The following is a 72,089-nucleotide window of genomic DNA, read 5'->3' as shown; positions in this document are numbered from 1 at the left end:
AGGTTTGAGGGATGTAGAGAAAAGTAATCTTTTTAAATGCAAATACATGATCACCAGCCTAATGGTTTCTCAGTTTTCTTGGGATAAAGTCTAAATTCCTTAATTTGGATTAGAAGGCCATTCACGATCTGGTCCCCGCTCCTTGTCTCTGATCCTTTTCACCTCCAACCTCACATACATGGAGGTCAGATTGGATTTTTTTCAGCTTCCACAGCACGCCTTCTAGCTTATGAACCTTCACAACAAGCTGGCTCATTTTGCTTTATTTTGTTTATCGTAATACTCTCTCTTACCTTCCCCCTCGAACCTCATCTTAACTCAGGCTTAACCTACCTTTACATGTTTAATATCTATTTACATATTACCCACATATTTGGTTTTAGCTTTCTTTTAGTTTCCTGCAAGAATCCTTTGACCACTGAAGTGTGGATGTATTTCCTCTCCTGAGTGCTCTGCATTTCTTCATTCAGACAGCTTACCTGCTTTGTTATAACTGCCTCTTGTAGGTAAAGATGGTCCTGTGAACACCATGGAGGATGGAGGCGTTCCTTTGCTCATTCTTATATTCTCAACATCCGGTGCAGTGCTTGGTTAATAACAAGCCCTCTATAAATATTTGTGGAATATTTGAGGGGTCAATACCTAACGACACCTCTTATGCCATCTTGTACCCAGGTTTGACCACCATAATTTATGCATGCCTGCAAATAATAGATTGCCTAGAACCACCCCAATTTTTCCCTTTCCCAGAAAAGCCAAAGACCAGCCCATCTAGTACTTGATTTTTTTTTTTTTTTTAAGCCAAACTATGAAGAACCCCAAAGTCTTGCAGATTCACTTCAGATTCAAAGGGACAGATATGAGATATGAAAAATATAAAATTTCTGTCCTTTCAGCTCTAAAATCAAAGTGAATGTAACTTTATGTGACCATGCAAAATTCAGGTATACTGAGAACTTCACCATATTGAGAACGTATCGTGGTGTCCAATCTTTTGGCCTCCCTGGGCCACATTGGAAGAAGAATTGTCTTGGGCCACACATAACATACACTAACACTAACACAAATGATAGCTGATGAACTTTAAAAAAGCAAAAAAGTCTTAATGTTTTAAGAAAGTTTACAAATTTGTGTTGGTCCACATTCAAAGCTATCCTGGGCCACATGCAGCCTATGGGCAGAAGGATAGCCAAACTTGCTTTAGGTGATTTGGGCCCGCTAAAAACAGACAGGTCTTCACAAAGAGCAATTGCCATAGTGGTGATGAACTCAGTCCCTTCCATTCCCGCTCTCTCTGCCTCCTCCATCATGATTCAAACCCTGAGGGAGAATAAACTTTAAAGATATGATTAACTAGATTACATTCTTCCAATGCCACATTATAGTTTGTAGATAAACAGTGCTGCCAAGGCCCTACAGCTTGTATACCTTGCTATCATATTTACTAAGGGGTTCTTAAGTTTATGCTTGGTAGAAAGATAATGAGATTAATTAAAGTCCTTTTTAGTTCCTACCTTGGGTCAAGACAAATTGGTAAAATAAAATAAAATAAAATAAAATAAAATAAAATAAAAAACTTCATGTAAAACATACCTTTTGTCTTGGCCCCACTTTCACCAAATCTCAACACAATCACTTTTAAATAGCTCTGTAAAAGTCTCTCTTGAAAGTTATTGTTTATTGTAAGCAACAGCCCATGACCTCTGAAATCATCTCTATGTTTGTTCATTGTGTCTTACAAGGTTCTCTTTGTCACTTCCTAGAAGAAAATCCTATATGATTTTAATATCAAAAATAACTATTGTTGTCTTGAGTGATTCATTTGTTATTACCTGAAAGATCAGTGGGAACTTGAGGAAATTATAAGTTCCAGCATCGCATCCTAGATCTACAGAATTTGAAATTCTGTAAGTGGGGCCTAGTGATTCTAGTTTTATAAACTCTTCAGGTGATTCCGATGCACACAAAATTTGGGAATCCCTCTTATAGAGAGGAATTATATAATTGACTAGGATTCTCTTCAAACTTGGCCACTGGAAAGCTTAGAGGCAAATTTGTGGTTCACTGGTAGCAGATGTGTGGAACATTATGATTTTTAGTTGTTTCTCTGTCTACTGTGGGTTTACCTTTGGTTTATTTTTATTTCTATTTTCATTTCAATTCTAATTTAAGTTCTTGTCATATGACATATCCACATAAGCCATCTTAAGTCTTTTTTGAGACATGGCCAGAAACACGCAGGTAGATAGCCAAATAGAAAAATAGTTATTATACTCAGCTTCTGTAGAGAACAGGTATTCTTGGCAACTGGTGCAGAGTAAGCACCCTTGGCAAACCTGGAGAAGGTCGTGCGTGTGTGTGTGTGTGCGTATGTGTGTGTGTGTGCATGTATTGTGTGTATGTATGTGGTGTTTGAGGAAGCAGGTGAGAGGAAGTCATACATGTGAATTAGAAAACTACTGTGTTTGTTGACTAGTGAATGACTTTTTACTTCTCCATCAAAAGGCAACTGTTGGTTGGGTTCAGTGGTTCCTGCCTGTAATGCCAGCACTTTAGGAGGCTGAGGCAGAAAGGTCACTTGAGGCCAGGATTTTGAGACCAGCCTGGGCAACATAGCAAGACCCCATCTATATGAAATTTTAAAAATTAGATGAGTATGGTAGCATGCACCTGTAGTCCTAGCTAAGGAGTCTGAGGAAAGAACATGCTTGAGCCCAGCAGCTGGAGGTTACAGTGACTTATATGGCACCACTGCACTCAAGCCTGAGTGACAGAGTGAGACACTGTCCCAAAAACCTTATTTCTACTAAAAAGACAAAAAAAAAAAAATTAGCCAGGCGTGGTGGCGGGCGCCTATAGTCCCAGCTACTTGGTGGCTGAGGCAGAAGAATGGCATGAACCAGGGAGGCAGAGCTTGCAGTGAGCCGAGATTGTGCCACTGCACTCCAGCCTGGGCAACAGAGCAAGACTCCGTTTCAAATAAAATAAAATAAAATATAAATAAAAGAAACAACGGTATTTCCTTGTTGCTCTTCATTCAATTCATGGTACATGTACTTGCTAGAAAGCTCATGTGAAACGGTAATGTGGATGATAAAACAAATCCTTACCTTCTTTGTGCCCTTTCTTGCTTGGCCACAAACCTTTCCACCTTAGTTGTCTTTGTTACCTACTAGCTAATCCCTACGAAGGCATTAATTTACAACAGCTTTAGAGAGTAATTCTGAGAATTCCTGGGAGTGAAGGCCTCCCCTAGATTGTTTTGAAATATTTCCATAAAAGGAAATTCACTTTCCATTTTTCTATCTGTACTACAACCACCCTGCCTGTGAGAATCACCATAATGGGGTTGAGCCGGAGAATTACACTGTTAACGGTAGAGGGTGTCCAGGTTCTTGGCATCTTGAACAAAGAATTGGACAAAATGCACAAACAAAGCAAGGAAAGAATGGAGGGTCTTAGTTAAAAATGAAAGTATACTCCACAGTGTGGAAGCGGGCCTGAGCACAGGGGCTCAAAGGCCCTGTTACAGAATTTTGGGGAGTTTAAATACCGCCGAGATAATTCCCTTTGTTATTTGCCATAAGCCCTATGTAAATGGAGAGGATAAAATAAACTTACAAAGTCATTTAGGCATATGCCCTATGGAGAGGATATTTCCTGTTATAGCTGAAGTGTGAACTGGCCTTACATTCCCTCCCTCCAGCGCCTATTTTCCTGCCTCAGTACCACATAGAAAGACTATTTGATATATTTATCTGACAAGTGGTCATGTGTTACGGCCAGGCCAGGTAAACCAGATCTTATCTTGTATTACTCTCCCTAGTCATTACCATGAAGAAGCTCCAGTGAGATCAAAATATGAGACCTCTCAGCTGACCTCAGGGAGACATTAGGGGATGTAGCCCAATGCCACTTTCTGCCTTACGAATTTAGGATTGAAAAGGTTGGGTGTCATTGCATTTGCTGGGTTTTCACTTTTTTGGATACTTGCTTGTAACATGGTTCCATGCGTTCTGAAACACTGTTGGCTGGGCTTCACCATACCAAGAACAGCTTTATAATAATTGGGTAAGAATTGCGCTATTTTGGTCCAGCTGAAAGCCTAGAGCCTGATTAATCTAATGGGGGATATCCTTTAGTGCTCCGTCAGTCAGCACAGTGCTTGTCAAACTGCTTCTAAATTCTAAGATAAGTATTAAGCAAAGGGACTCACCTAAAGATGAGGTCCTTCAGTTCAACCAAACTTCGGAGCACCTGTTTTCTGGAGGTATGGGCAAGGGCACTGAAGGGGTCTGGAGATGGGAAGGCTGAGTGCTCTCTTTTGGATAATGATAGTTAATAAGAGCAGCATTTAGTGAGCACCTGGCAGTTAATATACGTGATTTAATATAATTAGCTACAATACTAAGAAGAAGAATATAAGGAAAGTTTGATGGAATAAGACCAATTATGTGCTATAAACATTTGGAGGTGCCAGTGTGGTGGTTCATACCTGTAATCCCAGCACTTTCAGAGGCAGAGGTAGGAGGATTGATTGAGCCCAGGAGTTTGAGACTAGCCTGGGCAACACAGGGAGACACCTGTTTCTACAAATAGTTTTAAAAATTAACCAGGTGTGGTGGTACGTGCCTGTGGTCCCAGCTACTCAGGATGCTAAGCAGGAGAATTGCCTGAGACTGCGAAGTGGAGGCTGCAGTGAGCTGTGATCTCACCACTGTAGTCCAGCCTGGGCAACAGAGTGAGACCCTGTCTCAAAACAAGACAAAACCAAAAAGATTTGTAAGGAAAACTTTCAGGAGGAATTGGAAATACTTCATGGAAAAGTTGGTTTTTGAATTTAAGGCCATAAAGAATGGACGAAATCTGGAAAGCTGGAGGGGGGATTGGCATACCATGAAGGGGAAACACCAGGAGAAAACCCTGGGAGACAGAGAAGGACTGCTTAGTTTAGGGAAGGGTGAGAACTCCGATTTAAGGGACATGCACGGTAAATCTAAGCAACTCTTGGGAGGGACCTGTTGTGCAGGGTCTTGGATGCTAAGCTGGGCTGAGGAGTTTCTAATTTGCCAAGGGACTGTTCAAGGCTGTGGAGCAGTGGAAAGATTGATGGCAGCTGGCACACAGGATTTAGAGGTTGTTGAATAGCAGCATGCAGACAGGAGTATATTTGGAAATGACTGAAGCCAGTTAAAAGACTTAGGATAGTCCAAGAAAGAATGAGTGACGGAAACCTGACTGTAAGCAGCAGAAACTCACAGGATGGGGACAGATCCAAAACTCTTGGTGGAGATATCATCCATGGGATTTTGGCAAAGATTAGGGAGACAGTGACACAGAAGCAGATTTGGGGATGAGTTCTTTTGGGGGCATGTTGAGCTTCAAGCAACAGTAGGAAGTCCAATTAGAGATGCCCAGAGGGCAGCTGGAATTGCCACCTGAGTTTGCGAAGGGAGAATTAGGAAGAATGAGATTTTCTGCTGAGGTGATAGTTGACACTATGGGAAAAGAGGTGATTGCAGAAATGCAAAAGGATGAGATCAGAGGCAAAAAATCCTCCTTAGAGGATCTTAGTGTGGATCCATCTGCTTGAAGAAAGGCTTGTCAAGGAAGTTGTTATGTATAAAATAAAAATAGTGACTGAGGCTGGGCACGGTGGCTCATTCCTATAATCCCAGCACTTTGGGAGGCCGAGGTGGACAGATAACCTGAGGTCAGGAGTTGCAGACCTGGCCTACATGGTGAAACCCCATCTCTACTAAAAATACAAAAAATTAGCTGACCATGGTGGCAGGTGCCTATAATCCCAGCTACTCAGGAGGCTGAGGCAGGAAAATTGCTTGAACTGGGAGGTGGACCTTGCAGTGAGCCAAGATCCCACCTCTGCACTCTCGCCTGAGCAACAGAGACTCCATCACAAACACACACACACACACACACACACACACACACACAAAGTGAGTGAAAGCATTTAAACCTACCAGGACCCGATATCTTGACCTAAGATGCTGGTTATCAGTTAAGAGCACAATGGGACTATGGAGAAAACAATCAGGTGACATGAAGGAAGAACTGCAAGGAATCAATTGGCAAATTTATCTTTCAAAACTCCTCATACAGAAAAGACTTAACAAGGAGAGGAGAACCACCCCTGTGATTTTAATAAAGTTTGGATGACAGGCTAGGCCTCCCGATTTGTGATATTTGGGAGCACCCTGTTTGGTTTTATTTTTATAACTGTTGTCCTGAAATAACTTCTGTTCTGTTTCCTCCTTTTGGTTTGTTTTACTCTGTCCAGTGTAATAGGAGTAGGCATAGATAATTCCCCTTTAAAATATAAACCTAAATAATAGGTTAAGAGAGATCCACCATAAAACCCATTCCTGCACCGAGTAATTTTTCCTGCTTGTTCCAGCACTGGAAGTTGATCCTGTATTTTTACCTGGTGATTTCCTGGGTAGGGCTACAACCTGAACAAACATTTATTCTAGCCAGAAAACACTTCAAATGGCAAGATGACTCTTTCAATATTTACTAATCTGCTATTAGCTTAAGCCAGTACACCCCTAATGACTTTCAAACATACAAAGAAAAGTTAATAAATCTGAATGACAGCTATCATACTCTTAAGTCACTAGGTTACTGGCAAATAATGGTATAGAGCATACAATGATTGAGGAAATAACTACTATAAAATACATAACAAAATATTACCATGGAAATGAACCCATTTATACTGGCCTGAGAGTCTACTCACAGCCGGCTTCTCAGCAAGTGAAAGGGAAGCTCAATTCTGTCCCGCTCCACTCTCCAGCCCGAGAGCATGAATGGCCTTTAAGGGGAATACGTTCCTTCATGGGTGAAGGCACTTTGGCTTCTTCCTGTTTTCTCTAGTGGTAAAACTCTGGAGAATTGGCAAAGGAGATTATGCTTAAAGATTTTTCTCTTTTTTTTTTTTTTTGAGACGGAGTTTCACTCTTGTTGCCCAGGCTGGAGTGCAATGGCGCGATCTTGGCTCACTGCAACCTCTGCCTCCTGGGTTCAAACGATTCTCCTCCCTCATCTTCCCGAGTAGCTGGGATTACAGGCATGCACCCCTACGCCCAGTTAATTTTGTATTTTTAGTAGAGAAGGAGTTTCTCCATGTTGGTCAGGCTGGTCTCCAACTCCTGACCTCAGGTGATCCACCCACCTCGGCCTCCCGAAGTGCTGGGATTATAGGCATGAGCCAACGGGCCTGGCCAAAGATTTTTAAATCTTCTAAAGAACCAGATTTTGCTCATTTTAGACTCATTTTCTTTGCCTACTGACATATAGCTCTGAAATAATTCAATCGAGCCATTCAGTAAGGGGTTGCTTCCTGTTTTCTGGACACTAATGCAGGCAGTAGAGACATTGGTGAGAAGGGTTTTGGTGTCAGTTAATCCAGAGTTCAACTCTCTGCTCATTTATTTCATTATCCTTAAGTCATTTAACCAGATATTTCTGGAGAACCCAGTGGCAGGCTTCAGGTCCCAGTGTTATGGTGATGAACAAGTAGACACCGTCCCTGCCCTCATAGAGCATACATTTTAGCTGCAGGGGAAATTTTTAAAAATACTATAATAAAAATCAAAACAAGGCCACAAGGCTCAGATTTTCTGTGTGATCTTTGGCAAGTGTCTTAGCCCCTCAGTTTTCTTCCTCTTCCTCCTCCTCCTCTTCCTCCTCCTCCTTCTCCTCCTCCTCTTCTTTTTTTATTTTCTGAGACAGAGTTTTGCTCCTGTGGCCCAGGCTAGAGTGCAATGATGCAATCTCAGCTCACTGCAACCTCTGCCTCCTGAGTTCAAGTGATTCTCCCACCTCAGCCTCCCTAGTAGCCAGGATTACAGGCACCCACCACCATGTCCAGCAAATTTTTGTATTTTTAGTAGAGACAGGGTTTCACCATGTTAGCCAGGCTGGTCTCGAACTCCTGACCTCAGATGATCCGCCTGTCTCAGCCTCCCCAAATGCAGGGATTACAGGCGTGAGCCGCAGTGTCCAGCTAAGCTCCTCAGTTTTCAAACAGGGTTCTTGGGCATTCAGTTCAATAATAATTGTAAATAACTAAGTATGTGGTCTGGTATGTAGGAACCACACAATGATCATTATCTGATATTGTTTTAAATTTTACGATTACAGGATTTTGAATTGTTTTGTTCACTCACTGCTACATCCCAAGTGCGTAGAGCTATGCCTGACACATGGCAGGCATCCAATAAATATGTGTTGGCTGACTGACTTTAAAGATGAAGAGAACCATGATGGCACAAAAAGACAACAATAGAGATGAAATTAAACCACAAGGAAAATCCATACACTCCTTGATGGAGCCTTTGTAAATTTAACATAACAAAGTGTTTCTCCTTCTCCTTCTCCTTCTCCTCTTTCTCCTTCTCCTTCTCCTTCTCCTTCTCCTTCTTCCTCTTCCTCTTCCTCTTCCTCTTCCTCTCCTTCTCCTTCTCCTTCTCCTTCTCCTTCTCCTTCTCCTTCTCCTTCTCCTTCTCCTTCCTTCTCCTTCTCCTCCTTCTCCTTCTCCTTCTTCTTCTTTGAGATTGTGGTCTCACTCTGTAGCCCAGGCTGGAGTGTAGTGAGTGATAGGATCATGGCTCACTGCAGCCTCAACCTTCTGGGCTCAAGCAATCCTCTTGTCTCAGCCTCCCAAGTAGCCGGGACTACTGGCATGTGCCACTACACCTGGCTAATTTTTTAATTTTTGGTATAGATGGGGTCTTGCTATGTTGCGCAGGCTGGTCTGGAACTCCTAACCTCAAGCGATTCTCCTGCCTCAGACTTTCAAAGTATTGAGATTACAGGCATCAGCCACCATGCCTTGCCTCAAAGTGTTACATTTTTTGGGAAACCAAGCTAGAAAACAGAATTAGTGTTCAGAAATTGAACTCACTAGCCCTAAGACGCAAATACTTTCTTCTCCATCTTCATCCACTAGAGGGCGCATATTACTTAACAAGTCAGCCTTTCCCAAGCACGGCTGAAGCTGCTTTAAAATGATGATTAATGAAACAACATGCAGACCTAATGACCTATCCTGTACATTTTGATTTAGACAGATGATTAAATGGTCTCAGATAAAAAGGAAATAGTATCGAAAAGAAATGATCAAAATGTGATTCTTATAGTTCCTCAAACTTTGTAATAGAAGAATAAGCATTAAAGAAATTACATCAATTTCTTTTTCCAACATTTGTCAAAGTCATTTTGTTTATATCCTAACTCAAGATAATTCAGTTAAAATGTACTTAAGAACAAAATCATGAATAATATTAACATATTTGAGGACATTACACCAGTAACGTGCCAGCAAGAGTAGTTTTTCATTTGAAAGAAGCTTAGCAGGTGCCAAAGAATAATCAAAAATTAATTGCATCAAAATGACATTTGTTTTAAGGGGATCGTTATGTGATGATTTTACTTGGATCATATTTGTCAATCTAAACATTTGTGATGTGGCTGAATAAAAAACTCAGAAATAAAAAGTCCAAAATACCTATTTTTAGTTTGAAACATGTTTCCAGAGATTATTTTTTTCCCCTATTTTGGTAGTGGATCTTTAATCATTTAAACCATAAGATACCTCCTCTTTTTTTTTTTTTTTTTTTTTTTTGAGACGGAGTCTCACTTTGTCGCCCAGGCTGGAGCGCAGTGGCCGGATCTCAGCTCACTGCAACCTCTGCCTCCTGCGTTCAAGTGATTCTCCTGCCTCAGCCTCCCGAGTAGCTGGGACTACAGGCGCCCACCACCTCGCCCAGCTAGTTTTTTTGTATTTTTTGGTAGAGACGGGGTTTCACTGTGTTAGCCAGGATGGTCTCGATCTCCTGACCTCGTGATTCGCCCGTCTCGGCCTCCCAAAGTGCTGGGATTACAGGCTTGAGCCACGGCGCCCGGCCACGATACCTACTCTTTAGTCAGGCAGTTGTTTTATTCACTTCTGTGGGAGGAGAAAACAGTAAAATTAAAGGTGTGAATCGACTGAGATAACATTTGTTTCTTTCAGATTTCTTTGGGGAACACTTTAGACTGAAAGGATTCTTCTCCTCTACTAAATATTTTACATCCTTAAAACTGAAATTGTGACTGGTCACCAAAACAGACACTTGAATTGAGTAAGTGTGTCAGAATCTATATTGAATATTAAATAATAATTTTGTCTCAGGCAAATGCTCATTTATATTCTGTGTAAACCGCTGTGACTTGCTATATATTTCCTGTTATTTCCCAAGAACCTGCAAACTACTTGAAATGAGGACTTTAGCCTACTTTTCTATAAGCATGGAATGATTACCATAGGGCTAGAATATAATTCATGCTCAATAATTACTTGTTGAATTATGTTTTTAATACTGTAAGCCAATATTTCCCTAAATATGTTCTGTTGAGAATTAGGCTCTCTAGACAGAAGCTCGTAAAACATTACCTCCACGGTCAAATAAATTTGAGGAACTACCTGGTGTATTTTTTTTTTTTTTTCATTCAACAAACATTTATTTAGCTTTGACAGTGTTGGGTGCTAGATTGGTCTTTGCACAAACAAGAGAGTATGGCAGAGAAACAAAGAAAGGCCATCTGGAAAAGTGACATCTGCTGCTAGTGTAATATTGTGAAAATAACTCATATATTATTATAATAAATTTTTTCTGGATTTATATTTCTCATTTTGAAATGTTTAAATTTTTTAATTTTTAATTTTTATGGGTATATAGTTCATATATACATGTACAGGGTACAGGAAATGTTTTGATGCAGGCATACAATGCATAATAATCACATCAGGGTAAGTGGAACATTTATTACCTCACTTATCATTTCTTTGTGTTAAGAACATTCCAGTGATACACTTTTAGTTATTTGAAAATGTACTATAAATTATTGTTGACTGAAGTAACCCTATTGTGATATCAAATATTAGATCTTATTTACTCTATCAAACTATATTTTTGTACCATCCCCACTCCCCCTGCCTCCCCTCTACCCTTCCCAGCCATCATTCTGCTCTCTATCTCCATGAGTTCAATTATTTTAATTATTAGTGCCCTCAAATGAGTAAGAATACGTGAAGTTTGTCTTTCTGTGCCTGGCTTATTTCACTTAACATAATGTCCTCTAGTTCCATCCATGTCCTCTAGTTCTTACAAATGACAGGATCTTATTCTTTTGTATGGCTGAATCACACTCCATTGTGTATTTGTACTGCATTTTCTTTATCCATTTTTCTGTTGATGTACACATAATTTGCTTCCAAACTTCAATAAATCTAAGAGAGAAGATATTGCTTCAATATGCTGATTTCCTTTCTTTTGGGTATATGCCTAGCAGTCAGATTGCTGGATCATTTGGTAGCTCTATTTTAGTGTTTTGGGGAAGCTCCATACCATTCGCCATAGTGGCTGTATTAATAATTTACATTCCCACCAACACTGTACAGGGTTGCCTTCTCTCCACATCCTTGCCAGCATTTGTTATTGGCTGTCTTTTGGATAAAAGTATACAACTGGGTTAAGATGGTATCCTATTGTAGTTTTGATTTGCATTTGTTTGATAATCAATGATATTGAGCACCTTTTATATACCCGGTTGCCATTTGTATATCTTCTTTTGAAAAATGTCTTTTCAGATCTTTTGGCCATTTAAAAAATAGGATTATTAGATTTTTTTTTTCCTCTTGAGTTGTTTGAACTTCTTATATATTCGGGTTATTAATCCCTTGTCAGGTGAATAGTTTGCAAATATTTTCTCCCATTCTGTGTGCTGTCTCTTCACTTTGTTGATTGCTTCCTTTGCTGGGCAGAAGCTTTCTAACTTGATGTGATCCCATTTGTCAATTTTTGCTTTAGTTACCTGTGCTTATAGGGTATTACTCAAGAAATCATTGCCCAAACCAATTTCCTAGAGAGTCCTTCCAGTGTTTTCTGTTATCAGTTTCATAGCTTGAGGTCTCAGATTTACATCTTTAATCCACTTTGATTTGATTTTGTTTTTCTTTTTTTAGGCAGAGTCTTGTTCTGTTGCCCAGGCTGGAGGGCATTGGTGTGATCTCGACTCACTGCAGCCTGTGCTTCCTGGGTTCAAGTGATTCTCCTGCCTAAGCCACCCCATCACTGGGATTACAGTGGCACACAAACACACCTGGTTAATTTTTTGTATTTTTAGTTGAGATGGGGTTTCACCATGTTGGCCAGGCTAGTTTCAAACTCCTGGCCTCATGTGATCCGTCCACTTCAGCATCCTGAAGTGTCGGAATTACAGGCATAAGCCACCGTGCCTGGCCTGATTTGATTTTTGTGTGTGGAAAGAGATAGGGATCTAGTTTCATTCTTCTGAATATGGATATAGTTTTCTAGTCACCGTTTATTGACGAGACTGTTCTTTCCCTAATATATATTTTTGGCACCTTTCTCGAAAATGAGTTCTATGTAGATATATGGATTTATTTCTTGGCTCCTTTCTGTTCCATTGCTCTATGTGTGTGTTTTTATGCCAGTACCATGCTGTTTTGGTTACTATAGCTCTGTAAGTAATTTGCAGGTAAAGTGATTCCCTAGTTTTGTTATTTTTGCAAAGGATTGCTTTGGCTATTCTGGGTCTTTTGTGGTTCCGTACTAACTTTAGAGGATTTTTTTCTATTTCTGTGAAGAATGTTTTTGATATTTTGATAGGGATTGCACTGAATTTGTAGATTGTTCTGTGTAGCACGGATGTTTTAATAATATCGTTTCTTCCAATTCATGAACATGGAATATTTTTCCATTTTTTGTGTCCTCTTCAATTTCTTTCATTGATAGTTTTCATGGAGAGATTGTCCTCATCTTTGATTATATTTGTCCTCATCTTTGATAATATTTATTCCTATATATTTTATTTTATTTGTAGCTATTATACATGGAATCACTTTCTTGATTTCTTTTTCAGATTGTTTGCTATTGTCATATAGGAATGCTACTGATTATTGTATATTGATTTTGTATCCTCAAACTTTACTGAATTTGCCTATCAGTTCGAGTAGTTTTTTGGTGGAGTCTTTAGGTTTTTCCAAATATAAGTTCATATCATCTGCAAATAAAGATAATTTCACATCTTTCTTTCCAATTTGGATACCCTTTATTTATTTCTCTTATCTGATTGGTCTAGCTAGGACTTCCAGTGCTATATTGAATAATAGTGGTGAAAGTGAGCATCCTTGTTTCAGATCTCCTCATTCAGACTGATACTAGCTGTGGGTCTGTTGTATATGACTTTTCTTGTGTTGAGGTATGTTCCTTGTGTACCCAGTTTTTGAGGGTTTTTATCATGAACTAGCTTTTCTACTTTAGGATACATTGTTTGGTTGTTTATTGGAAGTTTTTTCACTTTTTTGATGTAGGTGCCTATTGTTGAGTTTTATCAAATGCCTTTCAGCATCAATTAAAATGATCATATGATTTTTGTCCTTCATTGTGTTGATATGATTTATCACATTGAATGATGTGTGTATACTGAACCATCCTTGCATCCTTATGATAAATCCTACTTGGTCGTGATGAATAATCCTTTTAATGTGTTGTTGAATTCAGTTTGCTAGTATTTTGTTGAGGATTTTTGCATCAATATTAATCAGAGATATTGACCTATTGTTTTCTTTTTCTGATGTGTCTTTGTCTGGTTTTGATATAATGGTTAATATTGGCCATTTTTGGAGTAGTTTGAGTAGGATTGGTATTAGTTCTTCTTTAAATGTTTGGTAACATTCAGCAGTGAAACCATCAGGTCCTGGGGCTTTTCTTTGATGGGAGACTTTTTATTATGACTTCAATCTCATTACTTGTCATAGGTCTTATTCAGGTTTTGGATTTCTTCATGGTTTAATCTTGGTAGGTTATATGCATCTAGGAATTTACCAATTTCTTCCAGGTTTTCCAATTTATTGGCATATATTTGCTTGTAGTAGTCTCTAACAATCCTTTGAATTTCTGCAGTATCTGTTGTAATGTCCCCTTTTACATGTGGGATTTTATTTATTTGGGTTTTCTCTCTTTTTATTCTTAGTGTGGCTGAAGATTTGTTGATTTTGTTGCCAAAAAGCAACTTTTAGATTAATTAATCTTTTGTATTGCTTTCTTCATTTTAATTTCATTTATTTCTGCTCTGATCTTTATTATTTCTTTTCTTCTACTAATTTTGGGTTTGGTTTACACTTGCTTTTCTAGTTTTTAAGATGGGTTAGGTTGTGGTTTTTTTTTTTTTTTTTTGAAGTTCTTCTACTTTCTGATGTAGGCACTTATAGTTCTAAACTTTCCTCTTTTAGTGCTTTTACTGTATCCCACAAGGTTTGGTATGTTGTGCTTCCATTATCATTTGTGTCAGGAAATTTTTAAATTTCCTTCTTAATCTCTTTGTTGACCCACTGGTCATCCGGGAGCATATTGTTTCATTTCTGTGTGTTTCTATAGTTTCCAAAATTCTTCTTGTTATTGATTTCTAGTTTTAGTCCATTGTGGTCAGAGCAGATACTTGACATAATTTCTTTTTTTTTTTTTTTTTTTTTTTTTTGAGACGGAGTCTCGCTGTGTCGCCCAGGCTGGAATGCGGTGGCGCAATTCAGCTCACTGCAAGCTCCGCCTCCCGGGTTCACGCCATTCTCCCGCCTCAGCCTCCGAGTAGCTGGGACTACAGGCGCCCGCCACCTCGCCCGGCTAGTTTTTTGTATTTTTTAGTAGAGACAGGGTTTCACCATGTTAGCCAGGATGGTCTCGATCTCCTGACCTCGTGATCCACCCGCCTCGGCCTCCCAAAGTGCTGGGATTACAGGCTTGAGCCACCGCGCCCGGCGACATAATTTCAATTAAAAAAAATTTTAAGACTTCTTTTGTTAGCTAACATATGATCTAACCTTGAGAATGATCCATGTGCTGAGGGGAAGAATGTGTATTCTGCAGCTGTTTAATGAAATGTCCTGTAAATATCTATTAGTTCTATTTGTTCTATAGTACAGATTAAGTCCAATGTTTCTTTGCTGATTTTCTCTCAGGAAGATATGTCCAGTGCTGCTAGTGGGGTGTTGAAATCTCCAGCTATTATTGTTGGAGTCTATCTCTCCCTATAAATCTAGTTTTATATATATATATATATATATATATACCCTCGGTGTGTGGTGCATATATGTTTAGAATTGTTATATCCTCTTGCTAAACTGATCCCTTTATCATTATATAATGACCTTCCTTATCTCTCTGTTTTTTTTTTTTTTTTTAGAAATATATTTCATCTGATATAAGTATGGGTACTCCTGTTCCTTTTTTGGTTTCCATTTGGATGGAATATTTTTTTCCATCTTTTCATTTTCAGTGTATTTATGTCTTTATAGGTGAAGTGTGCTTCTTACATGCAATAGACTACTGAGGCTTTTTTTTTTTTTTTTTTTTTTGAGATGGAATTTTGCTCTTCTTGCCTAGACTGGAGTGCAATGGTGTGCTCTCAGCTCACTGCAACCTCTGCCTCCCGTGTTCAAGCTATTCTCCTGCCTCAGCCTCCCGAGTAGCTGGGATTATAGGCATGTGCCACCATGCCTGGCAAATTTTGTATTTCTAGTAGAGACAGGATTTCTCCATGTTGGTTAGGCTGGTCTCAAACTCCCGACCTCAGCTGATCTGCCTGACTTGGCCTCCCAAAGTGCTGGGATTATAGGCATGAGCCACCGCACCTGGTCAAGGCCTGTTTTTAAAATCCATTTAGCCAGTCTCTGTGTTTTGGTTGGAGAATTTAGTCCATTTATATTCCATGTTATTATTGATAGGTAAGGATTTAATACTGTCAGTTTCTTATTTATTTTCTGGTTGTTTTGTGGTCTTCTCTTCATTACTTCCTTCTTTTCTGTCTTCCTTTTTATGAAAGTGATTTTCTTTGGTGGATATTTTAATTTGTTGCTTTTTATTTTTTGTGTAACTGTTGTAGTTTTTTGTTTTAATTTAAATACCATGAGACTTGCAAATAACATCTTTTTTTTTTTTTTTTTGAGATGGAGTTTCTCTCTTGTTGCCCTAGTTGGAGTGCAGTGGTGCGATCTTAGATAACTGCAACCTCTGTCTCCCAGGTTCAAGCAATTCTCCTGCCTCAGCCTCCCGAGTAGCTGGGATTACAGGCGCCCACCATCAGACCTGGCTAATTTTTTGTATTTTTAGTAGAGACAGGGTTTCACTATGTTGGCCAGGCTGGTCTTGAACTCCTGACCTCAGGTGATCCACCCCCCTCGGCCTCCCAACCGGGATTACAGACGTGAGCCACTGCACCTGGCCTCAAATGACATCTTATAACCCATTATCTTAAGCTGATGACAACATAACTCCAATTGCAAAAACAATCAAACTAACATGCAAAGAGAAAACTAATAAAAACTCTATACTTTATCTCCCCACTTTTTTTTAATTTTCCATTTCTATTATACTGTATATGTCTTGAGAAGTTTCTGTACTTACTATTTTTGATAGGTTCATGTCTTAGTCTTCCTGCTCATCAGATGAGTAGTTTGTACACAATAATTAGTGTTATAATATCCTGTAGTTGTCTGTGTATTTACTATTACCATTGAGTTAGGTACCTTCAATGATTTATTTCTCGTTAATATCCTTCTCTTTCATATTGAAGAGCTCTCTTTAGCATTTCTGTAGGACAGGTCTGGTATTGGTGAAATCCCTCAGCCTTCTCTTGTCTGATAAAGTCTTTATTTCTTTTTTATGTTTGAATGATATTTTTGTTGGATATAATTTTCTAGGACAAAAGTTTTTTTCCTTCAGCACTTTACACATGTCATGGTTCTCTCTCCTGGACTGTAAGGTTTTCACTGAAAAGTCTATTACCAGATGTATTGGAGCTGCATTGTATGTTATTTGTTTCTTTCCTCTTACCACTTTTTGGATTCTTTTGTTATCGTTCAACCTTGGGAATCTGATTATTAAATGCCTTCAGGTAGTCTTACTTAGGTTAAATCTGCTTGGTGTTCTAAAACTTTATTGTACTTGAATATTGATACTGCTCTCTAGGTTTAAAAAGTTCTCTGTTATTATCTCTTTGAGTAAACTTTCTACCCTGATCTCTCTACCTCCTCTTTAAGCCTAATAACTCTTAGTTTTGCACTTTTGAGGGCATTTTCTAGATCTTGCAGGTATGCTTCTTTCTTTTTTATTCTTTTTTCTGTCTCTTCTGCCTGCATATTTTCAAATAGCCAGTCTTCAAGCTCACTAATTCTTCCTTCTGCTTGATCCATTTTGCTGTTGAGAGACTATAATGCATTCTTCAATTTGTCATTTGATTTTTCAGCTCCGGAATTTCTACTTGATTTTTAAAAAATTATTTGAATCTCTGTTAAATTTATCTGATAGGATTTTGAATTCCTTCTCTGTGTTATCTTGAATTTCACTGAGCTTCCTCAAAACAGCTATGTTGAATTCTTTGTCTGAAAGGTCAGAGGACATATTTGTGTCACTCTGGGATTGGTCATGGTGACTTTTTTGTTTCATTTGGTAAAGTCATGCTTTCCTGGATGGTCTTGATGCTTGTGGATGTTTGTCAATGTCTGAGCATTGGAGAGTTAGGTATTTATTCGTATCTTCAGAGTCTGAGTTTGTTTATACTCATCCTTCTCAAGAAAGTTTTCCAAGTATTCAAAGAGAATTGTGCTTTGATTTAAGTCTTTCGTCACTGTCACCAATCTGCATGAGGGGTCACCCCAAATCCCGTAATACTGTGACTCTTGTAGACGCATCAAAGTACCACCTTGGTGGCCTTCAGTAAGATCAGGTAGAATTTCCTGGATTACCAGGCAGAGTCTCTTGTTCTCTTCCCTTGATTTCCTCCAAACAAATGGAGTCTCTCTTTCTATGCTCTAAAATTTGGAGAGTGGTGATTCATGCACTCCCATTGGCCACCACCACTGGGACTGTGCTGGGTCACAACTGAAGCTAGCACAGTACTGGGTCTTGCCAGAAGCCCATGGTGACTACTGCCCAGCTATGGCTGATGTTTATTCAAGGCCCAAGAAGGGCTTTTTAGTCAGCAGATGGTGAATCCTGCCAGTCCTGTGTCTTCCTCGTATGGGCAACAGGCTCCCTTCTGACCCAGGATGGCTCTAGAAATGTCATCTGAGAGCCAGGGCCTGAAAGAGGGGATTCAAGATTCTGATTGGTGCTTAATTTTACTGTGGCTGAGCTGGTATCCAAGTTGCCAAAGTTCTCTTTACTTTCCCATCTCTTCTCCTCAAGCAGAAAGAGTCTCTCCTCGCTCTGTGAGCTGTGCTGCCTGAGGTTGGGGGATAGGTGGCACAAGCACTCCTTTAGACACCCCAGCTGGTATCTCACTGGGTCACCTGCACCCCAAGTCTACTGGCTCCAAGCCCAACACAGCACCAAGACCTCCCAGGAATTGCAGTCCTTGTGGCCTAGACTGCCTTTCAGGTTTATTTAGGACCTGGAGCACTTTAGCCTGCAGTGATGGGACTTGTTGGAACTCAGGTTCTGACCATTTGGGGTGAACTATTCCCCGCTGGCTGGGGCTGGTCTAAATCCTCCCTGTTTGGATGCTGGTTGAATTCTTCCCCATGTTGCTTTTCACTATGTGCAGCATTGACTTGAAATGCAAAACCCCACGGTCATTTCACTCTCCCTTCCCCAAGCACACAGATTTTCTCTCCATGCCATGCAGGGCTACCGGGGAAGGGAGAGGGGTGACATTGGCAATTCAAGACTGCCTTTCTTATCCTCCTCAGTGCCTTTTTCTTTGATATGATGTTAAAATCAGGTACTGGGATTGCTCACCTGATTTTTGCTTCTTTTGAAGGTACTTACTAGTGTGGATATTTGCTCAATTTTATGTTCCTGTTGGGGGGACAATTTGGAGGCTTCTCTTTGGCCATCTTGCTCCATCCTCCTCCCCCGTTACAAATTTCCAGTTTTGGCACTCATATTATGAGGCTGTGAAAAGTTCTGTGGTTAAAAATCCACTTTGATTAACCTGATATTTTCAAATTAATGTGATCATAGAATCATATTTTAATATGACACAACCTCCCGTGGGCCTACTGGGAAATCTAGTAAAAATAAATAATTAGAGGATTCCATCTTCTAATCCTGGCATTTGGTGCAACATCCAGAACTATAATTCTGACTTGACTGAAATTAAATAATTGATGAGAATACTTAGACTAAGAATTAAAACACAAAATATTGCAGCCATACCTGTTTCCTATTCTAGCTCAGAGAATGTAGCTGTAGTCAATTGTATCTCTGCAAGATTTCTAAAAAATATCACCTGCCACCCCCAAAATAGAAACATTGTAATAATCTATGTTCATTGTATGTCAAGTGTGGATAAACTGAATCCCTGGGGTGCTCCATGCCACAGGTGGACTTCTTTTATTTTTTAGGGGGGCAGGGTGGTATAAATTGTAATTTTTTGTTTTTTGAGACAGAGTCTTGCTCTGTTGCCTAGACTGGAGTGCAGTGGTGCAATCTCGGCTCACTGCAACCTCCACCTCCCAGGTTCAAGCGATTCTCCTGCCTTAGCCTCCTGAGTAGCTGGGATTACAGGCATGCACCACCATGTCCACCTAAGTTTTTTTGTATTTTTAGTAGAGATGGGATTTCACCATGTTGGTCAGGCTGGTCTTGAACGCCTGACCTTGTGATCTGCCCGCCTCGGCCTCCCAAATATACAACTTGGAAAGGATTTGAGGCAAATTGTGCCATAAGCAGATTGTCTTTAAGCGGCTAAACAAAGTTTTAAAAGCAAGTAAAGAAATGGTTCTGGTACAGTACCAGCAGTACAAAAAAAGAGTGTACAAGTACCTGGATAATACACCCACTTTGCAATAGTGCAGCTTTTAAGTACATATTGTTGACTACCCATAGTTCACACAGAGTTACAACTCCACACTTCAACAACAACATGCTGACAGTTCCTAAAGAAGACTACTTTAAAAAAAGGCATAACTCAGATGTTCCCTCATTTCACCAACTCCATGTAAGTTTAGATGTGCAGAAGGGTTTAGATATATCCAGAGTAAGCCACATGTAACGTGTTACTTGATCAATTTTCTAAAAGAAGGTTTCAGGACAATGACAGTAAGATAAGGGAAGAAAACATGGAGGAATGAAGTCCTAATTACTATACATGCATTTTTTTTTTACAGTAGGGAGAAACCTTTTACAGATAAGTTACAATCAAGGAAAAGGCAAATAAACAATTCTGTACAAGAAATTTAACACATTTGTACAAGGTCTTCACTTTGCTTTCATCATTTGTACAAACTCTTTATAGTTTACTTGACCATTGCCGTCAATATCTGCTTCCCTGATCATTTCATCAACTTCTTCATCTGTTAACTTCTCTCCAAGGTTTGTCATCACATGAGAAAGTTCTGCAGCACTAATATAGCCATTGCCAACCTTATCAAACACACGGAATGCTTCTCTGATTTCTTCTTCACTGTCTGTGTCTTTCATTTTTCTTGCCATCTTTGTCAGAAATTCAGGGAGGTCAATTGTGCCATTACCATCAGCATCTACTTCATTAATCACGTCCTATAACTCTGCTTCTGTGGGATTCTGTACAAGGGACCTCAGTACAGCTCCCAATTCCTTTGTTGTTATAGTTCCATCACTGTCTTTGTCAAGTAGTGAAAAAGCTTCTTTGAATTCTGCAGTCTGCTCTTCAGTCAGTTGGTCAGCCATGCTACAAGTGCTACCGGTTTCGGAGACTCAACCACACGGACACTCGGCTCACTCATTCCACTGGGACTAATTCTCCACAGGTGGACTTCTAAAGATACATGCAAAACTCTACTTCTAGGAACATATCCTATAGATATATTCACATGTAAAAAATGATATGTGCACTTTTATTATACTGCTTATTTGTAGTAAAGAATGAAAACAAAGGATCATCAGTAGAAAACCAATTTAAAGTATGGTATATCCTCTGGTTGTTATTAGAGATGTTCAAATATTTTCAGCATTTCCTGGTTCCATTTTGGTTATAGGTGGCCATGTGACCTCTTTGTCCAATGTTGTAAACAAAAATGACATCTGCCACTTTTAGACTAAATTATTTCATTTCAGTGATTCTTTCTACAGTTCTCTTTCCTACTGCCAAAGTGACCAGATAGAGCCAGATACATTTGTCTGGGTTCCCTAGTAGTGTAGACATGAAATAGAACTTCTGGTCAACTCATGATAAACATGTAGCAGGAGCTAGAAATAAAACTTTGTGGGTTGGGCACAGTGGCTCACGTCTGTAATCCCAGCACTTTGGGAGGCTGAGGCGGGCGGATCATGAGGTCAGGAGATCGAGACCATCCTGGCTAACACAGAGAAACCCCGTCTCTACTAAAATATAAAAAATTAGCCGGGCGTGGTGGTGGGCGCCTATAGTCCCAGCTACTCGGGAGGCTGAGGCAGGAGAATGGCGTGAACCCGGGAGGTGGAGCTTGCAGTGAGCTGAGATCGTGCCACTTCTCTCCAGCCTGGGCGACAGAGCGAGACTCCGTCTCAAAAAAAACAAAACAAAAAAACAACTTCGTGGTTTTAAGCCACTGAGATTTGAGGATTGTTTGTGACTAGAACATATCCTAGGCTATGCTAACATTTAGTTGAATATGAAGCAAGTTTTTTTTAAAAAGTAAACTGTTTATTATGGAGGGATGTCCAATATATATTGTCAAATACCTATTTTTAAGTGGAAAAGTAAAGGTCCAGAACAGTAGATATAGTATAAAATATTTGTGTGTGTGTGTGTGTGTGTGTGCTGTGTCTGTTATATATAACATAGAACATCTCTGGAAATATACCCAAGACCCTGGAAATTTTGTCTGTAAGGAAAAGTACTTGATGGAAAACAAACATTGGAGAAGACCTTTTACTGTATACTTACCTGCATCTTTAATTGTGCGAAAATATGTATTAAAAATTATATTTAGGGAAATATATGTAAAGATTTTATATGAATCCTTCATTAGAAAAACCAAGTTTTACGGCCCCCTCTAAATGCCAGTTTGGCAAAGGTGACATTGAAGTGGGATTTTTTTGTGCCTCTGATTTGAAATTTTATCACTATTGTTATATTACTCAGGTCAAATCATAAGTAAAGACTAGGAATTAAAAGGAAAGAAAGGCATTAGCTATCTTTTTGGAAAGAAAGTCTGCAAGTACTAATTGATTCAAAATTGCTATTTAAATGTAAATACATGTGTTCTCTGTCCATTATAAAGATGTTATAAAGTTGTTCAAGTTATTCTCTTATATTCCCAAATCTCTATTGTATCTTTAGCCATTCCATTTCATTTTTAACAATTTTCATTTGTACTTTCCTTTATTTCCCTTTAAACAGTATAGTTAGAGGTTTATCTTTATTTTTTGTTTGTCTTTTCAAAGAAACATATATCACTTTTATTCCCCTATTGTTTCATTATTTCTGTTTCATTAATTTCTACCTTTTTTTTTTCTTTTTTCTTTTTCTTTTCTTTTCTTTTCTTTTTTTTTTTTTTGAGATGGAGTCTTACTCTGTCATCCAGGCTGGACTACAGTGGCGCAATCTCGGCTCACTCCAACCTCTACCTCCCGAGTTCAAGCGATTCTCCCACCTCGGTCTCCTGAGCAGCTGGGATTACACGCACTTGCTATCATGATCAGCTAATTTTTGTATTTTTTGTAGAGACAGGGTTTCACCGTGTGGGCCAGGCTGGTCTCGAACTCCTGACCTCAGGTGATCCACCCGCCTTGGCCTCCCGAAGTGTTGGGATTACAGGCATGAACTACTGTGCCTGGTCAATTTCTGCCCTTGTATTATCTCCTTCTCTCTGCTTTTAAAAAAGATTTTCTCTGATGTTCTTTTTCCAATTCCTCACAAAGGATGGGAACTTACTGTTTTTAATTTACTTATTTGGATGTGATTTTTTATGATCTTTATTTTGACACAATTTAAAACACAGGCAAGTTCCAAACATAGTATATATAACTTTTCCATAGACTTTACCCAAATGCACCAATTATTTACCTTTGCCCTGTTTGCTTTATCATTTGCAGTCCCCCTCTGTCCACATATATGCACATATTTATGTGTGTGTGCTTGCTTGTGTGTGTGTGTACTTAACTAATTTTTGGTCAGCTTGATCTATCAGTTTTTGAGACAGATGTGTTAAAATCTCACACTATTGTGTGGTTTTATTCATTTTTTCCTTATAATTCTAATGGTTTTGCGGAGTAGTATATGATCAGGTGCATAGAATTTCTGTATTGTTACATGCTTTTTATGAATGTTGCCTTAAATCCTATTTTGAATTATAATAATATCATTTCACTAGGTTTTTTTGGTGAATATTTCACTATTATGTCTTGTTTTTATCCCTTTATATTCAACTTTTCTATGTTGTTTTGTTTTAGGATGTCTCTTATAAGCAGCATAGAGCTAGACTTTGTTTTTTAAATCCAGTTTTGTACTCTCTCTCTTTTATAGATGTGCTAAACCCTTTATTTGACCAAGAAGATATCATATGTTATAAACTTTACCATAAATCTGGTGACAGATGAAGAAGGAGAAACAAATGTGACTATTCAACTATGGGATTCTGAAGGTAGGCAAGAAAGACTCATTGAAGAAATCAAGAACGGGAAAGTCAAAGTGCTCAAACAAAAGGACAGTCTTCTCCAGGCATCAATGCCTATTGATAGAAATATCCTAATGCTTATATTACCACCAATACTATTGAACAAATCTACATTTAGTTGTAAGATTGAATTACAGGTGTTTCAAACAGCATGGAAGAGAGCTTTGCCAGTAATTCTTGGGAAAGTTAACACAGTTTTTTTTTGTTGTTTGTTTGTTTGTTTAATGCCATTTTGTGGATTTCTTTTGTCTCAGATTGTGGCATTGCCTGAGGCACAAGCTTTTGGATTTGTAATGAACTGCACGTGCCCAGGAAGGGGGGGGCTATCTCTTTGCTCTGCTTCTACATGGAACTTTCATGCTGGCCATTTTGATGACTTACACACTAACATTATTGCCCCTGATCACGATGCCTGTCAATTTTATATATACAGTAATATATTAGGGTTGTCAGGTACATTTCAAATCCCTGTTTCTAAAATTGTGTCAACACTCCTTTTCATACTTTATCAGTATCAGTTGAAATAGTCATCAAGCGTAGAATACCTGAAAGAGCAAACTTCTTAGAATAATTAGACCTCTGAGTTTTCTTTTAATGTTCATAGGGATTTATTTGACTTTCAGAGTTCGATTAATGTTTCTAAAAACAGATAACCTAGAAGTGCTTTTGTTGAGTCTCTTAGTTCCTGCTTCACATTTCTCATTTGGGCACTTTTTTGCTAAAGTTTGTATGCTGTGTCTTCTTGACTGTTGCTATTGACAGTTGGTTGTTAAATAGTTTCTTAGCCCTTGCCATTATTCAGCTGTCTTTTCCAAGTCCAAGGCAAACTTAGCCTCTGTGGCTCCTTTTACAGGAGCTGTGTGTTCTGGATGTGAAATGTTACTGTTCCTTTCGGTCTTACAAGGCTAAGAAAAGCTGTACCCTTATCTTAGAAGATAAGAGAAAAAGAAATTGCCAAGCCTAACAATTAAAGCATTGCTGAATTCCTACTCATGCACTGTGGGAGAGTCAAAGAATAACTAAAATGATGTCCATTCATAATCCACTTATGATCTAATAAAAACGTTGACATGGGGTGAGGAAGAATACATGTGTGTATATACTCAACACCATAAATGTTAAGCATCCAATGAGTGCTTCCAACAGTAGAATGCTACACAGGAGATCAGAGGAAGGAGGTAACTTTTCAGTTCTGTTGGTTTGAGAATGTTTTATGGAGTACAATGTGAATATGATATTATTTTGGTAGCAAAATGTAAGATCTTATTAGCTATCCTGGACACTCCACCCCTGACCAGCTGCCATGGTGTATATATAATTATATTAGGTGAGAGTCCACTTAAATCATTAACTATTAACTGAGAATATCTTGGCATGTAGAAACCAAAACTTGTTTTAATGAAGAGAGAGGTCATTTAAAAGAAGTCAACTCCAAAGACTAAGCGCAGTTGGCAAGATGCCCGTGATTTCTGGGGAGGGAAATTGCCCACTCATTTCTGTGGTGGACTCTCTTTATTATGCAAATACAGGGCAAGTAAGCACTGTCATCCTTGCCTTTGGGAAAGGATAACAGACCTTCTTGTGGCTTCACAAAGGCCACCCTTCCCTAGAACTCTCTTGTGTCCACTCAGCTGTCTGGGGAGGTGTCAGGGGCATTGGATCTCACCTGCCTTTCATTCTGAGATTCAGCGTAATTACAACCTCTCTCATAGATGGGAGTCAGCTGACAAGAAAGGATACCAAAGGCTTCCAAGAGGGAACTTCCCTTAGGGAAGGTCGGAAGAGTGAGGAGCTGGACACCATGCCAGGAAGCAGAGTTTGTGCTGCTGGTCCCTGCCCCCGATGACACCTGGGCACAGCAGATGTTCTTAGGGTTAGGAACAGTGGCTGCAGATTGGACCAGAGTTTTAAACATTGCCCCTTTGGGAACTCAGGGTTAACTCATCCTGTACTGAGGTCTCTGCAGCTTTCTGAACCACTTTCACAACTTTGGACCAAAGATCCCTTGGATTTGTGAGACCAGTTTGCAGCTTTGCCACAATCGAATCTGAACACTGAGACTTCCCTGTGTACCGGCAGATTTTGCATTTCACTTTCTTTCTTTTTTTTTGTTTTTGTTTTTGAGACGGAGTCTCGCTCTGTCGCCCAGGCTGGAGTGCAGTGGCCGGATCTCAGCTCACTGCAAGCTCCGCCTCCCGGGTTCACGCCATTCTCCTGCCTCAGCCTCCCGAGTAGCTGGGACTACAGGCGCCCGCCACCTTGCCCGGCTAGTTTTTTGTATTTTTTAGTAGAGACGGGGTTTCACCGTGTTAGCCAGGATGGTCTCGATCTCTTGACCTCGTGATCCCCCCGTCTCGGCCTCCCAAAATGCTAGGATTGCAGGCTTGAGCCACCGCGCCCGGCCGCATTTCACTTTCAGCAGGCATTTGGAAGCAGAATGGCCTCTTTGGACTGAAAAAATCTAGGTTACTTGAGAACAATTATGAGGCAGATGCTAAGGTCTCTAGAAAAAAACTAGGCTTCTTGCTCACCTGACACAGGTAGCTTGAAATGTTATCATTCAAAGGAATAAGATAGGTAATATTTAATCTCTCTTGCTTCAAATTGGTTATACTGATTTTAACGGCTTTGCCAAATCAGTGGGACCACATTCATTTAAAAAGGTTAAAAGATGATGGATGACATTTCTGCAAAAGCCTGGAAAATTTTATTTAGTTATGAATTAACACTTGTCATCATGCAGTTGGCAAGATTTTTAAGATGATTGACAATGAAGAACAAAATAGCTAGTTTCTGAAGGCTTGTCTTTAAAAAATAAAAAAAAATCATTTAATAGGCAAATAGAGATATCCAAACCAGATACCTAAGGCATCATTCTTTAGACAACTAAGACAAGTTTCTTGCTCTTTGTGGGGTGTGGGAATTGGGTCCACAGTTCACATCATTCATCTCTGGGAAGTGTTTCATTGGCAACATGATTGTGACAACATCTTGTTCTTTGATTAAATGCAGAAAAACAATCACTTCCTAAGTAAGGAGCCAAATAGCTCACTTTTCTGGTCCTGCTGTGGCTGGGACATCTTATATCTGTGCAACAGTTTTTGCGTGATGATGATGTATGTACCATGATGCTGCCCCTTCAAGAAGCGGAAACATTTTAAGGACCATAAACTAGTCCTTGTACCTCATATAATGCTACCTCCTTGTGCCGTACATTTGCTGCGTGCAGACTTTTGTAGGACCAAAGGGAAAATTTCCCCTTTGTTCTCTGAATGTTTGCTGAAAATCAACTGACAAAAGAAAGATTAATTGGAGAGAAGGATACAAATTTATTTGATCATAGTTTTAAGTGACATGGGAGCCTTCAGAATGAAGACCCAAGATACAGGGGAACAGTCCATTTTTATGTTTAGGTTCAAGCAAAATATACCCAGCTGCGCAGAAACAGGATTGGACCAAAACTATATAATGTAATGCTAATAGACTGAGTGGGGAAACCCAGCAAAGCCTGTCTGTTCAGATTTTGTTTGGCCTCTCCCTGGTGCATTCCTTCCTTCTGTGCATTGGGCAAGACCCTCTCTGGAATGGGGTCTTGAGACCTACAATCAGAAGAAGTGGGTTGGATAATTTCTTTATGGTCTGTTTTTACACAAAAAGTTGTGGGGATTAGAATAATATTTTTGAGTTTCTGGGACCTGCCTTGGGGAAGAAGAATTCCAGTTTCTAAGGCAAGCCTTGAGGGAGAATGTGGGGCCAGAGACAGGAAAGCAAGAGGGGTCAAATCACTTTTTTTCTGTGAGGCTGCTTCTGAGGCCTTCATTTTGGGGTGTCGTTTTCTGAGCCCCAACACTTTGGAGTCAGTGTGTTTCACTGCTCTGCTTTTGCTGTGTGACCGGTGACCTGTGTGAGGAAAAATCATTTACCTTCTCTGAGCCTCAGTTTCTTCATCTGTGTGATGAAGGTAATTATACATACCTCAGGCAATATTTAACAAAAATAATGCATATAAAAACACAATTGCTGAAAGCATAGTAAGTCCTCGATAAGTGGTATCTAAATACATCATTGAGGAAAAGGGCAGTTAGTTCTGGCAACTGATTTTTTTTTTTTTTTTTTTTAAGTACTATAAGTTTACCACGTATTGCTTTGGCAAATAAAAGCTACTCAACCGAAGTCATATCTCCAATTTGTGTTTTGTCAAAATGTTACTATGGAAAAATGAGAGAAAGGGTAAAGAAAGAGAAATGGGAAAAGGTGCGTGAATGGAAGAGTAAAGAAGAAAAGAGAAAAAGAAAGAGGAATTGAATTTTAAAAAGATTTAGAGAAGAAAGGACAAGCAGAAGAAAAGAAGTTAGAAGAACCAGAACTGAGAAAGAAAAGGCCAGATCTGAGTCTCCTGCGCTGGTGAAGACCTGGGCCAGGCCTCAAGCAGAGCCTCGCAGGGCACAGCTGGGGGCGGGGCCCAGCAAAGCAACCACGCCCCCTCATTGACGGCTTACGAAGCCGGGTCCTTTTGGTCCCGGGCAGCCCCTCTGCCTCCCAAAGCACTGAGGCCGGATAGCACCGGGCACCCAGCTAGCAGGACGCCCTTCGACTCGAAGTGAGACCCCTGTTTTCCCCGCCTCACTCGCCACCCTCTCCGGGTTCGGCTGGTGCTTCCCCCTGCAGGGCCCGGGACGAGCGCTGCCTGCGGTGCGCGGTCAGTCCCTGGGGCGGAGGCTGCATTTGGGTGACCCCTGCCTGCCACGTTATCTGGAACTGCCCTGGGGTGACCAGAAACAGTCCTGACGTTGGGGTAGCGGTTCGCAGACATCGCACTTAACCCCTATGGCAGCTTCTGTGGAATCATTGCCTGTTTTCATTTTCCCTACTCTGAAAAGTTGAGAGAAACTTGGTGCATCCCAGGCTCAGGTAGTCACCATAAGTGGTGGGGCAGCGCCCGGATGATTGGCAGCGCCAGTCGCGCTGCTAAGGACAGGTGGCCCACAGATGGCAGAGAGATCACTTACAGGTAGTCACCCTAAGAGACGGGGCAGCGCCAGTCGCACTGCTGGGGACAGGTGGCGAGAGGAAGATGGCCTGGCTCCCATGCTGGGAAGGCTGTGACCAGGACAGAAACAGCAGGAAACAGTTCAGGTGTCTATGGATTTGGGAAAATGAAAGTGAGTAAATACGGCCCCTTTACATCAAGAAATGTACTTGTGATATGATATATACGTGTATATCAGAATAAATGTATTACATATATGTATACACATATACATATATGTTTTCACCAACCATTACTGGCTCATAACTCCCATAAGCCCTTGTTACAGTCTTGTGTTATAATGTGGGGCACTGCAGCCCCCCAGAAAAATGAATTTCTTTCTTTGACCTTCTTCTGCCCTCCTTTCATCTGCTGCTTTTTCTCCCCAAGGTAGGGATCTTCCCCTACCTTTCTGTCTTGTAGCTGGCTATAAATAAATTCTCTGGCCTATCTTGTCTGATTGTAAGTCATAAGACTCCCATTTCGGACAGGGCCCTGCTCCATACCCAGGAGGAAGGAATGCTGCAAAGGGGAACCGAGAAGAATCTGAACAGACAGGCCTCAGTGGGTTTCCCCGGTCTATTACTGTTAGATCATGCTGATTTTGTGGGATGATATTCCTACACAATTATCTATCAATCATGCTTATCCAATGAAGTCCAGACTCAGGCCCTCAGTTGCTGTCTACTCAAGTAACTTACATGTTTATATCTACAGATCAAACCTCTCTTCTGAGCTCAGGATCCATCTATTCAGCTGCATAATTGACATCTTTTGATTTCACGAAGGCCTCATATCTCTGCTACTTGAACTCTTAATTTTCCAACCTCTTTCCCACATCCCAAACTCGACTCTTTTTTTGTTACTCCCTGTTCAGTAGATGTGACTGTTATGCATTCACTTGCCAGACTGGAAAATTTGGGCATCCTTGAACTCTGCCTCGCCCTCATACTCCATAACCAGTCTGTTACTGAGTCTCCCCAGTTTTATCTTTCCAAACAGATATCTCTTGACTCCCTTAGCTTCTCCACCAGCAAAACTTCCCTCCTGAGGTTTCAGCCAATTACCAGCCAATTATCCTCCACACTACTGCATGCTGAATGTAAATAGTTTAACTGTCTACCCATACCCACTTTCTGCCTGTCTGTTCAGTAGCCACAGTGAAGTGATTCCTCAAGTGTCTCCCATCAAATTCTTATCCCTGAGGTCCTATAAGGGATGAACCCTACTACTTCCCCAGCTTTATCCCTCCTGATTCTCTTGACCTCTGAGCTGTCACACTTAGGCCCTTCAGTTAGTCTTCAGGCACCAGGCATCCTGCAGTTGAGTGAGTTCATGCGTGTTCACTTGTTCTTCTCACCTTAGTTTAATCTTGTCGTCAGGGAAACCTGATCCGATGACTAAGTCCAGGTGAAAGCTCCCGTTAGATGCTTCTCATTGCACTTGTCCTCCTTAGCCTTGATTATTACCGTTGTGATTTTGCATGTGGTCTGTGCATTTTTTATTAGTATCTGAGTCCCCTCCTAGAGAGTAAGTATGAATGGGACCTGGTTTTCCTCCCCATGGTGCAGTGTACAGCATGTAATAGGTATTCAGCAAACATCTATTGAAGGGTAAAACACATAGTGACTTCTGGGTGGAGAATCCCTAGAAGAGAGGGTAGCTTTTGAAATGGGCCCTGAAGGATTGGTCGGAGTGACATTAGTGCTGTTAGAAGGTGGAGGTGTGAGTGGCTTGAGTCATTTCTGGCAGGAAAGTGGGTGCAGCTTGAAAACGTCTAGTTCTGTCAAGACTAGTGGAGCAGAATGGGTGTCCGAATGAAAAAAAAGTTTGGTAACAATTTTTTTTTTTTTTTTTGAGATGGATTCTCGATCTGTCACCAACAATTCTTGAAGATCTCTAAGGAGTTACTCATATAACTCAGAGAGTGGCCTCCTTTTTAATTTTTTTTTAAATTCCTTTATCAGGAAGAAAAAGCAACAGGCAGAAACTCACTGTATCGGTCCTTTCCCCTCCTTTCCTCTCCTGTCTCTTTTCCTATAAATAATGTGAGTCCCAAGATAGGGATTTCTGAGTATCTTCAAGATGCAGCTCTGTGTTAGCTATTCTCAATTGCAAAGGAGACAAAACTAGGGTTGCTTTATATTGAGGCCACATTTTTGGAATCTGACAGCTTAAAAAGCTTCACTGTGCTAGATACAGTCTTCAGAGTATGGTCAAGCCATCGACAAGTTATTCTAGTCTTCGGAAGTCAGTGGAGAGTTGGACACTTCAGAACACAAATATATGTTGTTGTTTTTTCTCCTCTCTAATCTCAGAGAAATACATTTCATTTTTTTCTTTTTTATTATTCTTTTGGTCCCGGAATTTTCTTTCCTCAGAATGTCATAATAGAAAGAACAATGGAATTTAAAATCAGTTCAAATTCTTACTGTGTTATTTCTCTCTATTATCTTGCGTACAGAAGTTCTCATCTCTAACCCTTAAATTCTTGATCTTTATAACCTTATTAAAAAATACGTCTCCTATGTAGAGCACCTGCCTGCCTGGCATTTAGTTAGTACATGTGCCTTTTGCTCCTTCCTTTCAAAGCTTCTTTTATTTCAGTATTCCTAGTGTTCTTTCTTTTATCTTCACTTTATCCTTCACTCAGACATTTACTTATCTATTAAAATGTTTCTTGTGTCCTTTTTCTCTATTTCCTAAACCAGTGTTTTGTTGATTTTTTTTTTTTTTTTTTTTTTTTTTTTTTTGCCTAAACTCCCTTTATTTCACCCAGTTATGCAAATTGCGAGGCCAGGGACATGACCACAAACAGTTAAGGTTTAATTCACATGAATAAGCTTTCTTTCTCATGAAAATACTGTGTGTCACTTCTCACTTGGTCTAACACCCACCCTATCTAGCACAGATACACTCAACATGCAATATTAAGTACAATTTTTATTTTATTTTTCTCCAGAGAATAGTCCGTCTTCAGTCTTTAAGGACTAAGCTCCTTACATGGGCTTTGGTGGGGGCCGTGGGGCAGCACCCGCAGGTCTAAATCAGGGTGGGGGTGTTCAATCCTTGAGGGCTTCACGAGATCAATTCCTGACTACTTTGCTGTGAATTGCACAACTCACACAGTAACGTAGCTTCACATATGGTTCGGGAAGCACATAGGCTTCGAAGACGCTCACTTCAGAAATGTCTCTGACTGCTGCGGCCTCCACTACGTCCTGAATGATAAATTTCTTAACGGCCTTGTCCTTGGGCATGCATCGGGCACAGTTTGTGCCGGGAATAGGCTGCACGTGGCTGCAGCCCTTTTTTGGTACAACCGTTGTTCCCTCTTTTCTTTGTCATCTTGGAGGAACGCACCGGAGATTGTGTTTTGTTTTTTAACGTGTTATGGTATGAACACATTTGGAGACAATTTAATAGAAATTTTTTAAAACATTTCTGCATTAGTAGTGAAGTAATCCAGGTAGAAAGTGTTCTTTAATTGGTCTAGGAGTAAATCTTGGAAAAAAAATTGAACTCTGGAATAGGGCAGGGGGTAAATACGAAATGAAAGTCTGTTGCTAATTAAGATTTTTTTTGTGTGAAGAAAACTATTCTATAATTAAGACTTTTAGAGAATTCTAACTACTTTGTGCTGACATGTGTTAAATATTTTCGGAAGATGGCTGATCCTTGGCAGGAAGGCATAGATTAGGCAGTAACCCCAGCAAGACAAGCTGAAGAGGTATGAATTAAAACTTTGTCAGCCATAATGTGACGGGTGTGAAGCGTGTGGTTGCCTTATTAAATAAAACATGTATTTTGTTCAGTCTGCATTTGTTTTCCTTTTACTAAACACTTCACAGTGAGTACTTCAATTTTATATCATTAAACGTCTTGTGATGACAGTTGCGCAGCTAAAATAGGATGTTAAATTATATAATTCCATACCTAAAAGGTCATAATTATTGAAGCCTTATGTTATAAACATTTTTATGAGAAATTCTTAAGAATATCTTTTTTTTTTTTTTTTTTTGAGATGGAGTTTCACTCTTGTTGCCTAGGCTGGAGTGCAGTGGCATGACCTCGGCTCACTGCAACCTCCGTCTCCCAGGTTCAAGCGATTCTCCTGCCTCAGCCTCCCGAGTAGCTGGGATTACAGGCACATGCCACAACACCTGGCTAATTTTGTATTTTTAGTAGAGATGGGGTTTCTCCATGCTGGTCAGGCTGGCCTTAAACTCCGGACCTCAGGTGATCTGCCTGCCTTGGCCTCCCAAAGTGCTGGGATTACAGGCGTGAGCCACCGCACCCAGCCAAGAATATCTTTAAGGAATGTTATTTAAAGTCAGATTGAATGTTTTAAATCATTTTTGTGTTTTATCTTTTTGTTTGATTTAAAATTACTTATGCTTTTTTATTTGCCTGCCAAAAACCCTTTTTGGGTGGTTCGTGATACTCTTAAAAATGAAGTGAATATTATCCTGAAAAGTTCTCCAGTTGATTTGGTAACTGCTACTGACCAAAAAGTTGAAAAAATGCTTATCTCTTCCATAAAGGAAAAGTATCCATCACACAGGTATTTCTTATTTCCATTTCAAATGACAAAATGAAATCTAAGTTGGAGTCACTTATACTAGGCAAGCATTTTGATTTTAGACACAGAAATTGACTTCAGTTAGCTTAAGCTGAAAAGGGATTTATGTTGTGGGTGTGGGCTCCTTGGGCCAGAACCATGGGAGGGAGGAGGAGTATCTGAGGGGACACAGGAGCTATGGCTGAGGCAGCCACTGGTACCCTCACTCCTGACTCTGATGGTTTGAATACTTTCTAACTAACCTTTTATCTTTACCTCATTAGTTTAAGATTACAAATTCTGGGCAGGGATATGCAGTTTCTGAGCTTAGGTGCTTTGCATATGCTCAAGCTGACAGGGAGTAGGAAAGAGGAATATTTGGATTCCTTCATAGTAAAAGGAATGAATGGTTGGGTGCTGGGAAGCTAACATGACAAACGTCTGCTGTTGGCATGATTTAAAAGTTCAATTTCATTCTCTGTATCGTAAACTTCTTTATATGGTAAAGTGGCAGTAGCTCTAGAGAGTCTGAGAGAAAATCCTGAAATTTGGGCTCTTTTACAGGCACAGAAATTTAACAGAAACATTATCATGCTAAACTGTTAGCACTGTGATTCTGGACTTCTTCCTAGTCATGTCATCGGGCATTCCTGGTGTTTTTAGCCATTGAGAAGAAAAAATGTTTTAAGCCGTGGCTAAGTATATTTCTTCTGAATAAAAAGATTTATAGCTAAGAGAAAAAGAGATAAATGGAGATGATGATAGTAGTTATTAAGACAGTTCAGTTTTAAATGAAAGAAAATAACTAGAAAAGAAAATAGGAAAGAAGAAAACCAGTGAACTCTAGTATCACTTATGGGATTTCCATAAGATTTAGTTAGAAACAAGTTACCAAGTGTAGGCTCTGCCTCTTGATGGGAGTATTAGAGAGTGTCTGGACCCATTTTTTAAATCATGGCATTTCCTTAATGATTTCTCATCTCCAAAATATGCTCGTCTGGTGTGTGTGTGCGCACGCAGGAACATGCATGTGCCATTACTTATTCTGGTACTACATTTTATAATTTTTTTTTTTTTTTTTTTTGAGACAGAGTCTTGCTCTGTCACCCAAGCTGGAGTGTAATGGTGCGATCTCGGTTCACTGCAACCTCCACCTCACGGATTCAACCAATTTTCCTGACTCAGCCTCCTGAGTAGCTGGGACTACAGGTGCATGCTACCACGCCCAGCTAATTTTTGTATTTTCAGTAGAGAGGGGTTTTACCATATTGGTCAGGCTGGTCTTGAACTCCTGACCTCAGGCGATCCACCTGCCTTCGCCTTCTAAAGTGCTGGGATTACAGGCGTGAGCCACCATGCCCAGCCACATTTAAAAATTTTGAATTCTGTAATTTTTCTCATGACTTTGTTCTCAGTAAAATAAAATAAAGCTTCCCCCCCACTGTTATCAGTCTTTATAGGGACAAAGAAGCAACAATAGAAAAGTAGGGTGCAGATTTTTATATTTTATACAAGACTGTGCAGCTAAGGAAATATCATGGTTTGGACATTGTTAATAGGAGTGTATCCTTCTTGCTTTTAGTTTCAATGGTGAGGAATCTGTGGCAGCCAGGGAAAAAGTGTCTTAACTGACAACGCCACATGGATCATTGACCCTATTGATGGAACGACTAACTTTGTACACAGATATGTTTAAAAAAGTTTAATATAATTGCTCTTTGTATATTACCTGGATAGCCCTTTAGAGTACTCTGTGCAGGAACATATACATTTTAGAGAATCGCATACTTTGTTTATGCATCTTTATTCTAAGAAAGGGTACCTAAAGTGAATAGAGCAAATTGTATTATGCAGACTTCTCATTGGATATGGAGGTGAAGAAATATTAATGGTGTGATCTTTTTACGTGGAGTAGCATGCCCTGGTCACCATTCTTTTCTCACTCTTGGAGCCATATAAAAATTGAAGCAAACAACCTTGCTTCTTTGAGATCGACAAAGAAACTAATGAGGTCACTATTGGAGTGCTGTCAATATAGAATGAGTTCAGTCCAGAAGAGAAAATAGGGTTAAAAATTGGAGGGGTGTTACGTTCAACAGGCTTAGGCTTGAATTCTGGTGTTTTTTAATTGACTTTGTGACTTTGGGCAAGTTAATCTTTTTAAGCCTCAGTTTTTAAAAAGACCATATTAATGTCACCTAATAGAATTGTTTAATGATGGGACTCTATGAGTGGTACATTTATCTTAGAACTTAGTATAATGCCTGGCACAGAGTTTAAGTATATTATATCACCAGAAGAAAGCCCGATGGCATTGCGCATGTGAGTTAAAATGAGTAGCCAACTATGGTGGGATTCCACATAGATGTTACTTTTTTCTTTCCTTTTTATTTTTTTAAGACAGGGTCACACTCTGTCACCCAGGCTGGAGTGCAGTGGCAAGATCATGGCTCACTGCAGCCTCAAATTCCTGGACTCAAATTATGCCCCCACCTCAGCCTCCCAAGCAGCTGGGACTACGAGTGCAAGCCACCACACCAAGTTTGTTTATTTATTTATTTATTTATTTATTTATTTATTTATTTATTTTTGTAGAGATGGGGTCTCACTATGTTGCCCAGGCTGGTCTCAAACTCCTCGCCTCAAAAGCAATCCTCCCACCTTGGCCTCCCAAAGTGCTGGGATTATAGGCTTGGGCCACCACCCCTGGCCCATCAGTGTTACTTCTGAAGTTGCCATGTAGTTGTACATGTCTGTACTATGTACAGAATTGTTAAAATCTATAAAGTTTTATAGACTTTATATACATGATGGTGTTGTATCTTTTAAATGTGGAAAGATGCTTATGGTGTAATGTAAGAGTAGAAGATTGTATGATACAGTGTGTATAGTTTGATCCTATTTTTGTTAAAATAAAAACTCATATATTTAGAGGTTTTTATTTGTAGTAGTTATGTTGACCCTATTTTGCCTTGATCTTGACTCTCTTGTGGGTCAGAAATTTCAAAGTATTTGTTTAAACTGTCATGCAACCGTAAAAATAATGGTGAATAGTCTACTTTTCAGATGTGAAGTTACAGTTTTGGTGTTGGTATAGAGACAAGTAACAGCAATTCTATACAAGGCAGTGCCTGTGTCTACCAGGCTGCAGGAAAAATGATGAAAATAGACTATTTTCTTTTTAAAAATTCACTTTAATTTTCTTAAAATTTACTTTTATTTTTTGAAAAGATATTTTCACATAGTCATTAGATTATGGCATTTGATATTCAAAAGACAGGAAATGGGATACAGTAGAAAGTACCCTTGCCACTTCTCTCCCCAGTTTCTCAGGACCCATCTCTCAGGTGACCATTGCTATCCATTTCTTATGAATCCCTTCAGAGATGTTTCATGCCTGTAGGAGCATCTTGTGTGAATACATGTATTTATATATGTCCCCTTCCCTCCTATTTACTCAACGAGCTGTACACAATACACACTGTTCTGCATCTTAGGTATTGTGGGGAGGAGGGATAAGACTGTTTATAGAAAAAAAATTGTGAGTACTTATATTACGAAAAGATTAATTTTAGTAACTATATAACAATAAGTTTTTGTTTTTTTGTTTTTTTTTTTGAGACGGAGTCTCGCTGTGCTCCCAGGCTGGAGTGCAGTGGCGTGATCTCGGCTCACTGCAAGCTCCGCCTCCCAGGTTCATGCCATTCTCCCACCTCAGCCTCCCAAGTAGCTGAGACTACAGGCGCCCGCCACCACGCCCGGCTAGTTTTTTGTATTTTTAGTAGAGACGGGGTTTCACCATGTTAGCCAGGATAGTCTCGATCTCCTGACCTCGTGATCCACTCGCCTCGGCCTCCCAAAGTGCTGGGATTACAGGCTTGAGCCACCGCGCCCGGCCAACAATAAGTTTTATCTTGGTAAATTTGTGTTTTGTCTTTTTTTAAGATTTCCTTTTGTAGCTGTTTCAATTGGCTTTGTTGTAAATAAGAAGGTATGTTGTTTTAAATGTACAGTTGATTAAATGCCTTGCTTTCATTTTCTGGGAAAGAGTAAATGTATCTTCATAATAAATTCAGATGTCTCTTTTTCAAGTCATATAACTGCATTATTTTGAATATAAGCTACAGGACTGTTAAAATGTTCATGATACATTTCCATTGAAGAAAATTTAATGTTTTCTGAGAATCAGAGGTTGTAAGCAGAAAATACACACAAGTAACCGAAAGTTCAGTATTTAGCCACCAGTATACACGTGAGAGAGTGAAATGGGATAGGAGTTTGTGTGTGATCTAAAATGCTACATGGAAAAATTGGGATTTAAGCTTGGAATGCTTTAATAGGTATCAGTGAAAAGAGCCCTTTAAAGACCGAGAATTAGCAAGGGCCAATGCATGGTGTGAAAATAGCAAGTGTATTGTGGGATCGACACATTATTGAATACTTGTGTCAAAAGTCCAGTAGAGAAAAATCCATAGCTATTGCATTTTCTTGCTGTTTGGCTGTTTGTTTGGTTAAATAGTGAATATGTTTGCTACTATCTCACATCCCTGTTGTTAGGGAATTTTTGATATGTTTGATCAACCTGTACACAAAAACTTTAAAGAAATTTCTGAAAATAAAACACAAATTAGTACAAATGGAAGCTTAGCCCTAGGGTTGTATTAATCCTGAGAACGTCCAAAAGGAGATAAGTGAGCATTTAGTTTATAATCAGCCCTGGGCTGTGTGCTGGCCCTGCCACTGAACTCACAGCTCAGCACAAAGCTGTACGTGTGAACAGGTAAAGATGATATGTGGTGGAACCGTGAAAAAAAAATACTGTGGGAACACAGGATGTCACCGATTCTGCCAAAAGTGGGTTGGGAAAATCTTTATAACAGAAGGGGTCTTAGAAGTTGGTCATGTGAGTTGATCCTTAGAAAATTAGGGCTTTGCCAGATGGGGGGGAAAAAAGAAAAGAAAAAAGGAAAGCATTTTAATACAAAGAACAGCTTGGAGAAGTCGAAGACCATGATGTGTGTGGGGAACGGTGAGATGTTCATGGAGAGGGAAGTGCTGGAAGTGGCCAGGCAGAGGTTAGTTTGGCCTTACTGTAAGGCACAGTGGCCAGTCTATGTGACAAAATTTAGTTTTTTGTTTCTAGGTAGTTGGGAAACAGAAGAGGCTTTGGAGTGGAAAGTGACAAATAATTCTAGCAATGTAGAGATTATACTGGGGTTTGGGTGACTCTGAACTAAGTAGAGGCAGTGAGAACAGCCAAGGAAATGCCAAAATTGGGAAGTGTTTTTAAGATTCAATTTGAAGGAGGAGATTTATGGGGAAGCAATGGGAGGTGATCAGGTAATGAATGATTTTGACCTCCTTGATAGAGATTCTGTAAGACTAGGTTCCAAAGTGTATGTTTTATTATTATTATTATTATTTTGAGACGGAGTCTCGCTGTCACCCAGGCTGGAGTGCAGTGGCATGGTTTTGGCTCACTGCAAGCTCCGCCTCCTGGGTTCACGCCATTCTCCTGCCTCAGCCTCCCGAGTAGCTGGGACTACAGGTGCTGCCACCACACCCGGCTAATTTTTTGTATTTTTAGTAGAGACGGGGTTTCACCATGTTAGCCAGGATGGTCTCGATCTCCTGACCTCGTGATCCACCCGCCTCGGCCTCCCAAAGTGCTGGGATTACAGATGTGAGCCACTGTGCCTGGCCGTATATGTTTTTATCTATGATTAAGGGGTTGATGGGAGCAAAATTATTAAGAAGTTGAATTTGTGGACTGGAAAGGACAATCTGTATGAATATGGAGAGCTACAAGGGAAATGGAAGCAATGGAAGAAGAAAGAAAAGCCTGAGGTACCTAACTTTTAAGGCTGAGGCAGAGAAGAAGGTTCTAAAATAGTGACTCTGAGATGGATTGGTGAGTAAGGTAGAACTGAAAGAGTAATTCTGGAAACATGGAGGTACTGAATTAAGTATTAAATAAGGGTTGATGGTGGCCAGCAATCTCCAATTCTTCAGACAATACATTTGGTCAGGAAAGTTCATTGATATTCTCTGCGGGACTTTCAGAAGAATAAGTGATCAGGGCAGAAGCCAAATTGTAATGTATTAAGAGGAGCACAGGAGATGCAAAGTGTAGACTACTCATCGGCAGTAAACGGAAAAGAGGGAATAACATTTTGAAGCTTTTGTAAGGGAGGGAGAAACTTGGTGAGAAGGTATGAAAAGAAAAATCCAAGAGAAGAGGTATCAGTTGATGGAGCAGTTTTTCAGAGAATATAAGAGAGGGTAGAAAATAGAAAAGCTCTGTCTTCTGGAGCAGGAGGGAGAAAGGAAAGGTGAGTGCTATTACGTCTGCACATAGATAAGATGAGAATAAGAAGGATTCCAGATCTTATTACCTTTTTCTCTGATTAGGCTGGAAAGCATCCTACAGTATAGCCATTTCAATCTGTTATTAGTAATATGTGATATTTTCTTATTAGAGTCTTAGAACAATTAATTGATTTAATGGTCAAAAATACTCAGGTTTGGTAAAGGAAACTTGTTTTTCTTCTGCAGATAGAATTTGGAGTTGTGTACAGTTGTGTGGAAGATAAGATGTACACTACCAGGAAAGGAAAAGGTATGTTTTGTAACGGTCAAAAACTACAGGTTTCACAACAAGAAGGTAGGTTTATTCTCCAAGTTTTAGTGCAATTGATACTGTGTACTCATATTTTATTGTTCTTGTAATGTTTACCTATGGAATTCCCCAGTTGTTACGTGTTTCATAAACTGTGTTTATTTTCTCTTTGTTCTGTTATTTCAACTTCAGTTTTGAATGTGGAGTGGAAATAGGGAAAGCAAATGTAATTGAGCAAACACTTCAGGCTCAGCACTAGATTTGGTGATGGAGATAGGAAGATGATTAAGACTGGCTTCCTACCCTTGTTTGAGTTCATGGTTTATGTGTTAGCCATTGTAGCTAAAATTCCTTATGGAATTCCTCTGATCTGATGCAAATGTGACAGATTACTAGAAAGTAATTTGGGGGAAAAAAAAGTCAATTAAAGCTGGAATCACTTAAAATGATACACATACATTTTATATGAACTGGATGATTGGCATTTGAAGTCTTCTTCCTCTGTGACAGCTGTCGACCTAAAAGGAGAAAGCTCAGGCAAAATTAATATAGAGAGTTTATTCAGGCCAAAGTTGAGGTCTGCAGCCCAGGACGCACTTCCAGATTGTCTTGGAGAGTGCTCTGGAGAACTAAAGAGAGGCTCAAGTTTTTAAACAAAAAAGGATGAATCAGAAGAAGAGGTAATTTCTAATGTTTTTCAGGAATTCTCTTTGGTTTACCAGTATCACATTAATTACTGATTGACTATACATTGTTGCACTATAGCACATATGGCATTTTATGGTTACTTGGCATCAGTTAGTCTACAGCCTGCATAGCAAGTGGCTTCAAGAGGCAATTATTTAGCTCAATGGGGAGTGAGACTGACTGCTGCTGTACTTTAAATGCCTCTCTGGGCCTGATAATTTAAAGGGGCTGACATTCCACAGATAAAAAGTGGGTTTTTTTCTTCTTTCTGACAACCGATTGAAGTTTTGAGTTACCTTTCTTCCGTAAACTCCATCCAACATTTTTCACAGATTGCACTTTGAGATTCTTTTAAGTGCAGCAAAAACTTAAAGATACTTGCAAAGGAATTTGAGTTCAGAATCTTCCTAGACTTTAATTTTTCTCCTCAATCACTTAATTTGAGAGCAGATTTTTAGGTCATTTTCTTTTTATTGAATTCTAAGGCCCCAAAGATTGGATGAGGCAACCTAGTTTTTGAGATGTTAACGTGAAAAAATATGCATCTTAGAACTGAAGGAGGTGGGGCCGGAGGTCCTGGGGCAGATTCTCCTTGGCACTCCTGCATGGAGGAAGCTGCACAAGGATGCCAGCAGGAATGCTCGCACCTCCTACTGGGATGGCCTGCGCAGGACGGGGCGGTCTCTGTGCGGGTGTGCAGGTGTGAGCCATGGTACCCAGGGCCAGATCGCAGAAGGGAGGCTGGGAGGCTAGCCTGAAGACTGGGGTGAGGTCGCCACTCCTTCCTTTCAGGCTGGAGCTACTCTGCTAGAGTTTAAAACTTGAAATGGGACTAAAGGGTAGTATTTATGAGAAAAAGAGTGTAAATCATATCTCACCTCCTCCAGCTTTTTTTTTTTTTTTCATAAGAGACCAAATTAAACTTATGCACTCTCCTCGCTGTTATTGTCCTTCAGTTAGACAGAGTGAGAGCAGAGCGAGACCAGGTCGGAGATGGCGAAGCAACTCATTCCTTTAATGACATTCACACTGATGTCCTATTTTCAAACTATTTGAAAATTGCATCGTTCTGCCTCCAGTACTGGCAGTTTCTCTGTTCTGTGATCAACGTGATTCACAGGAACATTTTGTTAAATGAGCCAAGGGTGTGGAAAATATGACTTTTATATTGGTCTGGGATTAGCTATGAGCTCCAGCATTTTCACTGGAGGAAGTTTCATTTGGGGTTGGAAAAAAAGGCTTTCTACGACTTGCCAGAAAAGGTTCTATGAGACCAGGTCAAGGTGGCCATGCATATCCTAAAGAATGGTTGTGGTAGGCCAGACTGCTGTCAACGGAAGCTGGCGAGGTGGCCGACTTAGCGGCATATGGGTTTGCACTGGCCACGCTGGTGACTCCACTAGGAGCTCTCAGCGTCCTAGTAAGTGCCATTCTTTCTTCATTCTTTCTAAATGAAAGATTTAATCCTTATGGGAAATTTGGATGTTTGCTAAGTGTTTGAGGATCTACAGTTACGATGACTCATCCTCCAAAAGAAGAGGATATTGAAACTAAGTAAAATACCTCACAAGGTAGGTGATCCAGGTTTTGTGGTCTTTGCAACTCTTGTGGTCATTATGGCCATGATAAGAATCTTCCTGGTGGGTCCCTACCATGGACAACGATCTTGTGTATGTAACAATCTGCTCTGTAATTGGCACATTTTCAGTCTCCTGGGTTAAGAGCCTAGGCAGTGCTATCAGAGAGCTGTTTGCTGGAAAGCCTGCACTGCCACATCCCCTGGCCTGTATTCTGCTGCTAAGCCTCATTGTCTGTGTGAACACATAGATTAATTACCTAAATTGGGCCCTGGATATGTTTAACACTTCCATCATGACTCCAATATATTACATATTCTTTACAACATCAGTTTTTAAACTTGTTCAGCTGTTGTTTTTAAGGAGTGGCAAGATATGCCCATTGATGATGTCATTGGTACTTTTGAGTGACTTTACAATAATCGTGGAGATATTCTTGTTGCATGCTTTTAAAGGTGTCAGTTTTAGTCTAGCAAGTCTGCCTGTGTCTCTTCAAAAAGACACAAAAAAAGCAATGAATGGCAATCTCTCTAATATGTAAGAAGTTCTTAATAATAATGAAGACAGCAAAAGTTTAACCTGTGGAATCAAACAACACACCGGTGATAATATCTCCTGAAGAAATGGAATTCTGATGGCTTTTTAACAAAGATGTGATTAAAAGGTTAATCTATAATTCTGTTATAAAGTGAATTTGAATATCAGAATATGTCTGAAAAAGCACTGTTCTCAAATAATGATCTTTAAAGACATCCTCTTAAAGGTTTCACTAATTTGAACTAAGAAATTATTTTTCTGATTTATTTATTTATTTATTTATTTATTTATTTATTTATTTATTTTGGAGACAGAGTCTTGCTCTGAAGCCCAGGCTGGAGTGCAGTGGAATGATCTGGGCTCACTGCAAGCTCCACCTCCAGAGTTCAAGCGATTCTCCTGCTTAGCCGCCCGAGTAGCTGGGACTACAGGCTCATGCCACCATGCCCAGCTAATTTTTTGTATATTTAGTAGAGATGGGGTTTCACTATGTTAACCAGGATGGTCTCAATCTCCTGACCTTGTGATCTGCCCACCCTGGCCTCCCAAAGTGTTGGGTTCACAGGCATAAGCCACCACCCCCGGACCTACTTCTCTGATATTTAAATGATGGTAGCTCACTAAAATGAACTCAGTGCATGACTAATTTCTATTCACATTGTACTACTGTAGAGATATTTTACATTTTGAATCCTTCTCCAAAATCTAAAACTCCTTAAAATGACAGTTTTAAGGCTATAAAAAGTTTTATTTTTTTCATTGGTGATGAAAGTCTGAAATGTACATTTATTTGTCATCCCCACTTCACTAATTCCTAACCATATAGGCTTTTTTATTTTAATAAAGAACAAAATTATCCCCAAATTATCCTGTGATTTACCTTATCTATTATAACAAAATACATATATTTTATATAAAAATTGTAATAAAATGTAATACATATATTTTATATAAAATTATAATTATATAAATATATAAAATAGGTAAAGTAAATCAGAGGATAATTAATCTATATAAAATAGGTAAGGTAAATCATAGGATAATAGAAATATATATGAACCAAAGAAATGTGGTAGCTTTCACAGAAACAACTCTTTTCCTTTTCATAATTATTCTTCACTTTACAAAGTATTAAATTATTTAACTATTAAAAGTAGTACAACAAAAAGAATAAAATGCCTAGGAATATAGCTGTCAAGGGAAGTGAAGGACCACTTCAAGGAGAACTACAAACCACTGCTTAAGGAAATCAGAGAGGATGCAAACAAATGGAAAAACATCCCATGCTCATGGAGAGGAAGAATCAATATCATTAAAATGGCCATTCTGCCCAAAGTAATTTATAGATTCAGTGCTATTCCCATTAAACTACCAGTAACATTCTTCACATATTTAGAAGAAAGTATTTTAAAATTCACATGAAATCAAAAAAGAACTCATATAGCCAAGAAAATCCTAAGCAAAAAGAACAAAGCTAGAGGCATCATGCTACCAGACTTCAAACTATACTACAAGGCTACAGTAACTGAAACAGTATGGTACTGGTACAAAAACAGACACATAGACCAATAGAACAGAATAGAGATCTCATAAATAAGACTGCACATCTACAACCATTGATCTTCAACAAATCTGTCAAAAACAAGCAATGGGGAAAGGATTCCCTATTTAATAAAAGGTGCTGGGAGAACTGGCTAGCCATATGCAGAAAATTGAAACTGGACCCCTTACACCTGATACAAAAATTAACTCCAGATGGGTTGAACCCAAAACTATAAAAAACCTAGAAGAAAATATAGGCAATACTACTCAGGACATAGGCACAGGCATGACAAAATCACCAAAAGCAATTGCAACAAAAGCAAAAATTGACAAATGGAATCTAATTAAACTAAAGAGCTGCTGCACAGCAAAAGGAACTATCATCAGAGAGAACAGGCAACCTACAGAGTGGGAGAAACATTTTGCAATCTATCCATTGACAAAGGTCTAATATTCAGCATCTACAAGGAACTTAAATTTACAAGAAAAAACACAACCCCGTGAAAAAGTGGGCAAAGGACATGAATAGACACTTCTCAAAAGAAGACATTCATGACGCCAAAAAACATGTGAAAGCAATCTCAACATCACTAATCATTAAAGAATGCAAATCAAAACCACAACGAGATACCATCTTACACCAGTCAGAATGGCAATTATTAAAAAGTCAAATTAACAGATGCTAGCAAGGTTGTGGAGAAATAGGAACACTTTTACATTGTTTGTGGGAATGTAAATTAGTTCAACCTTTGTGGAAGACAGTGTGGCGATTCCTCAAAGATCTAGAACCAGAAATACCATTTGACCCAGCAATCCCATTGCTGGATATAGACACAAAGGAATATAAATTATTCCGTTACAAAGATACATGCACACGTATGTTCACTGCAACACTATTCACAATAGCAAAGACATGGAATCAACCCAAATGGCCATCAGTGATAGACTGGATAAAGAAAATGTGGTACATATACACTATGGAATACTATGCAACCATAAAAAGGAATAAGATCATGCCCTTTGCAGGGACATGGTTGGAGTTGGAAGCCATTATCCTCAGCAAACTAACGCAGGAACAGAAAACCAAACGTTTCATGTTTTCACTTACACGTGGGAGCTGAACAATGAGAATGCATGGACACAGGGAGAGAGATACACACTGGGGCCTGTCCAGGGATGGGGGCTGAGTTGGGGGTGGGAGAGCACCAAGAAAAGTAGCTAATGCATGCTGGGCTTAATATCTAGGTGATGGGTTGATTGGTGCAGCAAACTACCATGGCACACGTTTACCTATGTAAAAAACCTTCACATCCTGCACATGTGCTCTGGAACTTAATTTTAAAAAGTAGTACAACAATTACAAAAATGCTCAGGACAAACACACCTGGTGAACATACATCTTGTTGGATGGGAGGTGGTGAAGTGTGGGGTGTCAAGTGTGTCCTGAGTTTCAGTCAGGATGTTTCAGAGGAAAATGTAAAGCCTTGGATAATTTGCCAGCTTTGTAAATGGAAGTCAAAGAGCTACCATGTAATTTCAACTTCTGTTTTCTTTCAAATCTGTATATAAATTCCCTATTGAATTTAGTTTGTAACTTCTACTTTTTTGTGCTTAAGATATTTGCTCGTTTCTCACTACACATATCATGCCTGCAGGCAAATTGGTTATATTCTGTACCTTTTGGGGAATGGTCTAAGGAGCTGGATTCTTTTTGATGCTTATAAAAAGCTGACTTGGAAATAATAACTTTATCAGTTTTAATATGTAAAAGCTTAGAATTAACTTGATAAAACTAGGAAGAGAGATAAAAATGTTATATTTTCTTCTGAATAAAAGTGTCATTTTTTAAGAATTCCAATTATTAAAATCTAGTGATTATTTAAAACATTTCCTTTTTAGATATTACCAAATCACTCTTGGTGACCGAGCTGGGCTATTGCAGAACATCAGAAATTGTAAGAACTATTATTTCCAATATGGAAAAGCTTTTTTGCATTCCTATCCATGGGTAAGCTCTTTTCATTTTCCACCTAAAGTTCTAGATCATTTAACATCTTAAAATAATATATTTTCCTTTAGAAATTAAGCATTTGTTTATAGAAATGGGATTGGTACCATAATTCTAATGCTCTCCCTCCCCTTACCCCCCAGTCTCCGACAGGCCCCAGTGTGTGATATTCCCCTCCCTGTGTCCATGTGTTCTCACTGTTCACAATGTTGGTTTTTTGGAGAGACTTCAGAACAAAAAGACACCCATTTTTATTAGCAGTGTCTGATGTTCTGCAGTAGGTTTGTGTGGATGTGTTCTACTTTTTTCTATTTTGATTCATTTTGTTATTGGGGCTCCTTGGTTCAGAGCTCTGTATTTTGTCAGTTCTGCCCTTCTGTGCAGTTTCCTTTACAATATCTGTTGAGTGGTTGTGGTAGGCAGGGTTGGTTTGTCTTGCTTATCATTGATTTCTGCAGGATCCTTAATTTTTCACTCTTAGTTCCAACTTTTCCTTGACTTCTTGGTCTCCAAGAGGTACTACCTCTTCTGTCTTATCTGATTCTCCTCTAGAATCACAGTTTCCCCACGGTAGCTGGACTGTGAATTACCAAGTGCTGATCTGTGCTCAGTGTTTTTGTATTTATTGTCTCACTTATACTCTTTTCTGAGGGTGGTTTTTTCTGTGTTCCCTGTGGGTCCTTGGCTCCTCCCTGCTCTCCCTTACAAAGTCTTTTCTGCCTCTTCTCCTCCACTCTGTGTGTCCACAGGCTAGGAATGCTCCATTAGAATTAATTTGTTTGTTTGCTCTTTCTTCTGCTTACAGGTAGTTTGAGATTTGTATTCTCCGATTCCTAGAAATCCTGAAGGAAAAGGTCTTATGGATTTTATTTGTCCTCCTTGTTGATTTTATTTCATTTTATTTTTCAGATGGGTAATGGGGAGTTTCAAAATTAGCAGGCCACTATTCCTCTCTAAACCTCAGAGTCCTTCTGTAATCATTTTCATAAATGAAGAAATTAAAAGCAAACATCTATCCGTCTGTTTACATTTTCAAGAAAAGCTAAAGTTTTGAGGTCTTGAACTTTAATATAGTTATGCTATATTAAATATAATTGCTGCCCTTTATTATAGTTGTTTGCATTAAAAATAATAAATTTTGTTGTTATTCAACAAAATCTGTAAGTTTTGAATAACATATTTTACTGCCTACTATTTCTACCTTTTTTCCTTTTGAAAATATCATCACTGAGTTATAAGAGTCTTAGACCTGATCAAAGATCATCTAATAATCCAGCCTTATTTTATAGGTGAGTCAACTGAGATTCAGAGAGGTGATGTGGTTGCCTTAGATCAAAGAGCTGAGTGGAAATATGACTAGAATCCTGGCTCCCAGATCATTTCTCTTTCTCCAATATTGTACTTCTCTTAGGAGTCGGGACCTTAAAAATATAGTTTGGCCATGTACAAACTAATTTGTTACTATACATTTTTGTTCTACACAGTAATGAGTAAAGTAAAAGAGAGAGATCTTCTGTCAAGTAGCTACAGAACCTCCCAGAATGATGCCCTTGAGGGAAGGGCAATAAACTTGCTGCTACACTGTGCTGTCCTGAAGCATGGACTGTAACCACGGGCTATAAAATGGTTATGTTAGTCATAAAAGAGCTGCAAGAGGTTTACAACTTTAACCTTTAATTTTGCTGTTGGATAAAGTAAAAACTAATTTTTACTTCAGGATTTTTTCAGAAGTATAACCAGGGAAGTATTACCAAGGAGAAGTTCTGATATTGATTTAAGATTTTTTGCATTCAGCTGCTTCTTTAGTTTAGCAACATGACTTCAGAGTTACTTACACAAAACAATGAAACTAAAGGGAGTCATAATCTGAATGAATGCTTTAAACAAGCAGAAACAGTCTAATAGGTTCCTAACTAGGGACAAATATTTTTGAGACAACAATTACTGTGGCTCAATTTCCTTTAATTTTTCAAAATTTAATTAGATGAAATGTACCTGGTATATATTTTCTGGCATCATCGTTTGAGAATAATTTTATCATAAACATAGCTACTTTTTATTATGGATCTTTTATATGCCAGTCACTCTTTTGGTGCTTTACAAATATTGTTTGTAGTTATTGTAACAGTGATCTAAGGTAAATTGGTATCCCTATTTGATGACAAGAAAGCTAAAACTCAAAGAAGAAACTTGGTCCAAATTAGTTTTTTGGTTTTTGTGATGGAGTTTCACTCTTGTTGCTCAGGCTGGAGTGCAGTGGCTTGATCTCGGCTCACTGCAACCTCCACCTCCTGGGTTCAAGCAATTCTCCGGCCTCAGCCTCCCAAGTAGCTGGGATTACAGGCATGTGCCACCACACCGGGCTAATTTTGTATTTTTAGTAGAGACAAGGTTTCACCATGTTGGCCAGGCTGGTCTCAAACTCCTGACCTCAGGTGATCAACCCTCCTTGGCCTCCCAAAGTGCTGGGATTGCAGATATAAGCCACTATGCCTGGCCCAGATTAGGGCATGGTTTTTAGGCAGCTGAGCATGGAATAAACTCAACCCTTTGTGACCCCAAACAGTGTTTTTAATGATATACCCTGTTAGTTGTATAGAAGGATCAGACTAAGATAGGATTCAGAAGGCACAGTGTAGAATCTATACCATAGCCTTAATTACCTGGTAGTATAAGTAATCTCTTTGGTAATATTTGCTCACAAAAAGTATACTCTAGCTTACTACAAGACTCCTTGCTTGAGATCCCATGATGTTCATTAGAAGCGATGGAAGCACCACTAGATGCTATCACTGTTGTTCTGCTAACCTAGGATTCTCTCTGAATAGAATACTAAGGGATTACTTACAAAAGATCTTGGTCTTTGCTTTCTATAATATGAGATATCAACTATCACATATCTCATATGAAAAGGGGAGAAACACATCTTTCTTTATAACTGAAAAAATGCCACGAAAGCTAATTTGATTTCATTCATTTGGGAAACAAATATCTTGGAAATTTATTGTACCCACTAGTTCTTTCTTAAATTTGATGTGCAGCAAAAACATAGGCAGAAAAACATTCCAAATCAAAGACTTTATGTCATTCTAATCCTTTTTTAAAAAAATCACTTTGAGATGAAGGATGTACTTAGGTGCAATATTTTTTATAGATATAAAATAAATACCACATTTGTAATCAATTTATCATTACTTTTTAAAAAAATAAACTTGGAAAGATCTTGGTAAATAGAACCCACTGCTTTATTTCCAGAGCTTTAAACAGTCACAAAAGGAGTTTGACTAAAAACCATTTGCAATTAACTTGCAGACATAATGAACTTTTTCTTCTAAAAACACATTTCAGTGTGTATTTCTTTAATAAAAAGGAACATTGTCTCATACAGCCACAGTACAATTATAAAAGTCAGGAAATTAACATTAAACTAATATAAAGACTTCATTCAAATTTTGAAAAATATTTTAACCCAAGGTCCAATCCAGACTCATACATTGCATTTAGTTCTCATTTCGCATCAGTTTCCTTTAATTTAGAACTTGCTTGGTCCTTATTTTTTATGACCTTGACATTTTTCAAAAGTATAGGCCAATTATTTTGTAGTCTAGCTCCTGATTTGAATTCGTCTAGTTTCTTTATGATTGTATTTGGATTATGCTTTTTTGGCAGGAATGTTACAGAAGTAATGTATTGTCCTTCTCAGTGAGTGCATCATCTCAGGAGGCACATGGTATCTTTCTGTCCTATTATGGGTGATATTAACTTTGATTACTTGGTAATGGTAGACCATTGTAAAAATGCTATTTTTTTCTCACTGTACTCATTATATATCTTGTGGAGAGATACTTCGATACTGAAAATATCAAAATTTTACCCATTAATTTTAAAATTTATTGATGATTCTTTACTGAATAAGTTATTACTATAATTTTTATCAAGTAGTATCTTACTTATTCTTACTTATATCTTACATATTCATCTTACCTTGCTGTATTTTCAAGGAAGAGGTGCTGTGAGAGGAAAAACCTATAGTAATCGTTCAAAAGAGGCCTAGGTTTATGCAGAACCCAGGTGGACTGCAATCCCTGTAGGTCTAGATATGATGCACATCCAGTAGGGAATGATCAATATCATGATACTTTATGCTCCCTAGAGATTATTGTGCATTGTGTGTGTGTGTGTGTGTGTGTGTATCTGTGTAAAATAAGCTGTAGTTACCTTGGGTTTAGAAAAATATGAATATGAATATATTTGCATGCTGTTATAGTAGAATTATAGCATTATTTTTAGGGCCTTTTTCTGCAAAATTATTGTTTTCATGTTTATCTTATTAAGTTATTGCTTTGTGAGTATTCATTTTGGGATTTATATAGGACATCACGATAACTGGATTTTATGTATTTTTATTTTAAAATTAAATACCATCTTTTTTTACATTTATTCTCTAGATTGGTTCAACTTATCTCAATCAACATTCAAACTGAAGTTAGGAGGAATACCTTATTTGAAAGGTTATATTTTCAATCTACCATTTTTGAATACTATTTTTTAGGATCCGGAGTGTTGGAACAGCAGCTACTAATGTGCATTGTGGCAAGTGGAGGAGCAGAAGCATTTTATGAAATGGGAATTCACTGCTGGGATATTGCAGGAGCTGCCATTATTGTTACTGAAGTTGGTGGTGTGCTAATGGATGTTACTGGTAAAATTATGAGATAATGGATCATTTTTCTCTTTACATCTCTTGGACTTTCCTCTGTATGTGGGGTTAAAAAACAGTTTGATACATATGATAACTTGGCTTTTAAGACAAACAGGCTATATAATTTTGTGCAAAATCAAAATAAACATTAGGAGATAGAGGCAAGGATGAGAACTAATGGCAATGTGGGACTGATAGTGATGAATGGCTAAGTCTTTTCAAATGTGAGTAATAGGAACTCCTGAAAGGCTGTAGAGAAAGCCTAGACAGTCACTGAGTCTGAGGCTTGTGTTCAGAGTTCTTTGAATGCTGACCACTGTGATAGTTGATGATGGACTTCAGTCCTCCACCATCACCTTCTTTGTTGGGACTAGAGAAGTTAAATATTTGCTTTGAGCTGATGGTGAAATTTTTGAAGTGAAGAGTGAACCTGGGTTTAAAGAATTCACCAGTGATCTGAGAGAAAGACAACAAAGAAATAAGGAAATGGGAAGGACAGTGGTGTGAAAATTAATTGGAGTCACATTTTCTGTCCATAGATTCTTAAATAGTAAAGAGGTAATAAGAGTGCATACACACACGCACACACACAAAGAAATAGAGAATAGATGACATTTTTTCAGACTATCATGACTTGAGACTCCCTCTCTCCCCCGTCAACTTTGCCAGTAAATACCAAACAAGTGGTATTTTAAAAAACATATACTTAGAAACTCAGCTATGCATTGCCAAAGCTTAAACATTGTAGTTATGTGACAGTATAGTAGATTTTTAAAAGAAAACTGAAAGTATTGAAATGTCATGATTGACCATAGTGCACATTGCTGTACTTGTTTGATGTAAATTATTTTTGTAACAGATATAACTATTTACCATACTTGATTTGTTTTAGGTGGACCGTTCAATTTAATGTCATGAAGAATAATTGCTGCAAAATGTACAGCCATTATCAGAAAGGAAAGCCAAAGAAATTCAGGTAGTACCTTTTCAACGAGATGATGAAGATTAATTACAGCAGCCTCATAGCCAATCACAGTTGCTTTTCCCCAGATTTGCTGACTCACTGATGGATATGGGTTTCAGATGTATGATATGCTTGGTTTCAATTGTCTTTGTCCAGATTAAAAATTTTGAACTTGTTTCATATTTTACTATGGCTAGGTTTGCAAGAATAGACATAATGTTTACTTCATTGTTTAAAAAATGGCATGTGAGAGCTTTAGGAAAAATACACAAAAACTACAATTGATGAAATAAGTATAACATCAACTGAAATAGTTAGCAATTTTGCATTTCTGAGTATCAATGGTCTGAAATTTTGTCTTGCTATATACATGTATGCCTAGACACTTGCTTAGAAAGTTACCTATTTGGAAAAAAAATTGTTTGGTTTCAAAAGCCATATTTAAATTTGTAAGGATATATTGAGTACTTCCTAGACCAAGGTTTTTTTCTTTAAAGAGAACTTTTTTTGTTTCATTCAGTGTTCATATAACACCTAGCACCATGCCTGTCAGTTGGCAACCAAAATTAAACATTGTAAGAATGAATATTTTGAAGTCATCGATTTCTAGTTATTATACAGAGTAGATACATAATGAGCTCACCATTCTGTACTTTTGCTGTATATTTCATGATGAGAATTTTGAAGTAAAAACAGTAGTTATCTTTTGTATATTTCACATTACCATACTGCCAGATACAGTTGATTGTTGTGGGCATTTCTGCAATAAATATATTTTCCAAAGCACTTAGTTAAGGTATGTATTTTAATTTCTTTAAAGTCCCTGAGTAAGAGAGAAGAAACTGTTCCTAAAAAGCACTCTCATCAGATATCTAATATATTTTGATGCAGTGTAACATTTTACTAATTTCAATAGTCACATTTCAAAGATGTTGGTGCTGATTTGGTTGTGTTGGCAAATTATGTGTTATTGTTAATATTCAACTATTTGGTTTCCTCCCAAATCCTTATATAATTTCATCATTACTGGATTCCATTCAGCCTTTAAGTAAGAGAATAGATGACATTTTTCAGACCAGTATGACTTGCAATTCCCTCTCTCACACCAACCTAGCCAGTAAATACCAATAAATATCTTTTTTCTTTTTTTCTTTTCTTTTTTTTTTTGAGACAATCTCACTCTGTTGCCCAGGCTGGAGTGTGGTGGCACGATCTCAGCTCACCACAACCTCCGCCTCCTGGGTTCAAGTGATTCTCCTGCCTCAGCCTCCCCAGCTAATTTTTGTAGTTTTAGTAGAGGTGAGGTTTTACTATGTTGGCCAGGTTGGTCTCAAACTCCTGACCTCGTGATCCACCTGCCTCGGTCTCCCAAAGTGCTGGGATTACATGTGTGAGCCACCACGCCCAGCCACCAATAAATATCTTAATCATCCTTGGCCGAACAAACAAAAAAAGAAAATTGTACTGGTTCATAGATATTTTTAAAAGATTAATTTATTGTTTAGCCCTTGGCACATGAAAAGGCTACTAAGTTTTATTGTAGATTTCTAAATGCCTTTTATTTGATACAATGAAAAGTGCTGCTATAAAGTGTTCAAAGTAGGGATTACTTTATTATGTGTACATCTAAATATATATGATACTAGGATTTAAGTACTGTAATTAATTTATTAATACTATTGATCACATGCAGTTAAAACATCTGATATTGTATAATTCTAGGGTTGTTTTTGCAATTTATTTTAATATAAGAAGAGTATTATAAATAAAATTTTAAATATTTCAATAAAATTGTAATGAAAAGTATAATTGATATTTATATTATTAATGTTTACAGTTTAAACTGCTTTTAAGGGTTTTATGTTAAGTTACAACACAAACTTTGCCATTGTAATTGAATATAGATTCTTATTTTTTTGCCTATAGTTTTTTGAATTTTAAAAAAGCTAAAAATGTTTTAAAATAGGTCACTTTTACATATTTTTATTCTAAATGCAATTGGATATTCTGTAGCTAAAATTTCTTTAGATAATGAAAAAGGATGATCGAGAAATGAATTATCAAATATTATTTGAAATTATTTATTTGAGTAACAAGACTTCTTTGACTTAACATGTATATGCTATAGTCAGATATATTATCTTTTTGTATGTGTATACACACAGAGATACATGCAAAAATATTTGTAGTTGAATGCCCTTCCTCTGCTTTTTAAACAAAAAATTTGGGGGGATGCAGGGAAAGCATTTTGCCTAGGGAAATCTGGAGCTTTAATGCAAGGCAAGGAAACAAAGTAGAAGGGTGTATTGCTTGAAATAAAAGTGATCGATAGTCTATGGGATTGTCCACTTAGAAAATCCAAAAGAATCTACAAACAAATCATTAGAATTCGTGTCTTTGGTGATGTCACCGGAGACACACTCCGTGTATGGAAATCAACCTCATTTGTTTAAGCTAGCAACCCATAAGATAGCATTTAATGAAGATACTATTTACGCTGGCATTTTTAAAAAGCCATCAGATAACTAAAAATTATTCTAAGGATAGATGTGCTAAAACTCCATGAGTGGCCAGGCGCGGTGGCTCACGCCTGTAATCCCAGCACTTCGGGAGGCTGAGGCAGGTGGATCACCAGAGGTCAGGAGTTCAAGGCAGCCTGGCAAACATGGTGAAACCCCGTCTCTACTAAAAATACAAAAATTAGCCGAGCACTGAAGGGGTGGCCTGCCCCTCCACACCTGTGGGTGTTTCTCGTAAGGTGGAACGAGAGACTTGAGAAAAGAAATAAGACACAGAGACAAAGTATAGAGAAAGAAAGCGGGGCCCAGGGGACCGGCGCTCAGCTTACAGAGGACCCACGCCGGCACCGGCCTCTGAGTTCCCTTAGTATTTATAGATAATTATCTTTACCATCTTAAAGATAAGGGAGTGGCAGGACAATAGGATCGTTTTTTAGGGAAGAAATTAGCAGTAAGACATAAGAAAAAGGATCTCTGTGACATGAATAAGTTTAAAGGAAAATCCTGTGCCTTGAGATAAACCTTTTAGCAACATTGTTTCATCCTATCACATGGGGATAAACCTTGGACAATACCTAGCTTTTCTAGGAACAAAGACACACCCTGCACGCCCAAAATCCATTAAACCTTGAGTTACCACAGCGCATGTCTCTTGCAAGGACAAGGTTGGGGGTAGGGTCACAGATTAACAGCATCTCAAATACAGAACAAAATGGAGTCTCTTATGTCTACTTCTTTCTATATAGACACAGTAACAGGCTGATCTCTTTCTTTTCCCCACAGTGTTGCACACCTGTAGTCCTGGCTGCTCAGGAGGCTGAGGCAGGAGAATCACTTGAACCCGGGAGGCAGTGGTTGCAGTGAGCTGAGGTCGCGCCACCGCACTCCAGCCTGGGTGACAGAGTGAGACTCCATCTCAAACAAAACAAAACAAAACAAATAAAAAACAACTCCATGAGGAAAAATTACAAAACATTACTGAGAAAAATGTGAAAATATCATAATAAATGGAGTAATATACATGCTTATGGTTTGGAACACTCAGTATTGCTCAGATGGCAATCCTTGCCAAATTATCTATAGATTTAAAAGAATCGCAATCCAAATCCCAATAATGTTTGGGAATATCAAGACTTGTAAAAGAGCTCTATGATTAAAACAGTGATATTAGCACAAGACTAGACAAATAGACCAATGGAACAGAATGTCCAGAAATAAACCCAAACTTATAGAACTACCTAGTTTGTGATAATGATGTCATTGCAATGCAGTAAGGAAAGGTGGTGTTTTCAATTAAGAGTGTGGAATCATTTGGATATCAGTAATGAAGAGGAAAAAAAGAATATTTATCCCCTCATACCATATGCAAAAATCAATTCCAGATAGATCCTAATCCTAAAAATGAAAGCTAAAAGAAAAGATAGCATATCTTCCTGACCTTGGTAGGCAAAGACTTAATGAACAGGACACACAAAAACGCACTAACTCTAAAGGAAGGTTGATAAATTGGGCTACATTAATATGTCTATCATCAAAATACACGATTAAGAGAGTCAGCAGGGCAGCCCATAGAGTCTGCAATACATCTATCTGACAAATTATACTGAGGATATAAATAACTCCTATGTAACAATAAAATAAGCAAAAAATTTAAATACATATTCCACAAAATAATATATTCAAACACTAAGTGAATGTAAAAGTGCTCAGTATTGTTAGTCATCAAAGAAATGCAAATTAAATCAATAATTTTACTCCACTACATATACCAGAATCATTAAAGCAAACCATGAATCTAACAACAATAAAAGCCAAATCAACCCTCAGCAATACCAAGGATTGGTAAGCATGTGAAACACCTTGCCTTCTCATATGCTATTGTCAGGGGTGTACATTGGTGTAACTACTTTGGGAAATTCTGGTGGTGTCTACTAAAGCCAATTTTCAGCTTGCCCTAGGACACAGCAACTCCATTCCTCTGCACCTATCCACAATAAATGCACAAAAAAAGGCTTGGACAAGTATGTTCATAGCAGCATCCTGTTATAATAGCCCTGAACAGTAAACAATGCAAAACTCTACCAACAGAATGGATTTTTTTTAAAAAAGTGTGATCTAATCACATGAAGAATGTTCTATAGCAAAGAAAAAAACAGACTCCAGTTACACACAATAATGTGGATAATTGCAATCTGGCTGAAGCTCTGACTTCCAATGGTTCTGCACATTTTGATATCACCAGTGATATCCTAATAATTTACAGAAGCCAAATTGTTTCTGCTTTGAACTTAACCTCTCTTCAGTTCTTCCCCCTTGCTTGTTCTGTTTTTTAAAAAATCCCATTTTGAAATGTTCTTTGTTCCTTTCTTGTTTCCCTTGCTGACTTTTCTTCTCTGGTGATAACACAGCTCTGTAGACTGCTCTCCTTGGTGGTCTACCTTCTGACTGTCAAGTCACTCTGAGGAAACCCATGCATGCCCCATGATTTCAACCATCACTTCCTTTCTACTGACTCCCCAGTCTTGACCTACAGCCCATATTTCTCATCTGAATTCTCCCCCTGCATCTCCTGCCCATACTTGATCTGCTCAATATATTTCTAACTATTTTTGGCTCACGCTTTTCTGCTACTCTACTGCAGCATTCTCCTCTGTGCTTTCAAATTAGCACTTAATATATTTGAGTTTTCTCTTTCCCTAGTCTTCATATCCAATTTGTCATAAGTCATGTTTGAATTCTCCAACCAAACTGGAACACTAACTCTTCACTGGCCTCCTCTGAGCCTTTTCAGACGACAGTCATTCTGCCCAGAACAGTCTACGCTAATAATAGATTACTTTTTTATGATTGTGAAGTTAACTATAAATTACAGTGATTTTCTTTTCTCTGGGAGTTGTCCCCAACAAATAGGACTGTGCCCACTGTCACCACATCTGTAGATAGTGTGGCTCCATTCCCTGTTTAATCCAGGAAAGGATATCTGACCCAAAAGGACTTTAAATTTGCTAGGGCATTTGATATTTTGACCCCAAAGACAGAGATGAGGAAAAATTGGGAATAATTCAATGTGTTATAAAGCACTTTAGGTAAGCGCTGGAAAAGAAGTAGCAAGCTTCCCAGATGGAGCTGGGTATCAGTATTCAATCTCACCAGGCTACCTGTTTAAGAGGAATGGAAATAGGCCATAGGTAATATGTTCTTATTTCCAGTATGTCCTATATAATACCTTCATATCCCTTAGGTAGTTTCTTTAAGTAATTCATGAAATGTTTTCCTTGATAAAATGTTATTAATAATATTAGCATTTGCTGAGCACAATGTACCTGGCATTATGCTAAACACTTGATACTCATGATCATACTTAAACCTCACAATAGCCCCAGCAAACATTATTATCCTCCTTGTACTGAGGCACATAGATGTTAATTAGCCCAATTTCCCTGCTTAGGGTGACATAGCTAAGCAATGACACTTCCGCAGAGACACGGCGGGGGCGCACAGTCTTAACCCCCTGCCTGGTGGTCCCTCTGCTGGCTGTATGTTAGAACCACCTGGGGAGCTTATAGATAAGCCGCTGCTGGCGTCCCACCTGAGAGTCTGACCAGGTCTGGAGGGTCACCTGGCCATCTGTATTTTTTAAGTTTCCCAGGTGATACCAAGCAGCCAGAATTGAGAACCATTTTGTTTCCTAGATGTAACTCTTTTTTGTCTTTCAGACAGGGTCTTGCTCTGTCTTCCAGGCTGGAGTGCAGCAGCCCAAGCATGGCTCACTGCAGCCTCGACCTCCCAGGCTCAAGCAAGCCTCCCACTTCAGCTTCCTGCGTAGCTGGGACTACAGGTGTGAGCCACCACAACTGGCTTTTTTGTTTTTGTTTACTTTTTATAGAGATGTAGTCTCTGTGTTGCCCAGGCTGGTCTCAAACTCCTGAGCCCAAGCAATCCTCCTGCCCTGCCTTAGCCTCCCAAAGTGCTGGGATTACAGGCAAGGACCACCGTGTCTGGCCTGATTTCTTAAAACTAGCCAATTCACATGCCCGCCTACTCATCCACCTCCAGGAACTTGAGAGGGTCTTAGGACACAATTTGATACCTTAAAATTAAAATGTTGCTTTGCCACCTGATAAGCCTCCTTGGATACTATTGTACATGCCTTTTTAAATTCCCACAAATTAACACTAGATGACAAACTACACATAAGGAATCATCTTATATTAGGCATTTCCATTTCTGAAACATTATTTTTTCTTCAAATAACCTCATTAGCCAATATTTGAGTTTAGTAAAACAGTATTAAAACCAAGGGAATCCTTTGTAAATTGAATGACTCTGGGTCGTGGGTTAACTCACATTCCCTTCAGCAGAGCCATAGGTGGCCTGTACACACTATGGCCTGGATTTCAGTTGCCTTCCCGGTTCAGCTCTTAAAAGATGTTCATTAATCACAAACATATAGAAAATAAAATACTTGTCTTTTGTTATCACATCTGAGAATACTTTCCCACCAATATATTTCAATATCCCTGTTAAATAATTGACTCACTAATAAAAACATTTGGGAGCTTGTATCTCCAGGGATACAAGGCAGGGGGCGCTTAGACAGTACTATATGTCCACTTTCCTTTTCTTTTTTCTTAGAGATTGTGTTTGTTTGCATGATGGAGTAATGGAGGTGGGGTTTGTGAGGAACAATATAAGAGAAGGATACGATTACTATTTATGTTATGTTGAGGAACAATGTAATAACATTATCATTGATTTAGTCTCATAACTGGCAACATACCTTCATATCCCCGACGTCAAAGTGATAGCAGCTTGTCTGGCCACTTCAGAGTTGGCAGACTCAGGGCAGTGAGGACTGTATGCACGGTGCTTGGGTTTTTCCCACCACAGTGTTCTCCATTCTGAATTTCTTTTCCTACCTTAGAGTTTCAAGTGTTAACCCCTTAACATCATTCATCTGACTTTACACATGATGGAAGGTGAGGTGTGAGGGCTATAGATATTCGAATAGTCTTTCTAAATGCAAATCAGTGATCACCAGCTTCATGGCTCCTCCGTTTTGGGATGAAGTCTAAATTCTTTAACATGGATTACAAGGTCATTAGGCTTGATCCCCCTCTCCTCATCTCAGGGTTTTCACCTCCAGCTTCATGCACTGACATAAAGTTCAGACTGGATTGCTTTCAGCTGCAGCAGCATTCCTTCTTCTGTTGTGAACCTTCACAACAAGCTGAGAATTTTTTTTTTTTTTTTTTCGTTTTTGAGGGGTAGGAGTTAACACAATCCTCCCTTGGTGTCTTTGAGGGTTAGTTCCAGGACCTCTGGGGGATATCTAAATTCGCAGATGTTCAAATACCCAATATAAAATGGTGTAGCATTTGCATATAGTCCATAGGTATCCTCCTTTATAGTTTAAATCACCTCTAGATTATTTATAATACCTGTATTAGTCCGTTCTCACACTGCTATGAAGAAATACCCAAGACTGGGTAATGTATAAAGGAAAGAGGTTTCATTGACTCACAGTTCTGCATAGCTGGGGAGGCCTTAGGAAACTGATAATCATGGCGGAAGGCAAGGGAGATTGACTAATTTATTGGGGAATATCCTTTAGTGCTCCATCAGTCAGCAAAGTGTCTGTCAAACGGCTTCTAAATTCTGAGATAAGTATTAAGCAAAGGGACCCACCTAAAGACAAGGTCCTTCAGTTCAACCAAGCTTCGGAGCACCTGTTTTCTGGAGGTGTGGGCAACGGCACTGCAGGGGTCTGGAGATGGGAAGGCTGAGTGCTCCCCCTTTGGATAATTATGGTTAATAAGAGGAGCATTTAGCGAGTAGCTGGTAGTTAATATGCATGATTTAATTTAATTTGAAAAAGTTGAGCGTTACTCCCTTCTCACAAATGAGAAAAAAATAAGTCTAGAATGGATAAGGAAACTGCCCCTGACTATGCAGATGGGTGTTAGAATCAGGATTCAAAGCACCTGCTTTTTCTTGTGTAAACCAAAAGGTATCTGAGATATGTCCCAATCAATTTAGAAGTTTATTTTGCCAAGGTTAGGGACAGGCACCTGGGTGGCAGGTCTGTGACTTTCTCCAAAGATGATTTTCAGAGCTTCAATATTTAAAGGGGGAATAGTAGATAGTGGGAAAAAGGAAAAAAATATTTAAAGTTGTGAGTAGATAAGAGGCGAATGGTTGCATTCTTTTGAATCTTTGATCAGCCATTCACATGTGAGAGGTGGGCAGAAGAATAGTCACTTTTTTTTTTTTTTTTTTTTTTTTTGAGACGGAGTCTCACTCTGTCGCCCAGGCTGGAGTGTAGTGGTGCAATCTCGGCTCCCTGCAAGCTCCGCCTCCCGGGTTCACAACATTCTCCTGCCTCAGCCTCCTGAGTAGCTAGGACTACAGGGACATGCCACCACCATTGGCTAATTTTGTTTTGTATTTTTAGCAGAGATGGGGATTTACCATGTTAGCCAGGATGGTCTCGATCTCCTGACCTCGTGATCTGCACCCCCTTGGCCTCCCAAAGTGCTGGGATTACAGGCGTGAGCCACTGCGCCGCGCCAGAATAGTTACTTTTGCATTCATCTGGCTCAGTGAATCTGCATTTTTACATAAGATAAAATAAACATAGGGCAAAGGAAGCAATCAGATATGCATTTGTCTCTGGTGAGCTGAGGGATGACTTTGAGTTCTATCCTTTCTCCAGTACCTATCAGTTTACATTATGAGTGTGAAATTCAACAGAACTGTTTTAGGGTGAAGATCTTGGGAACCACAAGGAATCTCCTAGTGAGAAAATTGTGAGAGGTATGTAGCTTTTAAAAATCCTTGTAGCTATCTTATTTAGGAATTAAATGGGAGGCAGCTTTACCTGTTATGCAGTTCCCAGCTTGACTTTTCCCTTTGGCTTAGCGATTTGGTGGTCCTGAGACTTATTTTCTTTTCACACCTGATTGCTGTACCACATCCAGCATGGGGGTGTGGGGGGTATAGGGGGAATAAGACACATAAATTAATGTGTCTCATTAACAAATAGGACACATTTTAAATTAATAGAAACTATACTAATAACTCTAATACCAAGAACAAAAATAAGGAAAGTTTGGTGAAATGAGACCACAAGGTGTGATAAAGATTTGGAGGGAAAACTCCCAGGAGGAATTGGAGATACTTTGTGGGAACGCTGGCTTTTGAATTGGAAGGCCTTAAAGAATGGATGAAATCCAGACAGACAGAGATGTGACTGGCATATCATGAAGAAGAAATAGTGTAAGAAATCCCTGGGAGTCAGGGAAGGACTGGTTAGTTTAGGGAAGGGCGAGAACTCAGGTTTAGGGAGCACGCACTAAGGTTTAAGAACATATCGGGAGACACCCTATTGTGCAGGGTCCTAGATGCCAGACTGGGCTGCTCAAGGCTGTTGAACAGCAGAGAGATTAATGGCAACTTGCACACAGGATTTAGAGATTGATGAATGGCAGCATGCAGACAGAAGTGTATTTGGAAATAATAGAAGCCAGTTAAAAGGCTTTTATTATAGTCCAAGAAATAATGAATGAAGGCAGTTTGACTGTGGGCAGCAGGAACTCACAGGAAGGGGACCGATCCAAAATCCTTGGTAAAGATATCATCTATGCGATTTTGGCAATTATTAGGAAGATGGTGATGCAGGAACAGATTTGGAGTTCTTTTTGGCACATGTTGAGCTTCAAGTAAAGTAGGAAATTAAGGTAGAGATATCCAGAGGGCAGCTGGAATCACCAACTGAGTGTGGGAAGGAGAATTAGGAAGACGGAGAGTTGTCTGCTGAGAGGTGATAGCTAACACTGTAGGACAAGAGGTGTTTGCATTAAAGCAGAAAGATGAAATCAGAGACAAAGGATCCTCAGAGAATCTACTTAGTGTGGATCTAGCCTCTTGAAGAAAGGTTTATCAAGGAAGTTGTTACATATAAAATAAAAATAGTGACTCTAAGAGCATTTTAACCCACCGGAAACTGATATCTTGACCTCTCTAATTAAGATGTTGGTTGTCAGTTATCACCATAATTTGACTGTGGAGAAAACAATCAGGGTGAAATGAAGAAAGAACTGCAGAGCATCAACTGGCAAGCTTATCTTTCAAAACTCCGTGTACAGAAAAAGCTTAACAAGGAGGAAGGAACCACTTCTGTGAATTTCACGAGGTTTGGATGACAGGCTGGGCCTCTTGATTTGCAATATTCAGGATCACCCTGTTTCTGTTTTTGTTTTGTTTTGTTTTTTAAAACTGTTGTTCTAAAATAACCCCTTTTTCATTTACTCTTTTTGGTTTGTTTTACTATGCCTTGTGTAATGTGAGCACACAATGATAATTCCCCTTTAAAATTCAAACTTAAAGAGTAGGTTAAGAGACATCCACCATACAACTTTTCCTGCACCGAGTAATTTTTCCTGCTTGTTCTAGCACTGGAAGTTGATCCTGCCTTTTTACCTAGTGATTGCCCAGGCAGTGCTACAACCTGAACAAATATTTATTGTAGCCAGAAAACACTTCAAATGGTAAGATAACTCTTTCAATATTTACTATTCTGCAATTGGCCAGAACGCTAATGACTTTTAAACACACAAAGAAAGGTTAACAGATTTGAATGATAGCTATCACACTCTTAAGTTACTTGGCTAGTGGCAAGTAATGGTATAGAGTATATAATGATTGATGAAATAACTACTATAAAATAACAAAATAGTTCCATGCAAACAGGCTCCTTTATACTGGCATTAGATTCTACTCACAGCAGGTTTTTCTGCACATGCAAGGGCAGCTCACTTCTGTCCAGCTCACATAGCAACTTCCTTGATAAATCTCTCTCCAACAGGATGGATCCACACTAAGAAGATCCTCTAAGGAGAATTGTTTCTAAATCATCGTATCCTCCTGCCTTTCTGCAGTCACCTCTTCTACAATGTCAACTATCACCTCTCAGCAGACTACTCTCAATCTTCCTAATTCTTCCTTCCCAAACTCAGGTGGCTCTTCCAGCTGCCCTCTGGGCGTCTCTACCTGGACTTCCTACACTTGCTTAAAGTTCATCATGTCCCCAAAAGAACTCAATCCCACATCTTCTGCATCATCATCTCTTTAATCATTGCCAATATCCTATGGATGATATCTCTAGCGGGTTTTGAATCTGTTCCTCTCTGGTAAGTTCCTGCTGCCCACAGCAGACTAGGCCCTTTTAGGGGAATGCGTTCCTCCAAAAGTTGAAGGCACCTTTGACTTCTCCCTAATTCTTCTAGTGGTATCACACCAGGAGAGCTGGCAAATGAGAACCTGTTTAACCCTTTCCCATTCTCCCCCCTAGTACTTGCCAGTGGCGCTGGCAGCTGCAGCGTTTACTCCGAGATAACTTCCACCAAGTATCTCATGTTTATTATTATTTTCACATCTCTCTAGTATAGCGACTTTGGAAACAAAATCCATCATTCTCTTCATAGCATTCTGTTTTTAGAGGTGGTATTTCCATTTACAAAATACAGCAATTCTCATTCACTGAGAATGTCAACCTAAAAAACGTGGTATTCCTACCATTGTTCTCGAACAGTTGTTGGCCAAAGATTCATTTGATGAATATGATTTTTCCAAAATAGACAATTCCAATGATTCAGACAGTTCTCATGTTAGTTCTGTTTAGAAAGAATTCGAAGAACAATTTTTACATTTTATTTTCATGTTGAAAGTCAGTGAGATTTTCTTCAGCCTCAAAGAGCAAGTTTATGTAAAATTAAATGAGCACTGGCAGCGAGCTGCACTTATTTTTTTTCTAAAGAGGAAAAGGGCTAAAGATTTAAAAATCTTCCACGGAATCAGATCTCATTCACATTAGACTCATTTTACTCAACTACTCTTTAAGAAAATGGAGCCGACATACAGCTCTGAAATAATTCAGCTGAGCCGTCCAGGAAGGGGTTGCTTTCTATTTTCTGGACACTCATGCAGGCAGTAGAGACATCGGTGAGAAGGGCTTTGCTGTCAAATAGTCCAGAGTTTGACTCTCTGCCTATTTATTTCATTATCCTTAAGTCATTTAACCAGGTGTTTCTGGAGAACCCAGTGGCAGGTGTCAGGTGCTAGGGTTATAATGATGTTAGTTGGAGAAGACAGACAATTAAAAAAAGTAAAACACAATTAAAATCAAGACAGGGCCACTCAGAATTACTGGGTTGTCTGTAACTGACCAGATGGTCAGTGACGTTCCTGAGGTGTTCTGGTCCGTCAGTTTCTGTGTGATCTCGGGCAAGTTTCTTAGCTTCTCAGTCTTCAAACATGGTTGTTGGGAAGACTCAATTTCATAATAATTGCAAACCACTAAGTACGTGGTCTGGCATGTAGAAAGCACATGATGATAATAATCGGATATTGTTTTAAGTTCCCAAAGACAGGATTTCAAATTGTTTTGTTCACTCACTGCTGTATCTCTAGTGCACAGAGCCGGGCCTGACACATCGCAGGCATCCAACATTTATTGGCTGAATGACTTCAAGGATGAAGAGAACCATGATGGAAATAAAATGCAACAATGCAGATGAAATTAAACTACAAATAAGTTCATACACTGCTTGCTGGAGCCTTGATAAATTGAACTTGACAAAGTCTAGCTTTTGGGGAATCCAAAACAAAAACCAAAAAACACCTCAGTCTGCTCCTCCCATCTTTATCCACTAGAGGGAGTCTCTCACTTAACATAAGTCCGTTTTCTCCAAGCGCAGATGAAGCTGCTTTAAAATGAGTTAATGGGCGGATCACGAGGTCAGGAGATCAAGACCATCCTGGCTAACCCGGTGAAACCGCGTCTCTAGTAAAAAAATACAAAAAAATAGCCGGGCGAGGTGGCGAGCGTCTGTAGTCCCAGCTACTCGGGAGGCTGAGGCAGGGGAATGGCGTAAACCCGGGAGGCGGAGCTTGCAGTGAGCCGAGATCCGGCCACTGCACTCCAGTCTCGGCGACAGAGCGAGACTCTGCAAAAAAAAAAAAAAAAAAAAAAAAATGAGTTAATGGAACAATGATTAGATCTAATGACCTGTCCTGCATATTTTTATTTAAGTAGATGGTTAAAATAAATAGTCTCAGGCTGGGTGTGTTGGCTCACGTTTGTAATCCCAGCACTTTGGGAGGTCGAGGTGGGCGGTTCACCTGAGGTCAGGAGTTCGAGCCCAGTCTGGCAAACAAGGTGAAACCTTGTCTCTACTAAAAATATAAAAATTAGCCGGGTATGGTGGCATGCGCCTATAGTCCCAGCTACTTGGGAGGCTGAGGCAGGAGAATCGTTTGAACCCAGGAGGCGGAGATTGCAGTGGGCTGAGATCGTACCACTACACTCCAGCCTGGGCGACAGAACAAGACTTCATCTCAAAATAAAATAAATAAATAAATAAATAGTCTCAGAACAAAGTAGTAATCAAAAGAAATTATCAAAATGGGATTCCTACAGTTATTCAAACTTTGTAAAAGAAGAATAAACATTAAATAAATCATTTTTATTTTATTAGCAGAAAGAAGCAAAATAGGTAAAGCTGAGTATTTTTTTAAAACAATCTCTGGGTATTCAAATTATGATGCTTTAAAAATGTTATCACTTGATTGCTTTAGGAATGAAAGTTAGCCAATATTCCTTTTTTGCATGTTTTCTTGAAGGTTCAATTCAAACAATTTGAGAATCATAGTATTTTGCATTTCATTACAACTTCTTTCTGTCTCTTATTCTTGGATGTAGTTTGTAAAGTATAAATGGTTCCTGGAAAACCAATGCTGACCATATGTTGAAATGGTGAGACAGGAAGCATAAATAGAACAGTAATCCTCTAACACAGCCTGGAAATCCTCTAACCTCAGGGGACCCACTGGTAAGTGCTGCCTCTGCATAACGGGCAGGTGGAAGTCCCATGGTCCTTCCTCAGGTTCACCTGAATTCTCTTCTTGGAATTCTCAGGTAGGACACTCTGTTGCTTAAATGGAGATTATGTTATCACAATTAGAACAGTTTTAGAAATGCCGTTCGAACTTATTATGTATGTGTAAATAATAGAACGTTGTCTGGAATTTTTCGTGTTGGAATTTCAGTGGCTCAAAGCTATGAACAAAAGTTATTATACAGTTCAAATTTTAAATTCAAGAAAGCATCTATGTTTAAGACCAACTATTTCCTGAAAGGCTAACTAGAGAGAGACCACTCAGAGTCAGCTGTCTTCTGTGGGTGCTTGATGCCTGCCTGCAGAGAGGGGAAAAGCAGCCTGTTTTAGAAGGTGCAGTTTGCAGGGAGAGAGAGATGCTTTGCTCCCAGGAACCCAAAGAACTGGAGGTGCCAAAACAATCTTCATAAGGCATGGTGCTGTCTAAAAAACAGGAAAATAGATACTTCTTTTTTAAATGTCTGCTTAAACAGGGGCTTGTCAGTCTTTCTTATTCTCCTTAAACAGGGGGGAAAGTGAATTGGGTGACTTACTGTCTCAGAGACTGCCAGGTTAGGAGTGGGGTCAGAGGAAGGTCAGGGCTGTTTGTGGTTTCTGGGGGGTGAAGGTGATGGATTCCCTGTGTTTTTGCCAGCTAGAGAGATTGTTGCAGACAGGAGAAGGGTAATTTGTTTTATTTTTTGTAGAGACTAGGTCTCACTATGTTGCCCAGGTTGGTCTCAAACTCCTAGGCTCAAGCAATCCTGAATCCTTGGCCTCCCAAAGTGCTGGGATTGTAGGTATGAATGACTCTGCCAAGGCTTGTTTTGTTTTAAAGGATTCATTTCTGTTCATTTTTAAAAATTAACTCAAAAATTTAATTTGAAGATTTCCCCCATCACTCCAGCATTGGCAAGATCCAACTATTGAGTCCCAGTCTTTTTCCTTCATGAAGGGGGCAGGATTTTCTCTTTACAGAGCTTTCCTTTTTCCCTCTTCTAGTTGCTGGTTCCTTCAGCATCTTGAAAGGCATAAATATGTCCCACTTATGCAACCTAGTGAGGTCGCAGTCACCTCGTCTATAGTTGCTGATCTGGAGTGCTGTGCTTAGGGATGGACTGTGGCTCCAACATGCCCTGTTGAAGTGGGTTCAAGCCTTTAAAACTCCCCTGATTCACTTCTAAGTTTGGACATATCCACTGCCAGCCCCCAGCTGGGATATTCATATGACTTTCCTCTGATGTCTGCACCTCTTTGCTTCTCTTCCTGTTGTGTTCCCAGCAAACCTGTATCTCCTAATCCCTTCTCCTTAAAGAGTCTGTTGTTGTACTGAGTGGGGAAACATTTAAGGCCTTTCCTATAAGATTTAAAATAATACTAGAATGCCTACTTTTGCCAGTTTTATTCAACATAATACTGGAAGTCCTGGCCAGACAAATTAGGCAAGAGAAAGTAATAAAGGGGCATCCAAACTATAAAGGAAAAAGTCAAATTAGCCTTATTCACAGACAGCATGATCTTATACTTAGAAAGACATAAAGACTTCACAAAAAACGGTTATAACTAATAAATTCGGTAAAGTTGCAGTATACAAAATTAACACACAAAAGTCAGTAGCATTTATATGTACTAACAGTGAACAATATGAAACAGAAATCAAGTAAGCAATCCCATTTGTAATAGCTACAATTTACAAAGAATGTAAAATACCAGAAGTCCTAACCAGAACAATCAGTCAAGGGAAAGAAATAACAGACATCCAAATAGGAAGGGAGGAAGTCAAACCTTCTTTTCATAGACAATATGATTCTATATCTAGAAAACCCCACAGTCTCTGCCCAAAGGCTCTGTGATGGTTAATATTAAATGTCAATTTGATTGGATTGAAGGATGCAAAGTATTGTTCCTGGGTGTGTCTGTGAGAGTGTTACCAAAAGAGATTAACATTTGAGTCAGTGGACTTGGAGAGGCAGACACACTCTCAAACTGGGTGGGGATCATCTAATTAGCTGCCAGTGTGGCTACGATAAAAGCAGACAGAGGAACGTGGAAAAACTAGACTGACTTAGTCTTCCAGTCTACATCTTTCTCTCATGTTGGATGCTTCCTGACCTCGAACATCACACTCCAAGTTCTTCAGCTCTTGGACTCTTGGACCTTTGACCACTGACTGAAGGTTGCACTGTCAGCTTCCTTACTTTTGAAGTTTTGGGACTTGGACTGGCTTCCTTGCTCCTCAGCTAAGAGATGGCCTATTGTGGGACTTCACCTTGTGATTGCGTGAGTCAACACACTTTAATAAACTCCCCTTTATTTATATATGCATCTATCCTATTAGTTCTGTCCCTCTAGAGAACCCTGACTAATACAGGTTCCTAGATCTGATAAAGCCAAATCAAGTTATTGGCTCTCAGTTTGGACATTATTGGTGTACAGAAATGCTACTAATGTTTTTTGGCCTCAAAATAGCCAAAAGAATAAAATACCTACAAATACAGCTAACCAGGGAGGTGAAATATCTGTACAATGAGAATTACAAAACGCTGTTCAGAGAAATCAGAGATGACACAAACAAATGGAAAAACATTCCATGCTCATGGATAGGAAGGATCAATATGGTTAAAATGGCCATACTGCCCAAAGACATTTACAGATTCAATGCTATTTCTATCAAACTATCAATGAGATTTTTCACAAAATTGAAAAAATATTCTTAAATCCGTTTGGAACTAAAAAAGAATCTGAATAGCCAAAGCAATCTTAAAGAAAAAGAAAGAAGCTGGGAGCATCACATTACCCAATTTCAAACTATACTATAAGGTTACAGTTACTAAAACAGCATGGTACTGGTCCAAAAACAGACACATAGACCAATGAGACAGGTCAGAGAACCAGGAAATAAAGCTGCACACCTACAACCATCTGATCTTCAATAAAGCCAACAATAACAAGCAGTGGGGAAAGGACTCCCTGTTCAATAAATGGTGCTGTTATAACTGGCTAGCCATATGCAGAGGATTGAAACTGGACCCCAACTTTTCACCATATACAAAAATTAACTCAAGAGAGATTAAAGACTTAAATGTCAAACCCAAAATGATAAAAATCCAAGAAGGAAACCTAGGAAATACTATTCTGAACATCAGCCCTGCCAAAGACTTCATGACAAGGACTCCAAAAGCAATTACAACAAAAACAAAAATTGATAAGTGGGACTTAATTAAACTAAAAAGCATCTGTACATCAAAAGAAACTATCAACAGAGTAAACACACAACCTACACAATGGGGAAAATGTTTGCAAACAAATCAATAACCAAAAACCGAACAGCCCCATTAAAAAAGTGGGCAAAGGACATGAACAGACACTTCTCAAAAGAAAACATACAGGTGGGCAACAAGGACAGGAATAAATGCTCAATATCACTAATCATTAGGGAAATGCAAATCACAACCACAGTGAGATACTATCTCACACCAGTCAGAATGGCTATTATTAAAAAGTGGAAAATAGTAGATTCTTGTGAGGTTGTGGAGGAAAGGGAACATGTATAAACTGCTGGTTGGAACATAAATTCGTTCAGCCATTGTGGAAAGCAGTCTGAAGATTTCTCAAAGAACTTAAAATAGAACTACCATTTGACTCAGCAATCCCATAACTGGGTATACACCTAAAGGAATATAAATTGTTCTATCATAAAGACACATGCATGCATATGTTCATCACAGCACTATTCCTAATAACAAAGACCTGGAATTAACCTAGATGCCCATCAACAGTGGGATGAATAAAGAAAATGTGGTACATATATATTATGGAGTACTACACAGCTATAAAAATAATGGGATCATGTCCTTTGCAGCCAAATGGATAGAACTGGAGGCCATTATCCTAAGCAAATTAACATGGGAATAGAAAACCAAATACTGCAGGTATTACTTACAATGTGAGCTAAACATTGAGTACACATAGACACAAAGAAGGGAACAATAGACACTGGGGCCTACTTGAGGGTGGAGGGTGGGAGGAGGGTGAGCTATAAACTATACAAGAATGTGAGCTAAACATTGAAGTACACATAGATCTACAAAGAAGGGAACAATAAAACAGTGATGAAAGAAATTGAAGAGCACACACAAAAAATGGGAAGTTATTCCATATTCATGGATTAGAAGACTTAATATTGTGAAAATGATAATACCCAAAGCAATTTACAGATTCATTGAAATTCGTACCAAAATGCCAATGATATTTTTCACAGAAATAGATAAAAAATCCTAAAATTTATATGGAACCACAAAAGACCCTTCATAGGTAAAGCAATTTTGAGCCAAAAGAACAAAGCTGGAAGCATCACACTACCTGACCTCAAATTTTAACATAACTCTATAGTAGCCAAATGAGCATGAGACTGGCATAAAAACAGACACATACCAATAGAACAGAATAGAGAATTCAGATATAAATTCAGATATTTACAGCTAACTCATTTTCAAAGAAGATGCTAAAAATGTATAATAGGGAAAGGACAGTATTTTTAATAAATGATGCTGGTAAAACTGGGTAACTATATGCAGAAAAATAAAAATAGAACCCTATCTCTCACTATACACAAAAAAAGACAAATCACAGTGAATTAAAGACTTGTGTCTAAGACCCGAATCTATGAAATGACTAGAAGAAAACATTGAAGGTATGATCCAAGACATTGGTCTTGGCAGATTTTTGGGGTATTACCTTAAAAACACAGGAAACAAACCTGAAACTGACAAATGTGTAACATCAAACTGAAAAGCTTCTGCACAACAAAAGAAACAATCAACAAGGTGAAGAGATAATCCACGGAATGGAAGAAAATATTTCTAACTATCCTCTGACAAGGGACTTATAACCAAAAGATCTGACTAGATACTTCTCAAAAGAAGACAAACAAATGGCCAACAGGTATATGAAAAGGTGCTCAACACTACTAACCTTCAGAGAAATGCAAATCAAAACCATAATAGATATCATCTCACATGAGTTAAAATGGCCTTCATCAAAAGGATTATTATCTAATAAATGCTGGTGAGGAAATGGATAAAGAGGAACCCTTGTACACTGTGGGTGGGAATGTAAATTAGAATATCCACTATGAAGAACAGTACGGAGGTTCCTCAGAAACACTAAAAATAAAATCACCACATGATCCAGCAATTCCACGTCTGAGTACATATCCAAAAGAAAGGAAATCAATACATCAAAGAGATATCTGCAGCATCTTGGCTCACAGGGGATTAATCAGGGTGGGAAGTCACACCTTGTGTTCCTAATCTAGGGCAATGCAGCTGTATGAATTCCTAGTAGCTCTTCAAATTGGGCTCAGAAATTGTGAGGACTGTGGGCTTTGCCTGTTGGAAAAACTGTAGGTATCTGCAGTGGCAATGGGGGCTGGTAAGAATCTTTTGCTTACTTGCCTTTTACCTACAATGGGAAGTCCCTTCTGAGTCCAGGCCAGTCTTATCTGGGTGGGGAAGATGGAGCTGCAGAGGCCGGTGCCTCCATGCTTCTCTCCTGGACTTCCAGTCACCACAGGTACATCTCCACTCACCTCCTGCACACTAACACTTTAACGCCATGTCTTTGACACTCTAGTCAAATCTTAGCTGTTTATTCATTGACTTGTTCCTTTCTTGTTGGGGGAGGAATTCTAGGATTCTTTAGTCAGCCAACTTGCTGATGTCACTTTCCAGGATGTTGAATT

At 39.0% G+C, this 72,089-nt stretch overlaps 1 long non-coding RNA gene and 4 pseudogenes across 2 annotated transcripts; 3 read left to right on the top strand and 2 right to left on the bottom strand.

Annotated features, from left to right (window-relative positions):
- Positions 1 to 19,802: 19,802 nt before the first annotated feature.
- On the bottom strand, positions 19,803 to 20,802 carry LOC101017753 (annotated as a pseudogene). The gene has a single exon (XR_161495.5). The product of XR_161495.5 is annotated as a calmodulin-like (transcript).
- A 2,726-nt stretch (positions 20,803 to 23,528) lies between these two features.
- On the top strand, positions 23,529 to 42,869 carry LOC101018821 (annotated as a pseudogene).
- On the top strand, positions 23,530 to 25,825 carry LOC101021281 (annotated as a pseudogene).
- LOC116276371 lies at positions 31,694 to 32,042 on the bottom strand (annotated as a pseudogene).
- Positions 42,870 to 45,473: 2,604 nt separating the features above from the next.
- On the top strand, positions 45,474 to 52,677 carry LOC101020942. The gene is made up of 3 exons (XR_002523877.2): positions 45,474 to 46,225; positions 50,778 to 50,927; positions 51,820 to 52,677. It is a non-coding gene; the product is annotated as an uncharacterized LOC101020942 (long non-coding RNA).
- The last annotated feature ends 19,412 nt before the right edge of the window (positions 52,678 to 72,089 follow it).

The sequence above is a fragment of the Papio anubis genome, chromosome 8 (genome assembly GCF_008728515.1).
Source record: "Papio anubis isolate 15944 chromosome 8, Panubis1.0, whole genome shotgun sequence".
NCBI lineage: Eukaryota > Metazoa > Chordata > Mammalia > Primates > Cercopithecidae > Papio > Papio anubis.
The sequence above is the reverse complement of the archived record's forward strand: the minus strand, read 5'-3'. Positions and strand labels throughout refer to the sequence as shown.